The sequence below is a fragment of the Podarcis gaigeae genome (genome assembly GCF_964106915.1).
Source record: "Podarcis gaigeae genome assembly, chromosome: 8".
Lineage (NCBI taxonomy): Eukaryota > Metazoa > Chordata > Lepidosauria > Squamata > Lacertidae > Podarcis > Podarcis gaigeae.
Genome location: NC_139684.1, coordinates 66,695,132 through 66,766,442, shown reverse-complemented (window position 1 = coordinate 66,766,442; position 71,311 = coordinate 66,695,132). Strand labels below are relative to the sequence as shown.

Genomic DNA, 71,311 nt, shown 5'->3' with positions numbered 1-71,311 from the left:
TGTCCTAAGAGTTGTAAGAAGGCCCCTTCCAAAAGCTACACCTTCCGGCACCCTTAACAAACTTGCCAGCAGGGGCACCAACCCGCCCTCAGGATTGTGGGTGCCCACCAGTGCATGGCATCACACGCACTATATGCAGACGTGTGTGTGTGACGTAGCATGTCTGCGATCCGGCGGCCTGCAGTATCTCCTCTCCCTCCCCCTCTCCGCAACCAGTGAGGCACCCTTTTCTGCAGGGAGGGGCTCAGACATGGAGGCAGACTCCACTGCTGCCTGCCGGCTTTTCTCATGGACTTTGTGGGTGCCCGGCTCCCACAATGATATTATTGTGGGTGCCCAAGCACCTCCAGCTTCCTGGAGTTGGTTCCTATGGTTCCCAGGATTTTGTGTGTGTGTGTGTGTGTGTGTGAGAGAGAGAGAGACACTGATAAAGCGACCAGGCTTTGAATGTGTGTTATGTACACACCCCAAGCCTCCTTGTTCTGCTCCAGTGGAGGCAATGCTCCGAAAGGTGGAGTGATTTCAAGGTGTGTTAATGATGGGCTGGTGAGCCAGCCACACGGGACCTTCTAAGTGCTGCTGCTCACAGTTTGAGGGTGGCTGACCTAAATTCTCCAGCTCCGGCTTCAGTGGGATCTAAGATAGCTTTGTAAAATGATTCCACTTGACAGATAACATGAGATTTGTTGTCTGCCTTGCATTTGTGATGGAGAAGGAGGGGAGTGGAAACTTTCAGGGTAGTGCTCAAGGTCAGGGCTAAGAATAGGGATAGGCGAATCTGTCCATTTTGCTTTCCCTCCTTTCCTCATTTTTCCCATCTTGAAATTCCATGCTTGATATTTTCCACATTAGTTTGCATCTTTGTTTTAAAAAAGTGCCCCTGAAAATTCACTAGCATTTTAATATACACAAAATTGCACGCATTTTTGCCTAATATTCACATTTCTGCAAAGCACTTTCCCTTAATATAATACAGTTTTGTGTGTTATTTTTGACTAAAGTGGCCCCCATCTAGTTCAGATTCCCAAGAAATTGAAATGTTAGGGTTACCACCTGCTTGAATGAATTCACTCCCATGATCATCATCACAGGTGGCTAATATAATTATCTCTTTACTACCCCTTAATAGAAGTGTTTCCATATTTCCAAACCAGTGGACAGGGTGGGGAACATATTGCAAATCCACAGGAGAGCCAAAAGGTGCAGAATTGATTTTCTTTTTAAAATCCCATTTATTTCTTAATAAAATATTTTAACCCCCTGCCTTTTGATTCATAAACCCACAAGGCAGTTCACGAAAGATCGCAGTACAAATGTTGAAACACTAAGAACAGCAAAATAACACCAATGGTAATCCAGGGCAGCGCCAAATCTTCCAACAGAAACCAAGAGATATGAATGAAAATAGCAATCCATATACACACACTTGCATGGGGCAAAGACTCACGGAGCTCAGTGGGACTTAATTCTGGGTAGGATTGCACTGTAAGGCAACAATCTTAAACACCCTTATTGCATATGTCAGCTCAATTAAATAATTTGCACTCCCCCCTCTTTTAAAATAGGTTGAGCAAGGATGAGAAATCTCAGTCGGGAGGGGGGTAGGAATAGGGTTCTCCAGGTCACACTCCTCCTAGGACATGCCTCTCTCTAACGTGGCACCTTCCTTGAGTGTTTTTGCCTGGCTGGACTCTAATCATGCTTCCTGTGGTCATGGATGGAGAATAAAGAAGGGTGTGCAAATGGAGAAACGAGCCTACTGTACAACGGTAACATTCACAACATCCATTGCTCCACCCATTTTTGCTTCTGATTCCGCCCACTGCTGAGATGCGGCTCCTGGGCTGAAAAAGCTGCCCCACAGTTGATCCAATTTAGATGCTTCTTTTCAGCCTTAGAAGGGGCCCCTAAGCAGCACATCACAGGAGTATGCCAGTCAGTTCAAAGATGGACTTCACTCTTTATTAGCAAGAATACAATCTCTGCAGACTTGGCAGAGTGTCATGCCCAATGAGCACAGCAACCCTCTCCAGTAGGTCTTGTCCCCATGAAGTAGCTGCTGAGACTGAAGGTCCCACCTCCCTGCAGCCATTTAAGTCCCCTCCTCTCTAGGACGTTTTCCAAGCAATCGGAAACTGCGCCTGCATGAGGCCGACCTCTCCTCTGCCTTTTTCATGCCTCTTCTGATTCTGGGAAACCAGGAGGAAAGGGAGCTTGTCACAGCAGGAGGGAGACACAACATGCCTCTTCACCAGCCAGACTCATCTCTGCCTCTTGGCCTCCCTCCTCTTCTGCTTCAGCTTCTTCTGCTTCTAGACTTCTCTCTGCTACGGACTTTCCTAGCCCTGTTACCCTTTCAGCTTCCAATACCTCCTCTTCCTTTTTTTTTATAATAATATTTTATTAGGTTTTACAAAAAGTTAACAACCGACAAAAATCAACAAAAATCACAAAAACAACAAACATCAGAAATACAAACAGAAAAACAGAAAAAAGGAAAACATAAAAAAGAAAATTTAGCATAAAAAAGAAACTCTCTTTCAAATTAATAACCTTCAAGACCTTATTTTCCTTACTCCCACCCCCTTCCTTTCTTGTATTCCACTTTAGAAATTAGTTCAGCAAGATCATTCATTATTCATTTTCATCCTTTATCCCTCCCTTTATACTCTTATTTCTCTTAATCACTAGAACCTCTTCATTTCATTTTCAATGCCCTCAGCATTCCCAATACCTCCTCTTCCCAGCTGGTTCCTCTCTTTTCCCTCTGACCACTCATTGTCCCTCCACCGCTCCCTGGGCTCTGAGCTTTCTTCCCTTGGCGATTCTCCAGCTGGTCCCTCCCACCATTCCTCTGCATCCAACCAGTTCATGACAGCGCACGCAAAGGCTCATCTCCACGTAAACATGCGCAGAATTCTACTGTAAGGCAGTCAGAGCACCCCCAAATCTCCCACTCCTGTCGTCGTACCATCTTTGTTTATTTATTGTCATTCTTCTATCTCTACCTTCTGGTGCAAAGCCCGTCTGAGGCAGCTTGCAACACTTCAAAACAACTGTTTTGTAACGGCAGCAACAAAGAACAAGGGAGCCCAAGGGGTAGAGTGGTAAGACACTGTCCAACGAGGATTTGACAGACCAGGGTTCACATCACCTCTCATTGGGTGATCTTGGGCCAGCCACTGTCTCTCAGCCTGTGATACATCGCAGGGCTGCTGTGAGGAGGAAAAAGAAGAAGAAGAAGAAGAAGAAGAAGAAGAAGAAGAAGAAGAAGAAGAAGAAGAGGAGTTTGGATCTGATATACCACTTTATCACTACTCTAGGGAGTCTCAAAGCGGCTGACATTCTCCTTTCCCTTCCTCCCCCACAACAAACATTCTGTGAGGTGAGTGAGGCTGTGAGACTTCAGAGAGAAGTGTGACTAGCCCAAGGTCACCCAGCAACTGCATGTGGAGGAGCGGAGATGCGAACCTGGTTCACCAGATTACGAGTCTACCGCTCTTAACCACTACACCACACTGTGGAGAGGGTGAGAAGCATTGCATGCCACCTCGACGGAAAGGTAGAATAGAAATGTAATAAATAAGCAAATAAGGCAACCAATCAAAGAGTTTGGTCAGTGGTCAAAATACAACACTGTCTGCTACACACAGCAAAAAGCCTTCCGGAATAAAGTCTTCAGTAACTGGCCAAAACAAACAAACAGAAACCAGCACTTCATGGGCCAAAGTGTTCCATAATCTGGGTGTAGCCACTGAAAAGGCCCTTCTCTCTTGCCTCACCCAGTTGGGCTTCCACCCTTGGCAGGACAGAGAAGGGCCTCTCCTTCTGATCTGAGGACTTCTGCCTTTGCCAAATACCTGAAGGGCTACAGTGAAGAAGCATGAGCTCCTTAGGCAAGGAGGGATAAAACAAGGGCAGAATCCAGCTTTCTTGAGAATCTCCATGTGAAACTGTGACATGTGCAGGCTCCAGGTAGAAAGCTGGTGGGTGCGATCTGGCCCATGGATAGAGATGCTGGCTAAGGGCTTAGGAAAGAGGACAGAAATAGCAAGAAATGGGTAGGGCATGAATGACACCACTAGGCAGGGGTGGATGAACAGGATATGGGCATAGCCCTACTAGAACATCCAACACACCACAGGGCAATAAAGGGCCTGTCTAAATGTGATACTTTTGATGTAACATGGTTTCAGTTTCTTTACTTTGTCAACAACCAGAAGGAAATTTATCATCCTCCAGCAACACATGAAACATTACGGCATGGATATCTCCACATTTCAGGGTAAATTGTAGTTGTTCAACATACCCCATAACGCAGTTTTGTTCATTATGGATGAGAATTGTTATGGTGTTTTTTTTGTCCGCCTCCCACATTTGTTATGCTTTAGGAAAATCTAATACAAATTACTTAAAAAAAAAAAAACAAGAAGAAGAAGGAGGAAAGGGGATAGATGTTTTATCAAGGCCATCTTTCCTGGGGCATCAGGTGTCTCTCTAGAAATCCACCTATATGATTGACAGCTTTCTATTTTAAAGCTATTCTGGTCTAAAGCACACACTTTTGTGTGTGTGTTTATGTAACAAATGCACAGAGAGGCTGAAGGGCATCAGCTGGGATTTGCGTAGCCCACAAAAAACTTGGATGATTGAAAGCACAGCACAATGGCAGAATCGTAATTTGACTAGGCTCTCTTAGAGCTTGCCAGGGATGCTAGCAGAGAGCAACCATAGGAAGTGAGGATGAAAGGTCCATCAGGGCCAAGGACCAGTAAAAGTAGCACTCAGTTGAAAGGACACGGGGGCCCTCCAGACGTCCTTTTTTCCTGGCCCACTCACAGCGATTTGTGCTCATGATGCTCTCAAGGCAGTTGTACACAGTCCTGCCCTGCTTCCAATACTGCAAAAACGTTTGGGCGGTCACAAAGCTTCACTCCCAATCAGTGCATAGCCCTGCTGAAATCCTGTAACATTTTACACCACAAAGGCCCTAGTTTATTTTTTGTCTTTGCTTGTGTTGCACTCCAGTCCCTCTGGACAGCAGTAATGCGGCAGCGTTGGGGAAGCCTCACAGACAGACTAATAAAGAATAATAAATCCGCCATGAATCGACTATTAATATAGTCAAGAGCATGTTGCGGGATACAGCCACAATAAAACATTGCTGTGGAGGGGTTTGTGGCCTTGGTGGCTTTTCTGCTGATCCAGGACATAATCACCAGCAGCTCGAGCCTTAAGGAAGGCAAGGAAGTCAGGCTCCTTGCCATTGTTGTCCCCATATTACAAGGTGGCCTTGGTGCAAAGTGTGGAGGTGGGGGAAATGTACAAGTTCCCCATTTGTGCAGAGAAATGAAAGAAGCATGGAAAGTGCTTATTCCAACTTCATCCCCCCCCCCCCTTCCCTTAACAAAAGAAACAGGCAGGAACTGGTATGAGTGCTCTGGAGTCTGGACTCTGCTTCTGCTGCCCCGAGGTATTGAAAACTTTAAAACAGGCATAGGCAAACTCGGCCCTCCAGATGTTTTGAGACTACCATTCCCATCATCCCTGACCACTGGTCCTGTTAGCTAGGGACGATGGGAATTGTAGTCCCAAAACATCTGGAGGGCCGAGTTTGCCTATGCCTGCTTTAAAAGTTCAGCCACTTCAGTACCATGGAGAGCTCCTAGCATTTACCGGTAAGTTCTTGAGATGACTCTGTTCTTACAGAATGTTGCCGCTTTTGGTGAGAGGTGCAGAGATTTGATTATTGTTTGTTTTTGCAATAATGTCATAAGCTCCCACATTATGCATGTTCACAAAGTTACCATTAAAAGGTGTCCAAGTAATTTTTGTTGTTGTCACTCTCTATTTCCTTGTTTTGATTTTTTTTAAAAAAAAGTTTAATAAATTCAGCAGCAGGGTCTGGTCTATTGGTTGTGTAATAATTTTCTGAACTGCATCAAATGCTAAGTTCCAGAAGCTGCCAGTCCATGGACACAACCGCTTCGTATGGCAATAGGTGTCTGGTTTGGCACAGCCTCTCCAGGACACCAGAGAGGTTTCAGGGCTCATTTGGGATGTTCTCACTGGTGCGAGTTACCATCTATGGGCTAATTTCAACACAGATTCTACCGATTGGCTCTTTCTTTCCAATTCAGATAACTCTTTAATACAGGTTCCATGCAAAAGAAGCTTCCATAGATTTTCATAACACTGTTACAGACCCATCAAGGGTGCCTTTTATTTTCTCAGGATCTACTGCTGAGGTGAGAAGTGATGAATTAAAATGCCGGCTGGGTGTGTGTGGGTGTGTGTGGGCAAAGAATTCAAAGCCATAATTTCTACTAGGATTGGAGCTTTGTCAGTAATGCTGATTGCCCCTACATGCATGAAGCTGGTGTTTGAAAATAAACACATGGTCAATCCAAGACTCCGTTCCATGGATAGAAGAATGTGATGTGAACCTATGGTCTGTGTGTGGGGGTGGGGGTGTCTCAGTCCAGATATCTCACAGACTATAGTTCTGTACTAAGCATAAAATTGTGCCTTTTCCTTCAAAAATTTATTCACCCTTTTATTTTTAGATTTCTTTGTAGGACAAATGAGTAATTTCATGTCTACTCCTTCCAAGTTCCAGTTAAAGTCCCCTCCTAGTAATAATCCCCCTGTTTTAAATTTCTTAAGTTTAAAGGTAAAGGGACCCCTGACCATTAGGTCCAGTCGTGGCTGACTCTGGGGTTGCGGCGCTCATCTCGCTTTATTGGCCGAGGGAGCCAGCATACAGCTTCCGGGTCATGTGGTCAGCATGACTAAGCCGCTTCTGGCGAACCAGAGCAGCGCACGGAAACGCCGTTTACCTTCCTGCCAGAGCAGTACCTATTTATCTACTTGCACTTTGATGTGCTTTCATACTGCTAGGTTGGCAGGAGCAGGGACCGAGCAACGGGAGCTCACCCCGTCGTGGGGATTCAAACCGCCGACCTTCTGATCGGCAAGCCCTAGGCTCTGTGGTTTAACCCACAGCGCCACCCACATCCCTTAAGTTTATAAAGGGCATTATTCAGAAAGTTAGCCTGCCAATTATTTGGGGGCATACAGGAAGCATAATGTTATTGTGGTTTTGTTGTCTAATTTACCAATTAAAACCAAAACCAAAACATCCCTGAGGGTCTCTCAAAACTTCATTCACACCAAAAGGAAAATCTTTGAAAAAGATCTGTGACTTATCTGGATTCAGGAGCTCCAATTGCTGTTTCTCAAAATAACTGTTTTCAAACTTTTATGGGCCTGAAATCAACCTACCTAAGTTAGTCATGTCCATCAGTTTCAACGGGTTGACTCACAGTGGGGCTAGCATTGAATGCCACCCAATGAGTCACCTTAACTGACTAATTTCAATCCAACCCCATGTTTATATATCTAGGGTAGTGCCCTTGAGAGGTTGTTGCACCACGGCTCCCATAAGCCCCAGCCAGCAGGGTCAACAGTCAAGGATGGTGGAAGTTGGAGTCTAAAACATATGGAGGGGAATTCATTGGCTACCCTTTGGTACACATGTCTTCCAGTTTAGGATTATGCTTCATGCATCTAATGGAACCAGTTCTTGATCCACTGGGCTGGAACAGTCATTGACTAATTGCAAATTTATTTCATTTTATTAAATTTGCATACTGCCCTTCATCTGGAGATCACAGGGCAATTCACAACATAAAAATACAAAATGAATACATGATAAAACAAAAACAAATCAATGACCCCACTCCCACAAACACTTCTATGGCAAAGGCCCTGGAAGGTTAATCTGCAAATGCCCCCTTTGAGGGGAGGGTGGTAGAGAGAGTTGTGATAGCGCTGTTCATTTAGATCAGGGGTCAGCAAACATTTTCAGCAGGGGGCCAGTCCACTGTCCCTCAGATCTTGTGGGGGGCCAGACTATATTTTGAAGGGGAAAAAATGAATGAATTCCTATGCCCCACAAATAACCCAGATATTTATTTTAAATAAAATCACACATTCTACTCATGTAAAAACACCAGACAGGCCCCACAAACAGCCCAAAGATGTATTTTAAATAAAAGGACACATTGTATTCATGTAAAAACACGCCGATTCCCAGACCATCCGGGGGCCGGATTTAGAAGGCAATTGGGCCGAATCCGGCCCCCAGGCCTTAGTTTGCCTACCCATTATTTAGATCCATTCCAACCTGGATTTAGACCTGGCCATGGAACTACAGTAGGTTGCCCTCGGTCTCCATGTTGGGGGACCTTTACAGACCATGGGACAATGGGGAGTGTGACATTGTTTCTGCTTTTTGATCTCTCATCGGCTTTTGATGCCATTGGCTGCAGTTTGACAGCTACCACTGTTCCTGAACAAGGAGAGCTTGCCCACAGCAGTTCATGCCCCGGTTCCTTCCAGACTGGATTACTGCAACACCCCCTATGTGGGGCTTCCCTTGCGTGCAAGCCAGATGCTGCAGTTAGTGCAGAATCCTGCAGCACGATTGCTGACGGAAGTGAGATCTGGTCAGCATGTGAGACCTCTGCTCCAAGACCTGCGGTGGCTGTTGATCTGCTACCAGGCCAAGCTAAATGCATTACTATTAGTATATAAACCCCTATAACAGCTTGGGACCAGTTTAGTTGCAGGTTTGCCTTCATGTACTAACTTGACTACTTCAATCTGTGGAATGGGCACCATTACAAGCATCATTTAATACTGTTGGGGATATATTGGGGTTCAATACCCCTGTGGGTTCAGCCAGTGAAATCCAGACACCCATCATCAGATGGGTGACAGCAAGTAGTTGAGGGGTGGCACACCCAAAAAACAAAAAAATCATAACCATTCATATATTCTTGCAAGCAAAGGGGTAGTTGTGTCCGTATATGGCAGTACTTCCTTCCGCTAGCTTCTACTAGTTCAGTCACAAGGCATAACAACTTTCTTCTCTTTCTTTCCTTCCTTTTTCCTTAAAAAGGTTATAGCTATAGCCATAGCTCCTGTGCTTATGCTGCCCTGCAATTCTCTAATGGCTCTCTAATTCTCTAATGGCTCTCTCTCTGAAAACGCAACCCTCATTTCCCAACCTTCACTTGCTCAGACCCTACTCATTCAGTATTTCAATAATCTCAACCGTTATCCAACACCACTCATTCCTCCCTTGCGAGAAATCAACCTTTTCCTATGGCGGCACCCCCACTTCACAACTCCTTCCTTTTTGACACCAGGCCGTGGCCCTTGCTGTGCTTCTTTTGATACCTGCTTAAAACATCTTTGTTTTGGTAAGCCATATGTAGAAAAGGTTGCATATTTTCATCTGGTTTAGCTTATTGATTATTTAAATTATTTTCTCCCCAAAATAGTGCTTCTTATTTTAAAAAAAAATATCAAATGAACTTTTCATTGTTTTTCTTCTTTTTGTAAAGCACTTCAAAGTTTTAGTGCAATCAAGAGGCATATAAACATTGTGAAATAAATAAAAATAAATAAAACGAATGCGCAATAAGAAGGGCATTTGGAGGGGCCCTTTAGGTCTGTTCCCTGGTCCAGCAACTGATGACCAAGGGTCTAAGGCAGTCATGGGGTATGTTTTTCAGCCCAGGGGCTGCTTTCTCATGCGGACAACCTTTCAGGGAGGGTGTATGTGAATGCCAGTGATGAGCAGGGCTAGAGGCAAAAGTGGACGGAGCAAATAATACATCTTTTATCTTTGTACAGTAGACTAGTTTCCACACACACCAATACATCCCTCTCTATGCAGGCAAGCAAGAGGCATTCTCGGAGTTCAAGGACACAGTCCAGCCAGACAAAAACACCCAAGGAGGTTACAAAGGTGGGCTGGTGAGGGGTGTGGCCTAGGGCGACTGTGGGGCTGAGGAGGGAATGCGACTTGGGGGGAGTCGCAATGGCCAGGTAGGCAGGCCCTGAGGGTCACATATGGCCCTGGGGCTTGAGATCCCCACCCCTGTTCCAAATGCTATGCCACACACAAAACTCAGTGCACTCAAGAAGGAGCACTAGTCATTCCTGGCTCTCTGACAGCTGAACTAGCCCTGGTAGACTTCTAAAAATAAGCAAATAAATGAGAAGACACCTCGGGAATTTAAACAAAGATGCTGCGGCGGGGGTGGGAAGAGTGTGATGGGCTGCATGTAGCAAGCATCAAATGTGATATGATGGGAGTTCTTCATTTCCTGCATAATGGTTTTGCTAGAAATGGACACTATTCCTAACAAGAGAAAAGTAAAGGTATTAGTCCATGGGGGGGGGGGGATATCCCAAATCCATAATGGGGCAATACCTTTTTTTAGTCAAGCATTTCATGATATTTTAGGAAGCTGCCTTATATTGCTGAGCCAGACCAATGGTCCCTCTAGCGCTCAATATGAATAAACGAAGAATTATTATTATTATTATTATTATTATTATTAATTTTGTCTACACTGACTGGCAGTGGCTCTCTCCAAGGTTTCATACAGTGGTACCTCGGGTTACATACGCTTCAGGTTACGGACTCCGCTAATCCAGAAACAGTACCTCGGGTTAAGAACATTGCTTCAGGATGAGAACAGAAATCGTGCTCCAGCGGCGCAGCAGCAGCAGGAGGCCCCATTAGCTAATGTGGTGCTTCAGGTTAAGAACAGTTTCAGGTTAAGAACGGACCTCCGGAACGAATTAAGTACTTAAGCCGAGGTACCACTCTACTTGGGTCTCTCCCAGTCCTACTTAGAGAGGCTATGGGTTGACCCTTGGGCCTTCTACACTCAAAGCAGCTGCTCTGCCACAGAGCTGCCGAACGAAGTTATTGTGCCTGAATATGGATTTTGGAATCCTTAATGGGGAGGGTAGGTTCATTTTATGCTGCACAGTCACTGAACTCAGCAAGAATGAAAACAGGGAGGGATGTGCTCGTTCCATTTTCACGCCTGTGTTTTAAGATTGCATTTCTGCTCTCCCTCAACCCACCCCCTCTGGCCAGTTTCTCCTGCATCGCTGTCTCTTTAAGTTGACCTGCAGCCTCCTAACAAAGATGAGAGAAAGAAAATGGGTCTGGGCAGCAGCTGACTCCCATCTGCAAAAAAAACCCCCATCTCTGTGGGACTTGCTTACACTCCAATGGCCTCAGCTACATCTGCATGAGCTAGTTTCTTTTACCCTAGCTTTCTCCTTGAAGGTCATCTTTGAACCAGGTTTATATCAGAAAGTGGGGTTGTGGGGGAGAGGAAGGATGTGTGTGTGTGTGTGTGTGTGTGTGTTTGTGTGTGTAGGGGGGGAAGCCGTGCTTCTTTTGTCCCCCACCCCACCCCAACAAATGTATTTAAACAGAAGTGCTCATTGGGCAAAGGATTATTCACAGCACTGCCATTTCAGCCCCCACCCCAATAACAGCTGATTTGGAGGCTGTATAATATTGGTTCTGAGCTGAGCTCTCTGGAAGAACAATGGGGGTGCTTGGGATGGGGCTATGGGTGGGGTGTCTTGCAGATGGGATGGGGCAGGTAGGCAGGCACACAAAAAGCCTCCCTCGGATTTAAGGTGCAATGCGCAGGAGAGGGTGGCGTGGCATTTCTGGGTCTTGCCAAAGGATGAGATGACAGGGGAGAGGAAGGCTGTTCTGGCAGTGGGAGGAAGGAGCCGTCTTAATGCTAATGGGTGACTTGCCTGCGGAAGGAATGGGCGAAGCTGGGAAGAGAGGGGGGGGGGTTCTATGCGCTTCAGGAAGCAATGGGACCTGCAGGGGAAGCTGTGTGGAGGAGAGGGGAGACGGGCAGGACAATGGGATTCAGAGGAGTGGCTGTGTGGGGAGAAGAGGCGTCTGTGTTGTCATGCACTATAGGGAAGGATCTGCCTGCCTGGAGAGATGCAGCTATCCAGACAGAAATGGGAGTGCAGAGAAAAGCTTGGCCAGGGAAAGTGTGACAGTTGGAGGAAATCTGCATCTGAGGCATGGGGACACTGGGGGCAGATTTGGAAATGCAGCCATAGGTCTCTCACTCTCTCTGGAGGTATGCAGCTAGCTGCTCCTTAAAATACATGCACAAAAAGAAACCTATCACCAGGCTATGTTTAAAAATGGCCCACATTAGTCACTCAATGCCAGCTCTTATCCTGTCTCTTATAGCAGGCAGGCAGACACACACACACACACACACACACACACACACACACACACACACACAAGATATCCCATCAGGAATCAAGGAATCAGGAATCTCCCACCCACCCTCTCCAAGCCCTCTTCCCAAATTCCTTGCTTGTAGTGGAAACAATAGGGCATTCATTTCAGGACAGTGTATCACCATTCTCCCCCCCTCTCTGTTCTCCCTCTTCCCCCCTTCTTCCATCCCCCCCCCAACACCCGCTGCATCATAATTACCTTAATGTTTGAACTGCAGAACACTCCAAGCTGTTTCTTCTTGGTGAAGAGGGAGCAAAAGAGAGAGAGAGAAAGAGAGAGAGAGAGAAGGAGAGAAGGAGGGAGGGAGGAGACGGCTGTGGCGTGCAGACAAATAAGACCCAAGTGAGGGAATGATCTTAGCAGTGAGCTGATGGGTGACACCCAGGGTGTCAATGTCGCCTTTCCAACCAGAATGAGGGCACCACTGTTGTTAACTGGCCTCCACCCCACCCTTTCGTGGTGTGTGTGTGTGTACGTGTGTAGATTTAACCATTTTATACCAAGGCAGTGGAAGCATCTTCCGACAGCTCCTGCTAAAGAGGACAGAAGAAAGAAGGTGACTCTGCACCTAAGGTCCTGGGAGGGAGAAGAAGGAAGCCTACAATGCAGCTGAAATTTTGGTCGGCATACAAGCAACGGTCCGTTCTTGATACTCAGCAGGAACGGCGTTCTTTCTTCAAGCATCAGTATTTTGGGGGGAGTCCAGGTTACCTGTTGATTGACAAAGGGGGTTGGGTCTTTTGCACACACTCTGCCAACGGCAGCAGAATTATTGGTACATTGCAGCAGGCAGCATCAATGACACAGTGGGTTCATTTTGTGCTGGTTGATGCAGAAGAAAAGAAAAGGTCCAGGCCATAGAACAAGGGAGCAGTGGCCCTTTGGAGGTGGTTAGATCACAGCTCCCATGATCCCTGGCCATTGGCTACGCAGGTTGGGGCAGATGGGAGTTGACGTCCAATAATATCTGGAGGGCCACAGACCTGCCTTAAGACTTTGAATCACGGCTGGGCACACAGTGCTGGCTACAACTGCAGCCTAGGTCGTTGTTTTTTCCTCAGTTTGGATTGAAGGTGGGTTGGGGTGAAGTGGGAAAATGCACCCAGATGCAGGATTTCCTAAGAAATGGGAGGACAGATCTAGACCGCGACTGACGTCGCATGCACACTGCTCTCCAAACCAGTGACGGCAATGCACCAGGCGGAGAGTCAACAGCGGGCGGTGTGTGCAGCCCAAGTGCTCGGTTCTGCTCATCGCATCTCCTAAGGGACAGAAGGCAATGGGACGTGATAAGGAACAGTTTCAGAAGAGCCAAACTGAAAGGTCAGGGGCTGGAACGGCATCTGAGGAAGGCAAAAGGAAAAGGTGTGCTTAAGCATGTGGCATAATGGGTGGGTGTCAAACCTATTTTGAATACCGAAGGCAGCTACTTTGAAACAGGTTCCGGCAACAAGCCAACATATATCTGGTTAATCTATTCACCCCAGCTTAGCCCTCAGCAGCTGAGACTCCCGGGCCAAGGTCCCATGTAGCCCTCTGAGATGTTGGGCCAGCAAACATGTGCAGGAATGATGCTTTTGTTTCCACCATTATCAGGCTGCATGATTCAGCCTCCCTCTCACGTATCCGAAGGGGTGGGAGCAGCACAGGAAGATGCTTTATACTGAGTTGGACTGCAGGGCTCAGTACAGTGGTACCTCGGGTTACATACGCTTCAGGTTACAGACGCTTCAGGTTACAGACTCTGCTAACCCAGAAATAGTACCTCGGGTTAAGAACTTTGCTTCAGGATGAGAACAGAAATTGCGCAGCAGTGGCATGGCAGCAGCAGGAGGCCCCATTAGCTAAAGTGGTGCTTCAGGTTATGAACAGTTTCAGCTTAAGAACGGACCTCTGGAACGAATTAAGTTCTTAACCCAAGGTACCGCTGTATTGTCAACACTGCCTGGCAGCAGCTCTCCAGGACTTTTCATGTTTGCAGGCATTTCTGCACCCCATTTCTTCAGTCTAAAGGGCTCCTAGACTGGCTTCATGATGAACTTAAAATAGCAAAACAAAATTCTATAGCAAATGGCAGGGATAGCCAACATAGGGCCTTCTAGATGTTATGACTGCCACCATAGAGGATCGTCTATGGTTTCCGAAACTCGCATCTCCAGCTGTTTTTGGACTACAATTCCCATCATCCCTGACCACTGATCCTGCTAGGTAGGGATGATGGGAGTTGCAGTCCAAAAACAGCTGAAGGGCCAAGTTTGGGAACCCTGATCTAGTCCAACCCCCTGCAGTGCAGGAATATACAGCTGTCCCATTCAGGAATCATGCTTGAACATCAGCCATGCCAGCTGAGGCTGATGGAATCTGGAGTCCAACAGCAGCAGGAAGGCTAGCACTTCCAGGGGTACCTTGGCTGTTGAACGTAATCTGTTCTGGAAGACCATTTGACTTCTGAAAAGTTTGACAACCAAGGTGCAAAGGGCGGTCTGCAAAGTCAAGGGAGAAAATTGGGGGGGGGGATGCAGCAGAAGCCGTTTGATTTCCGAGGCGTGTTCGAAAATGGAAGCATTTACTTCTGGGTTTTCGGTGTTTGAAAACTGAAACGTTCAGCTTCTGAGATATTCGAAAACTGAGGTACCACTGTATTTGAATTCCTTCAGAGGAGAGATCACTGGAGACGTGGGTCACACCCACACCATACATTTAAAGTACGGTGGTAGCTCGGGTTAAGAATTTAATTCGTTTTGGAGGTCTGTTCTTAAGCTGAAACTGTTCTTAACCTGAAGCACCACTTTAGCTAATGGGGCCTCCTGCTGCTGCCGTGCTGCCACTGCGCAATTTCTGTTTTCATCCTGAAGCAAAGTTCTTAACCCGAGGTAGTATTTCTGGGTTAGCGGAGTCTGTAACCTGAAGCGTCTGTAACCTGAAGTGTCTGTAACCCAAGGTACCACTGTACACAGCTTCTCTCAAAGAATCCTGAGTACTGAAGTTTGTTAAGGGTGTTGGGAATTGGAGCTTGGTAAGAGGGAAACTACAGTTCCCTGGATTCTTTTTGTTATTATTACTAGAGAAGACTCCCTGGAAAAGACCCTGATGTTGGGAAAGATGGAGGGCACAAGAAGAAGAAGAAGAAGAGTTTGGATTTGATATCCCGCCTTTCACTCCCTTTAAGGAGTCTCAAAGCGGCTAACATTCTCCTTTCCCTTCCTCCCCCACAACAAACACTCTGTGAGGTGAGTGGGGCTGAGAGACTTCAAGGAAGTGCGACTGGCCCAAGGTCACCCAGCAGCTGCATGTGGAGGAGCGGAGACGCGAACCCGGTTACCCAGGATTACGAGACTACCGCTCTTAACCACTACACCACACTGGCTCAAGGAGAAGGGGACGACAGAGAACGAGATGGTTGGATAGTGTTCTCGAAGCTACCAGTATGAGTTTGCCCAAACTGCAGGAGGCAGTGGAAGACAGGAGTGCCTGGCGTGCTCTGGTCCATGGGGTCATGAAGAGTCGGACACAACTAAACGACTAAACAACAACAACATTCATAGGCGCCGACTCCATGGGGCCTGAGGGGGGCCGAGCCCCCTCAAAAATTCGTTTGGGGGGGCTCTGCCCCCCCAATAATTTAAGAAAATTATTAGTTATATTATGCTTTGTAAAATCACAAAATTATGTTGGTATTTTTTATTTTCCTTGTTTGACGATAGTTACCTTTTAAAATACATTCAGTAATGAGTTAAAACAAATAATTATTACAGTAGTAAAAGAGGCGGCGCGAGTAGTTTTGCTCGGTGCGTGCGACTGGCCCAGCCCCTCTTTCCTTTTCCTCTCTTCTGCTCTCCCGCTGGGCGCCTGAGGGAAAGTTACTTAGCGGTTCTGAGGAGCCGCTGTTGTTTCGGCAGGGGAAAAACCGCCGCCCGCGAACCGCCGAGCTCCCTCTCTCTTTCCAGCCTCTCTCTCTCTCTCTCTCTCTCTCTCTCTCTCTCTCTCTCGCTATGGCCAAGGAGGAGGAGAAGCCCTTCAGCCAGTCTATGGCCGAGTGGCGGAGGTTCATCTACAACCCCAACAGCGGCGAGTTCCTGGGGCGAACGGCCAAGAGCTAGGGTGAGGAGGGCGAGCGAGCGAGTGCGCGCGCGGGGAAGGGAGGGGAGGGGGCAGCCGGCACGAGGGGCGGTGGGAGGCGCGGCGCGGCGGGCACTTGCCTTGCCCACCACGCATCTCTCTCCTTCTCGGTCTCTCTCCCTCCCTCAGCTGGCGAGGGGGCCACGAGGCGGGCGGCAGCAGCAGCAACGGGCCAGGAGCGGCTCTTAGAAAACTTCCCGGGGCAGGACCCCGGTATGGGCCCCCCCAATATTTTTTATAAGTCGGCGCCCCTGACAACATTTATACCCTGCCTTTCCTCCATGGGGTCAGGGCAGTGTAGCATTTCCCTCAAGGAAGGGGCAAAAGCAGAGCTGGTAAGGGATGTGACCTGGTAAGGGAAGCGGTGCGGCTTGGGAAGAGAGTCCTGAGGGCCAGGTGGAGAGGCCTGAGGGGCCATGTCCCTGGTGCAGATGATTCTGTAAAGTCAGCAGCACGTTCAGTACTAAAGAGAACAGCCGATCAGGAGAAAAGCAAAAATCAAAGGCGGAAGCAGCCATTTTGATTAAGATCCTAAATCAACACGCTATACCTATTTCCCACCCCACTGAGCGACAAATGTCCCTATTTGGAGCTTGGTGTTCTCTCCCTGCCCCCCACCCCATTTCCCCCATCTATATTACTTTCTGAGCACGTTGATTGTGACCTAAATTGCTTGCACTGGGATTTTAATTCATTCTCAGCTGCAGTAATCACTTGAATTTAAGATTCTCTTCCCCTCCCAAACACGCAGTTTTACCCTGCAATTTAATCCACAATGCAATTTCCCCCACCGATGGATCCTTTTAATGACACAGCCGCTCCTGCCACAAAGCACCACATCCCTCCCCCATGGAGTTTCCTTTATGCCTTTCATGTCATTTCAACATTATTGGAGAATCTAATGAACTCGGAGCTATCTGGTTCAGCTGCCATTGTGCGGGCCACGGAGGAGCGTTTCACTTCACGTGGTCTCCATCTTTGTTTTATTTCAGTTGTAGGTGTTTTCGTTTGCGGGTCGCTGGGTCAATCATCTCCCCCCCCCCCCGTGCTTTTACTTCTGATGTAGTCCACTGGCCAGGGATGTGGGTGGCACTGTGGGTTAAACCACAGAGCCTAGGGCTTGCCGATCAGAAGGTCGGTGGTTCGAATCCCCGTGATGGGGTGAACTCCCGTTGCTTGGTTCCTGCTCCTGCCAACCTAGCAGTTTGAAAGCACATCAAAGTGCAAGTAGATAAATAGGTACCGCTCCGGTGGGAAGGTAAACGGCGTTTCCATGTGCTGCTCTGGTTCGCCAGAAGCGGCTTAGTCATGCTAGCCACATGACTCAGAAGCTGTATACCGGCTCCCTCGGCCGATAAAGCGAGATGAGCACCGCAACCCCAGAGTCGTCCACGACTGGACCTAATGTTCAGGGGTCCCTTTACCTTTACCTAGTCCACTGGCAGCTGTCACTTGGATAAGGAAAGAGAAGAAAACAGCTGATCATCTGTCTTTTTCATCTTTTAAGATCTTGAATTCGGGTGATGCTGATGTTAAGCCTGGAAGACACACTAAAGGTTATGGATCAATGCAAGGCTGGGTCAATCAACATTGGGGAAGGGCTTCAGCTCATGTGTTAGAGCAGGCATCGGCAAACTCGGCCCTCCAGATGTTTTGAGACTATAATTCCCATCATCCCTGACCACTGGTCCTGTTAGCTAGGGATGATGGGAGTTGTAGTCCCAAAACATCTGGAGGGCTGAGATTGCCTATGCCTGTGGTAGAGCATCTGCTTTGCATGCAGAAGGTCTCTGGTTCTTTTTCCTTTTTTGAAATAATTTTTATTTGATTTTACAAGTGTAGAATTACAACAATACAAAATACATATCCATACTTAGAGATTTCTCTGAATCTCCAGACTTCCCACCCTCCGTAGGTCCTTTTGTCAACCTTTTGAACTGCATATTATTTCATAATCCATGTTTTATATCTCTCCATATTCATGATATTTGCTACATTACAAGTGTTATTAAAATCCTGCTAATGTTTTCATCTGCTTACAGTGGTCTCCTAAACAAATTATAATTTTTCCCCATTCTTTATTGAAGTTTTTGTCTTCTTGCTTCCTGAGCTTTCAGGTCAGTTTTGCCATTTTGGCATACTCCAACAGCTTGGTTTGCCATCCCTCTCTGGTAGGGACTTTCCTTCTCTGGGCTAATAGAATCAGTGCGGCTGCAGCTGCATACATAAAAAGTCTTTTCTGCTCCTTTGGGATATCGGTACCTATAATTCCTAATAAAAAAGCTTCTGGTTTTTTAAAATAAAGGTTATTTTAAACATTTTTAAAAATTCATTATATATCATCTCCCAGAATGCTTTTATTACTTTACACGACCACCACATGTGGTTAAGGTACCTTCTTTCTCTTTACATTTCCAGCATGTATTTGTACTTCAGAAGATCCCGGTTCAATTCCTGGTATCTCCATGTAGGGCTGGGAATATCCTCTGCCTGAACTCCTGGAAAGCCATTGATAGCCAGTGTAGACATTACTAATGGTCTGGCTCATTGTAAGGCATATTCCTATCTTCCTAGGTACAAAAGGCAGTAGAATGTGGGACTGAGGTGGCATAGTGGGCTGGGCCAATGCAAATGGAGGAGGTGCCATTTTTGAACACTCCTTCAAGTAAAAATTTACTGCAAGTCCATCAAGGAGAAGGGTTCTAGTTCTGTCCTCCCCCTGCTGTGCTAGGTTTCTAGAGAATTATTTCTGTTTTTACATAGGGACGCATTTGTATGCTACACACACACACACACACACACACACACACTCCACTGGTTATTGGTACAGCATCACTAGCTTCTCAGGGGTCCCCCACCTCATTCTTCCAGCCGTAAGTGTAATCTGGTGGGCATGGTGCAAAAACACAGCCAGGCACTTGAGCAAGTCAACCAAAGCTTGGTTCACCTCTGGATTTCAGAGGTGTCTCGGGCGATTGGTTTTTCAGTGGGCTCCAGTCCTCTTGGTACCATGCTGCCCCCTCCCCTATGAGCCACAGAACCAGAATTTAGCATTTAAAACAAGCAAACAGAGGCCAATTTTCTCTTCCCCCAGGCCCCTCTGCTGGATGAAGTGAGAGGTGAGCAGCTACAAGGAAGAGGACCTTTTCAGTGATGGCACCCTGCTTATGGAATGCCCTCCCCAGCAGTGGTGGAGCTTCAGGCTCAGGCACCGGGGTGGGGCAGAGAGCAGGCGGGGGTGGGGCTGGCACACATCCTGGGGGTGTGGCGCACCGCCCACAGGGGCGTGGTGAATGTCCTGGGGGCGTGGCACGTCACCCGCAGGGGCGTGGCACACAACCTACGAATGTGTGGTGCCCAGCACGGGCAGGGGGCAGCCACGATGGCACTCCACCAGGATCACGCTGCTGGGGACGGTGCGCTCCCCCCCACTACTCTTCCTCCACCACTGCTCCCCAGAGACGCTCACCTGGCAACAGGGAACCTGTGGCCCTGCAGCCATTCCTAGACTGCAACTCCCATCATCCCTGACCAGTGGCCATGCTGGCTGGGGCAGATGGGAGCTAGAGTCCAACAATATCCGGAGGTTTACCCTGGCCTACACTATGATCTTTAAGTTGCCAGCTTGAGAACCTTCTGTTTCTCCCAGGTTCATTGCATCACAATCCCACCCAGATCTTCAGTTTCTGCACCAGGTTCCCCCTTGCTGGGATTTATGCTGCTTTTATTTGTTACAGTTGCTGTGCTTTATGCTTATTTTAGTTGTGCTTTGCTTTGCCAGGCTTTTGTTGGTTTCATAATTTATCTTGATTTTAGAGGTTTTTATTGAGAACTGTATTTTATTCCTTACAGAAACCGCCCAGAGCACTTAGGTGGATGGGCGGCATAAAGATGAAACGAATGAATGAATTGGTTTCATTTATACAGGTAGGAGGCTCCTTTTGCTTCTGGATGACACATAATTTGGATTGCCTTCCCCCATAATTTTCTTTTTTCATCTCATCTCGCCTGTTTATTTGTATGTTGCTTCCCCATGAGATTGTGCCCAAAGTAGCCCACAACAACTCAAATAAACAGTAACAACTAAAAAACATGAGAAACAATTACAAATCATAATATAAATAAATGTGCACACACAAAAATCAATCCATGCAACATTTTGAAAAACAATGAAATTAAATTAATTCAACAGCCAGCGGTTCTCAACCTGTGGGTCCCCAGGTGTTGTTGGACTACAACTCCCATCATCCCTGAGCTCTGACCTTGCTAGCTAGGGGTGATGGGAATTGTAGTTCAACATCTGGGGACCCACAGGTTGAGAAAGGCTGGTAGACTAAACAACATTGTATAAAGCAATACAAAAGAGCAAGCCTAGTTTTTAAACTTAGCACGGGGAAAATGACTGCATACCCACTATATGTTTAAGGCACACACCCTGATTGGGACCGTAGTCTGCTCATCACAAAACAACAACAACAACAACTTATTATTATTTCTACTCTGCCCATCTGGCTGGGTTTCCCCTGCCACTCTGGGCGGTTCCCAACAGAATTAAAAGTACAATAAAAATCAAACATTTAAAAACCTCCCTAAACAGGGCTGCCTTCAGATGTCTTCTAAAAGTCAGGTAGTTGTTTATTTCCTTGACATCTGGTGGGAGGGCGTTCCACAGGGCGGGTGCCACTACCGATAAGGCCCTCTGCCTGGTTCCCTGCAACTTCACTTCTCGCAGTGAGGGAACTGCCAGAAGGCCCTCAGTGCTTATACTGTACGCTATACTGAACGATGGAGGTGGAGACGCTCCTTCAGGCATACTGGGCCGAGGCCGTTTAGGGTTTTAAAGGTCAACAGCAACACTTTGAATTGTGCTCAGAAACATACTGGGAGCCAATGTAGGTCTTTCAGGACCGGTGTTACATGGTCTCGGCTGCCGCTCCCTGTCACCAATCTAGCTGCTGCATTCTGGATTAGCTGCAGTTTCCAAGTCACCTTCAACGGTAGTCCCACGTAGAGCGCATTGCAGTAGTCCAAGCGGGAGATAACTAGAGCATGCACCACTCTGGCAAGACAGTCTGTGGGCACAATTCCCAGCACCCATAACAAACAACAGTTCCCAGGATTCCTTGTAGGGAGGGGACATATATTTAAAATGTTTGATAGGTACACAGCCCGAGTGTTTGTGGGGAACATTGGAAGCTGCCTTATACTGAGTCAGACCGTTGGTCCATCGAGTTCAGTAATGTCTACACTAACTGGCAATGGCTTTCTGGGATTTCAGGCAGGGAATCTTTTTCAACCCCACTTGGAGATGGCGAGGATTGAACCTGGGGAGTTCTGCATGCAAAGCGGACGCTCTCCCATTGAGCTATAGCTGGGGAATTTTGGATTGTGCTGGCGATGAAGCTCACATTAGCCTCCCATCCTTACTGTCATTTGTATTGCTTTCCACAGCATGCTTCTCTTCCCAAAAGCCAGCCCAGGAGGATGGGCATGCAGTTCTTAGGCAGTCCTCCATGTAAACATTGGCAGGTCTGAACTCTACTTAGCATCAGGGAGGATTTCATTAAGTGGTTTGAGGGCCTTCTCTGCACCTAATCTGCCATGCAGATGGATGGGCAATGGACCAGCAGGAGCTGGAGCTCCAAGCCCTGAGCACATCTGATGTTGAGGACTGCAGAGTAAAGCTCAAAGCTGGAGCCCTGTGTGGATATTCACTGTTTCCATGAAGGGGTGGATGTCACAGACCCTCCAAGTGTCTCTATTTTCCAGAGACAGTCCCAAATTTGCAGAAGCCACCACGGTTTCTGATTTGAACCCATTTTCCCTTAAGATGTCCCTATTTTCACCGGAGAAATGTTGGAGGGTATGGAGTTATGCAATCCCCGAGCCAAGGAGATAAGAAACTACAGTGGTACCTCGGGTTACATATGCTTCAGGTTACACACGCTTCAGGTTACAGACTCCGCTAACCCAGAAATAGTGCTTCAGGTTAAGAACTTTGCTTCAGGATGAGAACAGAAATCGGGCTCCGGCGGCGCAGCAGCAGCAGGAGGCCCCATTAGCTAAAGTGGTGCTTCAGGTTAAGAACAGTTTCAGGTTAAGTACGGACCTCTGGAACGAATTAAGTACTTAACCTGAGGTACCACTGTATACATCCTTTATAAGACACCCAGAGTAGCTGGGTATTCCTATGTTCATAGCAGAAATGGATAAATGTTGGGGGGTTGGGGTATGATGCCATGGCCCAAAAGGAAACAAAGCAAGCAAGGAGGAAGACAAAGGGCCGAAGTCAGAGCTACAATTTCCAGAGTGGTTTAACAGGCATTCCCACTTCCCATGGGAATTCTGGGAATTGTGCAGCTCTGTGATGGGGGAAAAGGTCTCCTAACATGTCTCTGCACCTTTAACAAACCACACTTCCTGGGATCCTTTGGGGCAAGAAGCCATGACTGTTTAAAATACCGTATGTTTTGCTCTATAAGACTCACTTTTTCCCTCCTAAAAAGTAAGGGGAAATGTGTGTGCGCCTTATGGAGCGAATGCAGGCTGCGCAGCTATCACAGAAGCCAGAACAGCAAGAGGGGTTGCTGCTTTCACTGCGCAGCGATCCCTCTTGCTGTTCTGGCTTCTGAGATTCAGAATATTTTTTTTCTTGTTTTCCTCCTTCAAAAACTAGGTGCGTCTTGTGGTCTGGTGCGTCTTATAGAGCGACAAATACGGTAGTTTAATACTGCTTTAAATGTATAGTGCAGATGGGTGCCTAAGAAGAAGGAAGCTGCTGGTTGTAAATAAGAAGGAAGGCAGGCAGGTGGGAAAGACTGAAGCTGGTGATTTCACCCTCAAGGATCAGCCTCAGCTACTGCCCTGAGCTCTTCCCCTGCAGCCTGGGTGGAAATTACAATAAGGAATTGCATCCTCCTCTGGATGGCTTTTTGCTCAGCCTGGCTCTGTGCAATGGTTGTGGCTTTTTGGCTCTTCATTACTGCTCCGGCTTCTCCCTCCTCCAGATTTCACTCTTTCTCATCTCCTTTCCACACAAAAAAGGAGACTTAAATCAAAACAAAGGAGTTACGAGCACAATTAGCACAGCAAATGGAAGTGAGGGAGAAGAAAGCAAGAGAGCTGTGAAGTAGGGGGTGTCTCCCCCTCTCTCTCTCCGCTGGCAAGAGTGTTATTAGGCACTCACAAAGATTCCTTATTAAATGCCTTTTGACATCAAGTAGGAAATTACAGGACGTGTGCATTCATTCACTCACTCAGGTGACAATTGAGCCCTGGCTGCCACACTCAGGGAGGGGGGGCGTGGGGGGAGGATAATAAAGGAGATACTGGAAGAAAAGCAAAAGACAGCAGGTTTATAAATCATGTTTCCAAAGCTTTTTTCCCCATCGAGCAACAATACCTCTTAGATCCGAAACAAGAGATGGAAATGAGAAAAGCCGATGGTGGCTTAAGCACAACACTGCATCTCTGTATTTATTTAATCCTTTCCAACAGAAGATGCTATCTTATGCATGGGGCTGCCCTTGAAGACTGTTCAGAAATATTGGTTGGTTTGGCCCTATTATCTGGGGCTACACACATACCATATATTCCAAGCACATGACTTCACACAATCCTGGGAACTGCAGTTCACCCAACGCAGAGTTACAATTCCCAGCACTCTTCACAAAACAACAGGGTCCAAGGTTCTTGGGGTCCAAGTCATGTGCTTTAACTGCATGGGGCGTAGGTGCCAACTCCCTGGGGCCCTGGGTGCCTGAGCACCCACAAAAGTCCCCATGAAGGGACCGGGCACCCACAAATTTTGGTGCCAGGGCCATTCACCATGGGCACACACAGTTGTGGGGCCAAGTTGGCACCCCTGGTATGGGGTGTTAAGTTGTGGATTGACATGGCAGACGACACAGCGATTTCTCCAAAGCAGCTCTTTATTTGTAAGCTGGAACAGAACTGAACTGCAAACAGCTCAGCTGGCCTGCTTTTATAGGCAGCCGGCTGTCAACACTGTAACAACAACACAGTGGCGTAGCATGGGTTGTCAGCACCCGGGGCAAGGCAAGTAATTTGCATCCCCTAACCCGTGGATTTGTGCCTCCTAACCCGTGGATTTGCGCCCCCTAACCCTAACCCCCAGATGTTGCGCCCGGTGTGGCCGGCCCCCCCTGCACCCCCCACACTACGCCACTGCAACAACAACCCAGGGTTTCCCACCTAAAGTAACTGACGTGGACCTGAGTGAAAACTATATACATGATACTCCTGGTGGCCAGGGTGAGAACTTCAATACATAACACAGGGTATGAGCAGCAAGAGATTTGCCGGTCCAGTTCTATTTGGCCTGTGTCAAAGGAGCTTCACTGGCTTCCAGTGCATGTCTGGGAACTATCTGAGGTGTTCGTTATGATCTTACAAACCCAAAGCCACAAGGGAGGGGCAACCATTTCCCCTTTCCATTTAAAAAAGGTGATCAGAGAGAGACAATGCAAGAGAAAGTCTACCTCCACCTGCCACCCAACTCCAGCAATGGAATGTCCTCTCCAGTGAGGCCTGCCTAACATCATTGCAGCTCCAGCTTAAGACCTTTCTCTTTTCCAAGGCATCTGGTGGATTGTGACAGTTTACCATGGCTCAGATATCGCTGATCATTTTACTGGTGCTACTGCTGTGATTCTGATGCTTTTGTTCGGTAGCATATTGATTACTGCTATTTTCTGTAATGTAAGCTGCCTATAGACTATTTTTGTATTAGCTAATAAACAAAATCATCATCATCATCATCTGTTTGGGACCTGGGCACTTGAAATAGCTAACCTTAAAAAAGAATTATCTGCTGCCCCATGATTTTAATTGATCAGTGAACCAACTAAACCTTGCAGCCTTTATTGTTATGTTGTGCTTTTTTTGGCCACTGCTTACAGATTTTTAAATATTAAGCATCCTAGAAGTTTTTTTAAATATAAGACCCCTTCTTAGCACTATACATACATTTAAAGCAGTGCCACACCACGTTAAATAGATGTGGCTCCCCCCACAGAATCCGGTTTGTTAATGGTGTTGAGTGTTGCGAGGAGAGCCCCTGTTGCCCCACAGCTCCCAGAATTAAACCAATTCGGAGAATGGAATCTCGGGGGGGGGGGGGGGACAGCAGCCTTAGCAAACTACACTTCCCAGGATTCCTTGGGGAGCGGGGGAGCCCTGACTTTTAAAGTGGTATGACACTGTATTAAATGTACAGTGCGGACGTGTCCAGAATTAGTAAATATATGGGGGGGTGTAAAAATTTCAAACGGTGAGGCGAGGGGGTCAACGAAAGGCAGAAAAGTAGGTAGCGAGTGGGCTCCTGACGACGAAAGCACCGATTATGGGATGGAGGCGAGTGGATCTCCCAGCAGCCCACCCCGCCCCTTGCGCCGCTTGAAGCTTCATCAGCCCCACCCACCAGCTTACGTCACACTTCCCACCCCTTGGCCCCGCCCACCTCTTGTCCCGTGCCTGAGAAAAAAGTGGAAACTGGCTACTTACTTGCATGTGGGTAGAGGTGGGGCGCCCCGTTGTTGAACTGCGACGCCATGCCTGGTCCTGTACGGATGCCCTCTCGGAAAGAGGCTCTGCTAGGCAGATCTGAGGCAATCGTAGTGTCAGGTACGGGAAGAGGGAGACCCACGCGTGTCCTTGTATTTTCGTGGGGTGGGTGCAGCCGAGGTGGGAAGGGGCTTAAGAAATCCCCACCCACCGTGATCAGCTATGCTTTCTGTCCTTTACCCGCCCAAATCTATCTCACAAGGCACAAGCGCCTTCCTGCTAGGAAAAAAGGGAACGCCAGTCAGTTAAGGCAGGGAAGCTCCCCGTGGGGTTTGCTCCCGCGTAGACCTGCATGGGACCGGCAGAGAAGAGCAAGAATGAAGGCATCCAAGGCCGTGTAGCTCAAGAGGATCGTTAGATCCCAGGTCCTGAGTGTGGAGATTGCAGGAGGGATCCTGCGCGCACACATGCGCGCACTCCCGTGGCGCTCCGGGGGAAGTTTTGAGCCTCCAGGAGCTCTTGGAACGTGCGTTGTTTTGTGGTTTGCAAACTGGCTCTGACGCATGACGCTCCCGGGGCAGAGAAATCGGGAGCTGGGATTTTTACCCCAAAATAAGTTATGGGTGTGCAAGCTTCGTTATCCAAGCTGCTCACGTGTCTGTGTGGAATAAGGGGCTGGGTGCATGGGCTTAGCCAAAGGATAGGCAGCTGCCCCCCCATCAATAAAAAATATATAGCAAAAATATATTGCCCCCCCCAACAAAAGGCCCGTGCCCCCTAACAAAAATCCTGGCTATGCCCGTGGCTTGGTGTTGAGAGTCTATGGTTGTTCCCAAATGGTGGGTCTAGGGGACCCTCCTCCTTGTCCTTTGCATGTTACCTGCAAAGCTGAACTTTTAGATGGAGATGAATAATATGAGATGTAGAAGACTTCATCCTATAAAAGACTGATGAGTCAGTGTGGTGTAGAGAATTTCTCACAGGTCACATTAGTGCCATCATACATTTAGAGCACATGACTCCCCCCAATGAATCCTGGGAGCTGTCGTTTACTCCTCAGAGAACAGTTCCCAGAACTTTGAACAACCCAAAGGTTCCCAGGGTTCTTTAGGTGAAGTCCAATGCTATACAGATTTCCGTGCCCAGCCACAAAAAGCTGACTGGATGACTTTGGGAGAACCTACCTTACAGGGTTGTTGTGATATTAACACTGAGAACCGTGCATTGCTGTGTTGAGATACCTGGTGGAAGTGGGACAGGAATGTAAAGCAGTGTAATAAAGTGATTTTTGACAGGAAAAGTGCAAAGGCTGAAGTCCAAGGGAGACTGCATGCTTGACCTCATTGATCCCTGAAGCTCACACGGTCTAAAGTTCTAGTTTGTGCATGCAGTAGATAAGATTGTGAAGCCTCCTTGTCTGTTCCATTTCTAATTAGCACTAAGGAGCTGCCTGGTTAAATGTTTCCCCATTTGGCAAAGAAGGGATCGTACACATTCAAAACAGTATCAGGGAGAAGGCTAAGCTAGAACTCTTCACCCTGATTTCTAGTTTGGATCCCTCACCCAGAGAAAAGTAATTCATCTCTGTCCCACCCCCCGCCTCCATCTGAAGTGGTAGATTCCAAGAGTTGATCATTGCATCAAATGTTTTTTACATATTTTTTTTTTAAATCCCACCTTTCCCCCAAGGAAATGTAGATGGTGTATAGGACTGGGCAGTACCTGGTTTTCAACATCGTTATATATTTCACCAACTAAGCATCACAATATACCAATAGATCATGATGTCAGAAATAAGGATGGAGCTATGTAGAGGTATTGGCTGGCTGCACAGTTTCCCCCACATTGTGATTTCTGCATAACAGCCTTGGTCCAGTATACCTGAAGGAGCGTCTCCACCCCCATCGTTCTGCCTGGACACTGAGGTCCAGCGCCGAGGGCCTTCTGGCGGTTCCCTCGCTGTGAGAAGCCTGTGACTTGATCTAGTCTAGCGTCCTGTTCACAAGACCTCTCAGAGCCCACGAATCCAGATAGACTGCCTCTGCACCTGGAGGCACCATCAGCTTCCTGCATCCTTTCCTTCCAGAATAATAATAATAAATAATAATGATGATGATGAATTATTTATACCCCGCCCATTTGGCTGGGTTTTCCTTTTAGGTGGCTTCCAGCAAAATATTAAAATACAACAATTCATCAAATATGAAATGCTTCCCTAAACAGGGCTGCCTTCAGACATCTTGTAAAAGTCAGGTAGTTGTTTATTTCCTTGACATCTGATGGGAGGGCGTTCCACAGAGAGGGCGCCACCACAGAGAAGGCCCTCTGCCTGGTTCCCTGTAACCTCACTTCTTGCAGGGAGGGAACCGCCGGAAGGCCCTCAGAGGTGGACCTCAGTGTCTGGGCAGAACAATGGGGGTGGAGACGCTCCTTCAGGTATACTGGACCGAGGCCAAGCTGGACATGAATGTGAAAGCCCTCTCCCACTGTTGTTCTCCAGCAACTGGGACTCAAGAGGGATATACCGCCTCCGATCCAGGATTTGGCATGATGAGCCATTGTGATGAGCGCCCACCGATATGGTCTTGTGGTCCATGAATTTGTCTAATCCTCTTTGGAAGCCTTCCAAGTTGATAGACATCACTACATTTTGAGAGGGCAAATTACATCATTCAACTACGGCACTGTACGAAAAGGTGCTTTCTTTTCTCTGTCCTGAATTTTCAGCTTCATGGGATGATCCTGAATTCTAGTATTAGGAGAGGGGAGGGAGAAACCACTCTCTTTCCACTTTCACCACACCAGGCACATTAGTTTTACAGTGGTACCTCGGGTTACAGACGCTTCAGGTTATAGACTCTGCAAAACCGGAAGTAGTACCTCAGGTTAAGAACTTTGCTTCAGGATGAGAACAGAAATTGCGCAGCGGCAGCAGAAGGCCCCATTAGCTAAAGTGGTACCTCAGGTTAAGAACAGTTTCAGGTTAAGAACGGACCTCCAGAACGAATTAAGTTCTTAACCCGAGGTACCACTGTATATGCTTCAGCCATGCCCCTTTTTCTAAGCTAAAAATCCCAAACCTTGTTACTGTTCCTATATGGTGAGCAGCAGGGAGATTGGGGCACAACAATGAAACCCCCCCATTCATGGTAATTTTTATTTGTATATTTATGCTCCATAGAGAGCATTCTCACATACTGTATTTGTGCCTGGTTCTCCAGCTGTACAGCTAGGAAGAGGAAGGTGCTCCAGAAGGTCATAACCACAGCCCAAAGGATTATTGGTCATCCCCTCCCATCTTTGGAAGAACTGTACGGTTCCCGTTGTCTTAGGAAAGCAAGCAATATCCTGCAGGATGCATCTCACCCGGGACACAGTCTGTTTGTACTACTGCCTTCTGGCAGGAGATACAGAAACATCAAGTCAAGGACAAATAGACTGAAAAATAGTTTCTATCCAAGAGCTGTGGCCTTCTTAAATGCAGTAACTCGATAGTGTGACCTGGGAGTTTGATGGGTGTGGGTGTGGGTGTGGCTGGAATGTGGTTTGTTTGGTTGTTGTTGTTGTTTTGCTTTTGTTGTTTTTAAGGGATGGCATCCAATTTCGTTGCACTTGTGCAATGTTGCACTTGTGTAATGACAATAAAGAATCTATCTATCTATCTATCTATCTATCTATCTATCTATCTATCTATCTATAATTCTATTAATTAAGTAGGGGAACGGCCACAGCTCAGTGACAGAGTGTCTTCTTCACATGCAGAAGGCCCCAGGTTCAATCCCCAGCAGGACTGGGACCGCCCCCTGCATGAAACCCTGGAGTGCTGCTGCCAGTCAGAGCGGACAGTATGCAGCTAGATGGACCCATGATCTGATTCTGTATGAGGCAGTTTCCAGTGCTCTTAATATTTCCATAGCGTTCATTAGCACCGTGACTGAGCAACATGCTCAAGAACTGTGTGTGAAAGTAATGCCATTATGAGCTGGACAGGGTGAGTTAGACATGTGCTCTCAGTGGAGGAAAAGCTCTGAGCTACATTGCTTCAGATCCTGAAGGTCCAACTGAGTTCTTCTTACAAGCAATAAAAGAAAATAATGACTTGACCATCATTTGATGCACTTTGCATTTCAGATAAGCTCTGCTGATAACCTGGAGATGGCGTGAGCATGTTTTATGCTCGCTCCATAACTTGTGTTATCTATTATTATTATTATTATTATTATTATTATTATTATTATTATTCTACTTTGTGCTGGAATGAATGGGTGGATGGTTATATGCATTGGGTGGGGGGAACTGCTTGCTGATTTCCCAGCTGCTCTTCCCCAGAGAGTGTCATCCCTGTTTACATTCTGAACATGTGCCAAGGGCCTGTGCTATGGAATGATACTGATTGGGGATGGGGTATACTGCACTCTCCATGGCAACAGATAAGTGTTGCTAGGAGACAGCGGAGGAATAAAAGGCTGGGAGGGATGCCCAGCAGCCTTCATACCCCTCCTCCTCCTCCTCGTCTTCCACTCTCTCTCCCCAAAGTGTCTTTTGGAACAAGATTATTCCTGAGACGTGGCGACTGTCATTGCAACCATCACATGGTAGCGCAAGGCAGTGGAGGAGTTGGGAGCATCTGAAGACCGGGTTTCTTTCTTTTTTTTTGCACATCTACCATGCAATAATGTCAGTCGCCATTAACCCCTGTAGTCTTGCTTGGTACAAAGGCACTTGTATGACCTTCTGCCATGTCTGTAAGAAATGAAAAGGTGCTCCCCAGTGGTGGGGCATCTTGCTTAGGAAGGCAGGAAGCTGCCTTCTGCTGAGTCCCATTGTCTACACAGGCTGGCAGTGACTTTCCAAGATTCCAGGCCTGGAGTCTCTTCCATCACTACCCAAAGATGTTAGGAACTGAACCGGGCACCTTCTATAAGCTGAGCAGATGCACATTTAAAGCAGCCCGTAATATGTTTTGTTGGAAATTGTAGTTTATCCCTTCCAGAGCTACAATTCCCAGCGCTCTTGAAGACTACACTTCCTATGATTCTTTAAATGTATGGTGTGTATGCAACCTAAGTATTTGCATGGGAACTTCAGAAGCTGCCAAACCCTGAGTCAGACCATTGTTTCCTCTAGCTTGAAGGTAAAGGGACCCCTGGCCATTAGGTCCAGTCATGACTGACTCCGGAGTTGCAGCGCTTTATTGGCCGAGGGAGCCGGTGTACAGCTTCTGGGTCATGTAGCCAGCATGACTAAGCCGCTTCTGGCGAATCAGAGCAGTGCACGGAAACACCGTTTACCTTCCTGCTGGAGCGGTACCAACTTATCTACTTGCACTTTGTGCTTTTGAACTGCTAGGTTGGCAGGAGCAGGGACCGAGCAATGGGAGCTCACCCTGTCTCAGGGATTTGAACCACCGACCTTCTGATCAGCAAGTCCTAGGCTTTAACCCACAGTGCCACCCACATCCCTATTCCTCTAGCTTAGTAATGTCTAAATTGACTGGTAGTAGCTCTCAAGGGTTTCAGGCATGGAATCTCACCCAGTCCTACATGGAGCAGGCAGGGTTTGAACCTGGGACCTTCTGCATGCAAAATCAGATGCTCTGCCACTGAGCCACAGCCCCTTTGTTTTAGATTATGAATGCTATGCAGAAGAAGATGCTGGGTGTTGCTATAGTTCCATTGACCATAAGATGTACCCTACTGAATTGGAACGAAGGTCCATCCAGCCCACCGTGGCAAGTTAGATTATTCTGTGCTTTGCAACGGAGAAGATTCCCAGCTTTAGTTCCTGGCATCTATAGATAGGGCTGGAAAAGACCTCCAGTCTGGACCGCTGATCACTCACAGTGTGGCTCTGCCTCACCTTGGACTGCCCAAGTCAGAAGGGGAAGGTGGAAGATGAGGGTCTGCAGAGTGGATGTTTGCCGAGCGCAAGGGGCATGGTGGTGAATTCAGGAGCCTCGCAGAGGATGTATGTATTGCCAGATTCAAAACGATGGAGACTGATGGAAGGGGATGCTGGTGAAGGCACAACAAAGCAGGCTTGGGAAGGGTTGTAGCTCAGTGGCAAAGCATGTACCTTGCATTCTGAAGCTTCCTTGCTCAACACTTAGTGGAAGCCTAGGCATGTTCACACAGAAGCAGGACCCAGGGTGGTCACTGGGACTTGTTCCAGGTAAATGTGCCTGTGATTGCAGCCGCCAGTTTTTTGTTGCAGTTGACTAACACAGTTGACTCTCTGGAACTCATAATCTTGAAACAGCACCGGTCCTCTTTCTACTCAGATGGCTAGTTTGCCACCTCGACAGTGCAAGAAGATCTTGGATCACATCTCAGATGAACTGGTTGCAGATCGACTGCTCCTCAGTCAGGTTTTTTCCTTACAAACTGTCCAGGTTTTTTAAAACAATAACAACAACTCCCTATTCTGGTTACTCCCCTATTTCTTAAAAAACCAAGCCAAACTGCTACTTTACTCTCAAGCAAGTCACAGAGCGTTTTGTTTCATATGCTTATCTGTATTCCTAGACTTCGGAATTCCCTCCCTAGAGAAGCTGGACTGGCTCCCTCCTTGCTGCCCTTCTGACGGCAGGTGAAGATTTTTGGTTTCCACAGGCTTTGAGGAACTGACTGCTTTGAATGACAGGGCTGGTGCTGTAGTGTTAATTGTAACCATCCATATGGTTTTAGATCCTAGATATTCAGCAGGTTCCCTCTGTGCCAACTTTTAAATGCCTGTCTTCTCTATTCTGCCAGGCCTATGCAGGCAGTTAATAACACATCCCCCACAATAGTTGGTTTGTTTTTTATTTCTTTTTGCTTTTAACTTAAAAACACACACAACTTTTTATTGTTTGGCTTTAAGTTTTTGCATTGTTGCAAACTGCTTTGATACATTTTTTCCCTGATACAGCAGTATATAAATAAATAAATAAATAAATAAAGCAAGCTTTAATTGTGTGTTTTAAAAAAAATAATCCCCCCCCCCCGTGTTTTGAGTTCTTATTTTTACCTGTAAGCCGCTTCAGGTAGGTCCTGTATGGGAAAAAGGCGGCTTATAAAAAAACACACGAATAAACAAATACTTTATATTTCCTTCTGTTCTCCTGGGTACAAAACTTTGCAGCAGTGCCAAGCAAAACAGTGTTACTAGTATGGGAGAGATTCATATCAGGTACTTAGAGCAAGCAAGGTATGAATTTGTTATTGAAGTAGCCCCGGTCATCATAGCCGCCAGGGATCAGGAATGATGGGAGTTCCCGACCTCTGCCTTAGGAAGAACTCTTAGCAGCTTGGTGTTTTGGCTCCTTGGCTAATCCTGATCTCTTCTTCGGTGTGTGTTGTCTGGACACACAAAACACGCGTGCGCATCCTGCCGCAGAACTGGCATGTTTAATGTAAATTTGCTCATTGTCTCCCCTTCTCCTCCTGCCTTTACCGAGTTGTTCTTTCTCTCTCCTCCCTTTCTCTTTCTCTCGCTTTCTCTTGGTCCCATGATGCTTTGCACCTCAGCAAGCTGATGCCATATAAAAAGAGTGGCTGTTTTCCTGCCCGTTCTTCTGATGGCAGAAGGGGGGAAGCAACCCTGGCACCGTTTGGAGGCGAAAGTTGCCAGGCTTCCGACAAGGTCCTCCTTGTCTTGTATTCTCTGGCTTCCTTTATCTCTCTCCCACCCCTTTCCCTGACACCCAGAACCTCTTGTGGATAGAGGGCACAAGGCGGGCACCCACAGGAGTCCAGGGCGGGTACTGGCCTGAAGGAATTGGGGGACTGCACACCAGAGGAGGTAAGCTTCTTTGCTTCTTCTGTGTTCTTTCCTTTATCTCTGTGGGTGTTTTTAAATAAATAAACTAGTTGCTGTGAATGTTTGGATCTGTCTACTTTTTTTTTTTTTTTTTTGGCTAGCTTTCTGGGTTCCGCCAGGCAGGCGTAGAGCGAAAAGGGGGGGGGGAGGGTGGCATAGAACCACTACAGTTGGGATGAAGGTTGGCAGGGAAGCCGTGAGACAGAGGGAGAGAGAGAATAAAGCTGGCACGGGCTGGAGGTCTGCCAAGGATGCTTGGCAGAGATGCCATGGAAGACTGGGGCAGCCTGGACGCGACGATCTTGTATGGATGGGAGGTGAGGAAAAAATGGTGAATCACAGAAAGGCAGAGAATAGGAATTACAGGCTACTGAATTGGACATTTTCTTGCGTCTACATTTTTAATTTTTAATTTATTTTGGAGGGGGGATCCATTTCATATTTGATATTTTTCTTGTGGAGGCTGTTGGTTGGCTCCTTCTGTTTTGCAATATATTTTCAGGCGGAGAGGGGGGGTTGCGTTTAGGGAATGTGGCAGTTCCTATGCTGATTGAATTGAATCTGGGCCAAGGAAATTATGTAGCCTGCTTGTTCCCGCTCGGAAAAGGGAGTGAGAGTGAGAGAGAAAAGCAGAGAGACAGGGAGGAGTTGGCTGGGAGCTGCCGAGCTGCCTGGCCACTTTGGCAGCCAAAACATCAAGCCGATCCAAGCGGGCCTCCGTGCCTTTGGACTCCTCCTTGGGTTATCTGCTATCTCCCCTTTTGTGGCTCCCCTGCATGGCCCCGGCTTGTTGGGCTCCTGAATGGGCAGCGTCCAGAGTCTGTGGCAGGTAGCTCGGGACAGGTAGGAAAATCGAGGACCAACTCACACACGCTGGGTCTCTACCATTTCTTTTTGTTCTGCATGCCAGATGGTTGGGTGTATGGTTGTGGGCTGGGCTGGCTGAGTCCTAGGAACATATGATGCTGCCTTGTACAGAGTCAGAATCTTGGTCCCTTCTAGCTCTATATTGCTTACACGGACTGGCAGCACCACTCTCCAGTGTTTCAGATGGCATTCTTCCCAACCCTACTTGGAGATGCCAGGGATTGAACCGGGGACCTTCAGCTTGCAAAGCAGGTTTTCCATATCCCTTCCCAAGCCTGCTTTGTTATTTCTTGACTGGCATCCATTATTCTCCTGATTTCTGTATTTGGCAATGCATCATTCTCTCCATGGTCCTTTTCCTGGGCAAATTCCACCTTGCAGACCCTGATTTTTCCAACCTTTCCCATTTGCTTTGTGCACTCTGAGGTTTAGGGACAGTTGAGGCAGCGCCGCAGACATGGCTGCATCTTTTCAGGTTTTGGATTGCCAGTGCAATGCACTGCAAAGCGTATCAGGTGGGTGTGGTCCAGAAAGCCAGAGATAAAATGGGGAAATAGCTCTCTGCTAGAGGGCAGCTTGGGTTGGCTGGAATTCTCCCAATGCAGACATGTGTTAAGGAGAACGTTAGAAAGAGAAGAGAACCACAGTCCTTCCCTCAGCTCTTCTTTACATGTTAACACAGTGTTGATTTATTATATATAGCCACCACCTGGCTTGTATGCTATATCCTGAGGTACAAAGAGGCTGGGATGCTTTGAAATGTTAATTTCGCTTTTACAAAGTAAGGATTTAAGGAAGCTGGGCAAGCTATCTTTTTGGATGTGCCTTACCTTTCTGTGACAACGTTGATTTCCTGGTGCCTTTCTTGCCTCTGGAAAATCATGCTTCTTAGTTGTCTCTTTAAAATTTCTCCTTTACAATGAATTCCCGCGTGCTGGAGGCCTCGTTTTTTGAGGTTTCAGCCTGCTTGTTTAGGTTTCTGGGGAATTAAATGGGTAGGTAACGGGGCAAATTCATGTGAACTCTTTAATATTCACATATGCAACTGCACATACATTAACTCAAGGCATGGGTGGCGAACCAGCTATCTATATGTCGATAGACTCCAGCTCTGAACAGCTCCAGCCCCTGTGGCCAAGGGGTCAGGGATAATGGGCTCTGGAGTCCAGCAACATCTGGAGGGCCACAGATCCCATATCTCTGCCTGAAGGCATCGTCATCCCGCCTTGTACAGCGGGCCATTTCACACTGCAGCTGGCGAGTTTCCTTTTGAAGTGAGGGTGTGCTGTGGCTTTGCAATGTACACATAGCCAAAAGGGAGTGCAGACAGTTCCTTTGTTGTTGTTGTTTTTTTTTAAAAAATGGTATGACTAGACCAGGATGTGGCTCAATTGAAACTTTCTTAGCTGTCCAAACACACAATGGCAAGGCAGCAGTTTCTTACAGAGGCACACAGTGAATTCTTGTATTGCCTCTCGTTTTGGTACTCGATTCATTTTGTTTGTTCGTTTCAGGCATTTGTTTTATGATTCACACATAGAAACCACATATTTCCTTACTCACATTTCTTTTTGCCATTTCTTTCTTGTGCCTCTTTTTTTTTTTAACCCCTGCCTGCAGTGGCAGCAGCTAGGCTGATCAGGGAGGCAGGAGGGTGCCTGATTCTTGCAACCACTGCTGTATTTACCCAGAATCCCCTGTGCTATGACATTGGCACAGGGAGGGGGGAATTATAGCAGGTGGCATGGGTAGGGGGAGACCACTTTTGATGGACAGGGGGAGACCACTTTATTTACCTACGGTGCCTGGAATGGCACAGATGATGAGAAGCCTCCCCCTTTGCTGCCAGAGCAGGTGAGCTCTTCTGCCTCCAACCGACATGAATGAAAGCAGTGAAAAGAATATCCATTCATTCCCCAATGCATTTGCTTCGGAACGAATGAAAGACAGAAGCTGATTATCCCTATTCATTGATTTCAAATATGCTTCCTCCCCCCCCCCCCAGTTTTCTTTTCATATCCCAGTACATTCAGTTCCATTCTGATATTAAATATATTTTTAAAATTAATAAAGCTTTTAAGAACAGTCTGCTGACACACTGCTTCAAAAGCCACTGCGGGTCAGTCTTAACATTGTGAGATCTTTTCTATAATACATAGTATTTGTTATTAGAATTGTTCTTTGGGAATTTGGGAGGGAAACACTATTTTATTTGTTACAGTTGGTGTACTCTTATTTTATTATTTTTATTATTCCTCCAAGGAGCTCAATGCGGCATGCATAGTTCTCCTCCCTTCATTAAGCCCCACAACAACCCTCTGAGGTAGGTTAGATTAGGAGACAGTGACTGGCCCAAGTTGACCCAGTGAGCTTCCTAGCTGAGGGCAGATTTGAACCCTGGCCTCCCAGGTCTTAGTCTGCCACTCTTAACTGTTACACCACACTGCATCTCTTAATATTTTACTATATAAGCCGGCTTGGATGAATTTTTATTAGGAAAGGAAGCATGCAGGTTTTTAGTTATGTAGTAACATTTAAATATTAGCTTTCCTCCAGGGACATTAAAGCAGCCACTGTGTCCCTCTCCCCATTTTGTCCTCTAAGCAACCCTGTGAGATAGGTTAATGATTGGCCTCAATTTCTCCCAGTGAACTTCATGGCTGAGTGAAAAAAGCTCAGAATGTGCTGTTGGGCAAAGGTTCTTAACTTCTTGAGAATCGTGTGTTGTGTGCGTTTCTAGTGTTCTACAACTGTGAAGATTTGCAAAGCTTGGCGGGTGGGCTTCAGTCTCCTCCAGCAGGTTTCAAAACCCCCGTGACTCAAAATCAAAATAAATAGTGCAAAAACAAGAGAAATCATGCATATTTTGCACTGATGTTTCTCAACCCACATCTCTTCCCTGACTACAATGTTTGGTGGTGTTCTCTGCATGTGCGAGAGGCGAACATTGCATGGGCACTCAGCCTTCTCCTGTCTTTTTGGCTCCTGGAGTCATGGCCATTATTAAGTGTAAAATTCTTTAAAACAGTCCCTATGGTAATTTTTTTTTTAACCTGATAACATGGGTGTATGAATTCCATGGACTCTGCTAATTTCATCCAGTAGTTGTTTAAAAGTAGTGATGTAAGAAGAAAGAGTTTTCCATTCTGTCCTATATTCATCACATGCAGTCCTGTTCCTTCCACCAATACCAGTGTTGTTCCTCTCACGGTCTGCTGTGGCAACATTACATTTAATTACAGAAATCACACTGCCATTACGTTCTTCCAACTCAGTTTCAATGCAAAGGGTTGGGGGGACGTGATCAGTTATGTGTCGTTTGTAGACTGAAAGCAACAACAACAACAGTGAAGGCCAATCACATTCACTGGATTGATTGTTGTTCTGTTCATGGGGCAGATGAAGAAATTCTGGCGAGTTCCCTTCCCATTTCCCATTTTTGTTGGGATTCCCCAATCTCCCTATATAAAATATAATTGGAAAACACTGGAATGCATGTTTATTTACTGAACAATTATGACTCATCTACACCATGCAGGTTATGAGACTGCAGAGCTGTGTTCTGGTTTGGGTTGACTAATCAGCTGTTTCCCTCTTACATGCCTGCTGCCAAATATTGTTGATCTTCACTGTCTTTTTGCGTATCCTCCTTCGGCCAAAGCCCGTTCCTTCCCCTCCACCCCCTCCCACCATTGCATTCTGCTCCTGCTGCTTGGGTATCCTAGAGAAAGACTTCGTGCTTCTCTCTACGCAAGCAGCCATTGTGCCCCTTGGCACTGCCCCTTCTCCGCTGATCCGTATGGCACTTAAGGTCAGAGGAAGCAACGGGGATGCCCTAACTCACAGGGTTGAGTTATGTGCGGCTGCCCACATTGAGAACGTCCAGGCTAATCTTCCAGGAAGGTTTGCGGACTCCCCCTCCCTCCCGCTTCACCTCGGGAGGCCCCAGCAAGCAGCACTAAAGCCAAGGCAGGACTCGGCTGATCTGTCCCAGGCCGTCTATAAACATAGCCTGCTTCCATCTGTTGGGGTTGGAAGCTGCTCATGAAGCAGGCCTTCCTGCTGATTGATCACGTGCTGTTGGGTAGAGTCTTAAAATAGAGATCTGCAGTGGAAGGAGGACTGGGGCAGAGTGCAGGTGAGGAGAGAAACCAGTCCTGGGCTTTTGTAGCCTTAATCTGTGATAGAGGGAGTGTATAACTTGAGTGTGCATTCCCTAGAGATGCTGGGGTTTGCCTGTGGATTCAGATTAGCAGGAGGCCTACTTTCTTGGGCTGCACGGCACTGTTCTGACACCATTGCTCCCCAGTGGTGCAGTGGGTCAGTGCGTCTGGCTATTAACCAGAAGGTTGGTGGTTCAAACCCACCTAGGGAGAGCTGTGGGCAAGATTCCTGCATTGCGGGAGGTTGGACGATTTTAGTTCCTTCCAACTTCTACAATTTGATAATACGATAATACGATACGATAAAATGATAATCTTTATTGTCATTGTCCCATACAGAACAACAAAATTGAAAAAAAAATTACCGTATTTTTTGCACCATAACACTCACTTTTTTCCTCCTAGAAAGTAAGGGGAAATGTCTGTGCGTGTTATGGAGCGAATGCCTGCGGGTGGCGGGGGGGATCTGCTGCAGTCGTGAGCAGAGGATCCATGGTTCCCCTTCCTTCCCTCCTCCGTGGTTACAAAGCATAGATCCACATGGATCCTCAGGATTTTTGCATTGGGCTACTCCAAACTCACTGTCAGATCACATGTCTGTGGCCACAGCATGAACCACAAAAATCATATATCCACTATTTCGTTTAGAATATTTTTTTTCTTGTTTTCCTCCTCTAAAAACTACGTGCGTGTTATGGTCTGGTGCGTGTTATAGAGCGAAAAATATGGGTATAAATCAGACATTCAAAAACCAACAAGCCTGCTATCCCAGCTATCCCAGCCTGGTTAACCCCCTAAAAACTCTGATACCCCATAATTAAATACAATGTACTCCCATAGAGAATACCTTACACTGTGTTTAAAACCAAAATCGCATTTGGATAGAAACTGTTTCTCAGGCAGCTAGTCCTAGTCTTTCTGTGGTTCTATTCCATGAGTGGTCTGACCCCAGGCTCTTGGCATTGGGACCTGTACCCTCGTTCAACTTCCTGCCAGTCCCCCTCCTGCTGACAACCCCCTTTTAAGGAATGTTTGGGGCTTTTTGCTTTAGAGCAGTGGTTCCCAAAGTAGGTGCTGCTACCCTCTGGATGGCGGGCGGTGGAGTTACTGCTAAGAGGCAAGCGGGTGGCAGGGAGGAGGTGGAGATGTAAAAGTCTTTCAGGCTTGGAAAGGTTGGCATCACGGGATCAAGGTCACCCATTTTGTTGAATAGTCTTGATTTGATTTTGAATAAACCTGAAATTAATTGCTACTGTTTTGACGCCTGTTGTGTTATTATCATCCTTAGTGGGCCGTGGAAGCTTTTATTCTGAATAATGGTTTTTATAGGGTAGGGTAAGGGGTACCAGGGATGAGATGATGGAACCAAGGGGGCAGAAAGAGTTTGAGAACCAGTGGATTAGAGAAAAGGCAAGTGAGATAGGAAATGATACAGGCTTATTAAATGATGCAGTGTGGAGAAAGTTCATCTGGAGAGGTTGTTCTCCTTTTCTCATTACACATGTAATTCTCGTTTTGTGTGGAAGTTCCATCCTGGAGCCCTGCACGCATTGGCAGAGTGAACATAAGCCTGCTTCGCCCCTTTATATGACATTTTCGTGACGTTTTGGGGCTACTTTAGGGTACAGCACTGTGTGCATGATTGCTCGTCATTCCGATGCACCTAAACTGGGAGTTGCCTGGACTAGAACTTGGTAACATCCAATGAAACCAACCGTTGGAAAATTCAGATTATTTAAAGAAATACTATAGTGAACAGGATTTGAACTACGAGCAATAGAAGGAATTGGAGATTGTCGTATTGTTGTTATGGTATAAGAGAGAGAGGATAGGGTACAGCAAGGGGGTGAAATAAAGAACCCAATGGAAAATGGGGTGAGAAGTCGTCAAAATGAAAGAAGAAAAAAATATGTATTGGACATTTTTGTGCATGTAGTTAGAACTATGGAATTCATTCACCAAGAGGTGAGAACCACCAACTTTTGAAAGGTGATTAGACAAATTCATGAAGGATAAGGCCATCAATAGCTACTAGCCATGATGGCTGTTTTTCACGTCTCGCATCAAAGGCAGTGTACTTCTGAATTGCTTTGGGAGAGTTTTAGTTTAGATTCCTGCATTGCAGAGGGTTGAACTAATGGTCCCTTCCAACTCCTATGATTCTGTAAGAAGAGCTCTGCTGGATCAGGCCAAAGGCCAGCCATATACTTTGGGGGGAGCGCAGCAGCAGGGCAAGGGGGGGCAATGTTATTCCCCTGGGACTGGTATCCAAAGGAATGCTATGCTGCCTCTGATCCTAGAGGTATTCTATAACCATAATGGCTTGTAGTCATTGGCAACCTTGTCCTCCATTAATTTGTCTAATCCCTTTAAAAGTCCCGCTGAGAATAAGTTGTTGTAAGCCCTTCGATTAGTTGCACCAATCGCTTCTGGGTTCTGTGGAGCGGGGCTGGTTGCTGTTTTCTGTGGGCTCTCAAATCACAGGGTGCCCATGGGTCTCCCTATGCTGTGGCGCCCTTCCAACACCCCGACTTTCCATTTGGACTCTTGGCTAAGATAGCAGAGCAAAAAAAGGCTTTGGCTGCACAGTCACCAGGTTGTGCCTCCCCCCCCCACCTCCAACCAAGATTGCCCCAGATACAGTGGTACCTTGGTTTGCAACTGCTTTGGATTACAACCGTTTGGGATTACAACCACTTCAAACCTAGAAGTGCGTGTCCCTTTTTTTGGGTCACAACTCTTTTTTTTGGGGGGGGGAGGCCCCATTGGCGAAAGTGCGCCTTGGGATACAACCTGTTTTGCTTTACAACCGGACCTCCAGAACGGACTATGGTTGTAAACCAAGGTACCACTGTATAGGGATGGGTGGGAGGAAAAATTTGATTCAGTTTGCATTTAAAGTCGGGCCTACCCACTCTGCATTTTTCCGAAATAAGATGTGAACTGAAGCACATGGGACTCCTTCGAAATCCGCGCTTCTCCTAGTTTTGCAATGCAGTTCTCCAGCATAGACTAAGTGTGCATATAAATTCATGTACAGGTGAAAGTAACATACAAAATATTGGAGAAAGCTCTTTTTGGTGGGGGAGGGGAGGCAATGTGTATATTTGGAGAACTGCAAATGAATTGCAATGAGGCCATTATTCATATCTTAGTCTTTTGCAAACTGAAATGGAAAAATGTTGGAAAACAGAACTTAGGGCTGGGAAAACGAGGAACTGAAATTGATCTATTTGCTCATCCCAGAAACCTCTGCAGTGATTCCTTGGGCAGTGGGTGGGTGTGTGAGTGCCCATTGCCCCCGAGTAGAGATGCCTGGAGGAGGAAGAGGAGATTGACTCTGGCACCCTTCTTTCTCCTGCTGCTAATGAGAGATGGACTCAGCATCTTGGGTCAGCAGTGAGCCCTCTGCTGGCCTCTCAAACTTAGAAAGCTCCTAACCACGCCAATTGTTGATGATAGCCGTGTTATAGTACATAACAATATTCTTGGCATCCTATCAACCAAATACCAAATTGTTGTAATAATGGGGAGTGTCTCTTTTCTGGTGGGAAAAATGCTTTCTGGTTGAAATGGGGGGGGGGGGAATGGTCAGGCAAAAAATTGCTTTTGGTTAAGGGTGCTTAGATGGTCTCTTGCAGAGCTACAATTCCCAGCACCCTTAACGGTTCCCAGGATTATTCATTTTTTGGAGGGGGAAGGAATGGGGAGCCATGACTGTTAAAGTGTTATTAGATTGCTTTAAACATTATTGTCTGGAGGTGACTCCCCCCAAAGAATTCTCTCCAGTTTGTAAAAAGGTGCTGAGAGTTGTTAAAGGTAAAGGGATCCCTGACCATTAGGTCCAGTCGTGACCGACTCTGGGGTTGCGGTGCTCATCTCGCTTTACTGACCGAGGGAGCTGGTGTACAGCTTCTGGGTCAAGTGGCCAGCATGACTAAGCCGCTTCTGGCGAACCAGAGCAGCGCACGGAAATGCCGTTTACCTTCCCACTGGAGCGGTACCTATTTATCTACTTGCACTTTGACCTTCTTTTGAACTGCTAGGTTGGCAGGAGCAGGGACCGAGCAACAGGAGCTCACCCCGTCTCGGAGATTCGAACTGCCGACCTTCTGATCAGCAAGTCCTAGGCTCTGTGGTTTAACCCACAGTGCCACCCGCATCCCTTCTGAGTTGTTAGGAGATACCTATTTCCTTCACAGCTATAGTTCTCAGAGTTCCCTGTGAAAAATGGGACCGCTGGCTAAACCATTCTGGAGATTGTAGCTCTGGGAAGGAGAACAGGGGTCTCCTAGCTCGTCTCAGCCCCATAACGAAGTACAGCTCCCAGAATTCTTCGGGAAGAGCTTGTGACTAATTAAAGAGGCTCCCCCACTTTCCAGTGTTTTGACAGACAGTGATCCTTGGATGAAGGGTGGTATAGAAATTTAATAAATATAAATTTCAAAAATTGGAAAGGGAACTGCGGAGATGCCAAGCACTCAATGTAAAGGAAATCTTGCTGGTCCATGAGAAAAGGAATAATAACAATAGTAAGAGATACATCCATGGAGGATAAGGCTCCGCTGTTGTTGAGCCTTTGGTTTGGCCCAGCAGTCTCTTTTTATGTTCTTCAGTACATCCTGCATTCCAACTGGCAAAGTGGGTTGGAATAGATGACCCTCAAGATCCCTTCCAAACATGTGATTCTATGACTGTAGGTGTATACCACAAGGATAGCCAAGGTGATACCTTTCAGGTGTTGTCAGAATAAAGTTCCAATCAACACTGATCATGCTCCATGCTGTCTGGGACTGTTGTTAGCTGGAGAGAGCAGGAAATAACAACAACTACTACTACTACTACTACAACAACAACTTATAAGCTGCCCATCTGGCTGAGCCTCCCCAGCCACTCTGGGCGGCTCCCAGCAGAATATTAAAAACACAATAAAACATCAAACAATAAAACTTCCCAGATGTCTTCGAAAAGTTAGATAGCTGTTTATTTCCTTGACATCTGATGGGAAGGCGTTCCACAGGGTGGGAGCCACTACCGAGAAGGCCCTGGTTGCCTGTAACCTCTCAGTGAGAGAACAACCAGAAGGCCCTCAGAGCTGGACCTCAATGTCCGGGCTGAACGATGGGGGTGGAGATGCTCCTTCAGGTATACTGGGCCGAGGCCATTTAGAGCTTTAAAGGTCAGCACCATTTGCTACCCCTGTGTATAGGATTGCAGTGTGCCGTCTCAGCGGTGTAAGCCCCACTGCACTGTTTTGTGATCCTTGCTATGACCCAGCTCCTGGAGACTGGGTGAGGAGATTTTCACATCTCTTTCTCTTTCCCCCTGCCAGCCAGCCATGCCGTCAACAAAAATCCAATGTATCCGCCATTCCCGGAAGGAATGCAGATGGCAATATTTGGTATGTGACTGGTTCTTGCTTCGTGGCCAGGTTTGAGTACAATTTCTCTCCGCCCCCGTTGGGTTTCAGTACTGGCTGTCCTCAAATCTTGCCTAGAACAGAAAGTAATGAAATGAATCCAGAAATCATTTGGCCCACCGATGGACAGCTATGATTTCCCCGCAAAGAGAACTGTAGCTTACCCTCACAGTCGCAGTTCTTCACATCCATAATCAGTGATACTTGCCCCTGTTTCTTTGGGGGAAAGCCATGACTTTTCAAAGGGGCATAAGAGTCCTTTAAATTTATTGTGTAGGTGTGACCTGAGACAGCCATGGTGTGTTTGCTGAATGCATGAAGCATGCTCACTGGCCCTGCCCACTTCCTCTGTCCCTAGGTGTTGGCACTAGTTTGAAAGGAGCCTTATGTGTATTGACACCCCCCCCATCATCCCTGACATTGAATCTGCCGTGGTTGGGGTGGAGCCAAGAGACATGGTCCCACCCCCTTCTGCATATTCAGTGGACACATTGCCTGGGGCGAGGAAACATCAGTACACACCCTTCATAGCAGTGATAAAATGCTGAAACAATTCAAAAATCCAAGAATTCTTTCTGCAGCCTTTTCATAACGTTTGGGTTTTCTCCTACCTCTTTTTCTACCCAGGCATGGGGTGTTTCTGGGGAGCGGAGAGAATGTTCTGGAAGCTGCCGGGTGTCTTCTCCACCCAGGTGGGCTTCTCAGGAGGGTTTACCCCCAATCCTACCTACAAGGAAGTCCGCAGTGGTGAGTGGTTTTTCTCCCCACCTCTCTTAGTCCTTGTGGAGGGTTTTGGTTATGATCTTCTTGCCTAGTTAACCTGTGAGGTAACATCCCAACATGCAGCTGCAATCGAAATTATTCAACCCCCGTTGCAAATCGGGTTTATTATCAAATTTTACAGGCTTTCAGCTGTGTGCAATGAGCAAATCAGACAAAAGCAATTGAAATGAGCAGACCAGGTCTGAGACTCTAAAGCAGGGAACTTTAAATCTTGTGGCCCGCCAGACATTGTTGGACTCCCATTATCCCCAGCCAGCATGGCCAATGGATCATGGGAGTTGTTGTCCAGAAATAGCTGCAGGACCACAGGTTCCCCACTGCCAGGCAAGGCTTTCTGGGGAAGGCATTGTGTAAGCAAGATGGCGACAAAAAGGCTGCTTTCCTAGCAGCCACCCACCTCTCATTCCATTGGGCAAGGTATCTAAGGAAGATAAAACTAGCATATGTTTGCATGTCTGACGTACTTAATTCTGGTTCTGGAGCCCACAAGAAGTGGCAGGCTGTACTTCCTCTGAGGTTTTTAAGCAGTATGATCTAGTTCAGGCATCCCCAACCTTCGGCCCTCCAGATGTATTGGACTACAATTCCCATCATCCCTGACCACTGGTCCTGTTAGCTAGGGATCATGGGAGTTGTAGGCCAAAACATCTGGATGGCTGCAGGTTGGGGGTGCCTGATCTATTTGATATTCCTGCATTGAACTTGGTGACCCTCAGGGTCCCTTCCAACCCTACAATTCCATGACAGTTTGGTACCCAGAAGACTGGGGCCCCAATTCCTGCCGATTGGAAAACCAGTCGCCTGGGACACTTCAGCATTCCAGAGGTCAACCAGGCAAGAATACCAATCTGCTAAGAACAGGCATAGGACTCAAAAGTAGAGGTGGGGACCTCTAAAGTTGTTGGGACTCTCAACTTCCATCAGCTCTAAGGTAGCACAGCCAATGGCCAGGGTTGATGGGAGCTGTGGTTCAACAACATCTGGAAGGCCATATTTTGCCCCACCTCTGCTCTAACAAAGAGGACATTCTTGGATGATAACTTCTATCATGCCTGACTGTTTGTCCTGATGGGAAACTAGGAATGTCAGGAGTGCACCTCATTGGCTAGTCCTGCTGGAGAGAAGAAGCTGTTGAGGTGCCCTTCTTCCGAAACATTAGCATCAACTCACGTGTTTGGCTTTGTAAAGGGAGGTCGCCTGGGCCTCCCCATCAGAATCTGGAGCAGCTGCGGAAGGGTGTGAAGGGCCCCCCCTTGTTAATGAGAGATAGCACTACCCTTTTAGTAATATCAGTGCAGGATGTGGCTGCCCCATTTTCCCCTCGGCACGCCAATGCATTTATTGGTGGAGTTAATCCCGCCCGCCCGCAACATCCCCAACCTGGATCAATCAGAACAGACGGTTTTGCAGCTTATCTGTGAAAACATTTTGAGTGCTGGTACAGGGGATTATCTGTCTGCAAGAAATATTATCCACGTCTGTTGTCTACATTCTGGGTATTAACACAATGCAGCTGGGAAAAGGAGGGGCTTTAATTATTTTATTTATGGGAAAGTATTTCTAGGCTGCCATATTATAAACTTTCAGGACGCAGTGTTAAAAACACGGTTTAAAACAATACAATAACCACTAAAGGGACTGGCTAATTAAACAGATGCAAAGGCCCATTGACATAATAATAATAATAATAATAATAATAATAATAATAATAATAATTTTATTAATTTGTACCCTGCCCATCTGGCTGGGTTTACCCAGCCACTGTGGGCGGTTTCCAGCAAAATATAAAAAAGAATACTATGTCAGACATTAAAAACTTCCCTGAATGGGGCTGCCTTCAGATGTTTTCTAAAAGTTGTGTAAATGCTTTTAAATGTTTAAAAATGCTTTTTAAAAATGCCTGAAAGTCCAGAGGGAATATAGGTCCTGAATCTCTGCTAAAGTTGTCTCCCACAGCAAAGGGTGGACCACACTAAATGCCCAAACTTTCAGCTGAGGCCATTTGGGTTTCTGTAACATGGGCATCAGCTTACAGTGCTCCTCCGGATGATCTCAGTGATCAAGATGGGATATAATGCTCAGGTTTTCCTTAAGGATCTCTCTCTCTCTCTCTCTCTCTCTCTCTCTCTCTCACACACACACACACACACACACACACCCTCTCTGGAAGGAGTAATTTGAAGAGATTACAGTGGGGCATGTAGGACTCGGAGTGAATGCCTGACTGACAAAATTTTCATGTAAACCAACGATAAATATTTGTTGGATTTTGGATAGAGTTCTGCCCACAACTACTGCTGTCTGGTTGGCAGCCATTTTTGTACAAATGTAATTTGATTCTTTCTCTCCGGTTCCGACCATAGACTTGACCAAACCTGCCTATCATAGATAAACTATGGAGTTTGTTCCCCCAAGAGGCAGGGATGCCCACCAACAACATGGGCAAATCTATGGAGAACACGTCTTTCGATGGTTCACCAGCATGGAAACCCATGCTCTGCGCTGCTTTTTTGGGCAGAGCTGAGCCCAGAGGGTGCCCAGGAGGGAGGCAGCGGCTCAGGCACCCTGCAGCCTCAAGTGCTGCCCTGGGGTGCCACACAGCCCTTCCTATGCTACTGCGGTGGCTACAAGTCCTCATGGATATGTTTGGAGGTCGTGTGCGACTGAATAGCAGCTGCTGGAAACTGCAGGAGGATTGAGTGCTGTGGTGCACAGGTCCTTGTGGGCTTCTCAGGGCATCTAGGGAAGCTGAATAGCAGAAGAATGTTGAAAGTACTTCTCCATAGATTTATGGAATTCGCTCCCATGAGAGGTTGTGGTGACGACCACCAAATTTGGGCAGCTTAGAACCATTTTCAGAACAATCCACTCCTGAAGCCAGCAAATACAGGACACCTCATAGTATAATCACAAGTCTGGCAGGGAAAAGCCACCTCCTTTTCCTTAGTATCTGTTAACAATTTAAATTATATCCTTGGTTTCTTCCCCTGCCAGATAAATTTCTGCCATTGTTTGAATAATAATAATAATAATAATAAAATTTTATTTATATCCCACCCTCCCTAGCCAAAGCCGGGCTCAGTAATCCTGCTCCACTGATTACTGGAATCGACTGGAATAGAAATAACATTCTTGGCAATACATTCATTTTTATTACTGATATCCTTCCCCACAATGATACGTTCATCCTCCCCCATACCTCCAAATTTCTTTTTATTTCTTTCCAAGTGGTTATATAGTTGTGTTCAAAGATATTTATATTTGCTGTCAACCATACCCCTAAGTATTTAACCTTTTTTCTATTAAAAGTTCTGTTTTTTGTTGTAAGTCCTTTTTGTGTTGTTCTGTCATATTTTTTTACCAACATTTTTGTTTTATTTTTATTTAACTTAAAGAACGAGAGGATTAGACAAATGGAGGATGAGGCTCTCTGTGGCTCCTACACACAATGGCTGTGTTCTATCTCCCCTGGCAGAGGGACAAATAGGAATCTCAGTTACTTGGTGTCAGAAGTGGGGAGGGAGCTGCTGCCCTCGGTCCTGCTTGCTGCATCCCCATCAGCATCTAGTTAGTCACAGTGAGAACAGGATGGTCTAGAGCTGGGCTGATCCAGCAGGGCTGTCCATATCTCTTGCCCTCCTAATGAAACGGTAGTCTTGTTTGCAATTGCTGTGCTTGGCTATTTGGGGTAGCAGCTCTTTTGCCCGGCCTTGCTGAACACACCCTTCCCAGTTGACTCTTGCTGGTTGGCTGGCTGCAGATAAAAGAAGGCAATAGACTCTTTTCTTCCTCCCCATACATACATACTGTGTTGGGCTGTAAATGTAGCAGAGATGCATCTAATTATAACCTGTCTCTGAACTTAACCCTTCCCTAACTGGGCTGAGATGATGCATCTCCAGAGAGGGAGGGAGAGAGGGAGAGAGAGAGAGAGAGAAAAGAGTGTCCAGCTCTTTCAAATTTAAGTCTGTATGTGCTCCCTGGGTGCCATCTGGGAGGAAAGGAGACTAGGAGATCCTTTGGCATCTCTGGGGAGGAGAAGCGAGGCCTGATCTTAAGTAATACTGGTGCAGATTTTAAAATCCACAGCTCAGGATTAAATGTCTTATTTTTGGTTAGGACTCAGATATGGGGAACCTGTGGCCGCCTCCTGGATGTTGCTGGAAAACAACTCCCACCATTCCTGACACTACGCTAGCTGAGGCAGATAGGAGTTGAGTAACATGACAGAGGGGCACCAGTTTCCTATCCCTGGGCTGGAAGCTGCCATATTTTGAAGAGCAAAAAAGAGGAAACATTTGCCGACTTCTCCTGTTAACTATGGGTCGCTGCAGCAACTCCACCCCTGAAAAAGAGGACATGTCCTGGGAAAAGAGGACATATGGCAACTAAAAATGGTTAAATTTCATACTGTATTGTGTTAAGTGAGTAGGGAAGGAGGCTCAGTTGCCTTGCAGGAAACCACTTGGTGTTAGCACCCTATAGAGCTTTCTTATATAACGGGGTCAGTTGGCATCATTTCCCTTGCCCATATTTACAGTCAGTATCAGTGTTCAGAGGTGTTCAGTGTCAGTGTCAGTGTCAGTGTTCAGAGGTGGCTTCATTGGGCAACTGCTGAAGCCCACCCACACGCCCACAGGGGTCCTCCTGTTTCCACCCAGGGCCTCACAGACCTGCTCTTCCTCCTTGCTTTTGCTACCTGGCTTATTACAGAATGCAGCCTATGCACAAACCAGATGATCTCGTCGCCCCAAGCAGGGCTGGCATCATGAGTTGGCACCTTGCAAGCCCCTCTCTGGTAGCAGGGCTGTCTCAGCTTAGCCCCCTACCTCCTGTCTTCATTGCCTCTGCTCCACATTCCTGTTCGACTGCCCTCTCCTGGTGCACATGCAACGGCAAGAGCAGCAAGCGGCCTCTGCTTGCTTTGACCTCTCCATCTGGATAGACTGGGCCTCGGAGGGTGAATTGGCAGCGATAACAAATGAATGGGCAGGTGATGACAGGAGCAATAGTACTGGATTACTAAAGTAGGGAGGGCTGTCCCAGAATCTGGGTTTGGCCTAGTTCTTTATTACCACTGCAAAATGGTCAGGGCATAACCCGGTGGTTTATTTTACCCCCTGCACCCCCAGTGCAATGTACCGTAGGACCTTCTCCTTCATCCTTTACCTACAGGTAGTTTTGCAGCAAAGCTCAATCAGCCCACCCAGGCAGGCAAAAGTGGCTTAACTGTGGCTGTGCTTCAGATCATAGTGGTGACATCAGCTCTCCCCACCCCACCCTGCCCCGGGCTTGTGCCTATCCATGCTCCTGCTTTTGCCTATCAAGGCTGTTGGAGGAAAAGTTTTGCCCAACAATGTGGGGATTCTGGCGTGCAGCTATGCAGTGCCTCCTTGGGTGCAGCAGAGGGCAAGAGATGCACGGCCGTGCGCATCGGCACGCTGCAGCAGCTTTGAGATGCAGGCCTATTTTGAGGCTGCAGCTGCAAATCTCTCTCTGCCGCAGGGGAGTGTGATTCTCAACACACACACACTTTTTTTGCGTGTGTGCTGGAGGGAGGAGTGGTGCTTTGCTAGCATGGCTGCTCCCCGAGCCACACAACTCCTTGCTCTGCCTGCAGACCTTGACCTGCCAAGCAGGAGAAGACGGGGAGCAGGGATGGGGGTGGGAAGGCTTTGCCCTTCCCTTCTGCTTGTGATCCCCACCTTAATGCATCCTGGGCGAAAGAGCCTGTGGCTGTTCCCCATCTGCTCCTCCCCATCCGCCTGTATATAGGGCAGCTCTCAGCAGGCGCTAGTGGCTCTGCTTGGCTGCCTCGCTCATCACATTGCATGGCAGCCCCTCCTTTTCCTCTTAATTACCGTGTGAGGGGCAGCAGGTTTGCTTGAGCAAAATTAACTGGAAACTGCTCAAGGGAAATGGCCTCCCCAGAAGCATCTCCAGCCCTGTTGGGGTGGGGGAGGTGTTGCGGTAGTGAGCACCGCTCTCCCCCATCCCGACTTTTCAGCTACTACCAATAGGGAAGGAGGCTCTGGGTTAACCCTTGCAGTGTTGCTTGCCGTGGTTCTATCTTCCCTAATCCACCCGCATGCATAAAATTCTGCTCAGTACTGTTAAGGCAGATGCAGGATTTGTTTTGCTTTGGGGGTTTTTCCAGCCATCGGTTGGCCAACTGTTTGTTTTGGAGTTTGGAGAATACCTGGGTGGCATGCAGAAATGCTATGCAAAACATAATGCAGATCATAAAACAGTTCAGTGAGGCTTCCTCCGCACAATGCAGATGCGGTCCTATACACAGGCATAGCAGGAGAAGAAGGAGGCCCTGCTGGATCAGGCCAGTGGCCCACCTAGTCCAGCATCCTGTTCACACAGTGGCCAGTCAGGTGCCTGTGGGAAGCCGGCAAGCTGGACCTGAGCACAATGGCCATATTGCCTTTGCTGGTCTGGATCTTGCATAATTCTAAGCCAAACTATGCTGCTGCCATGCATAAGCTATGGTTTGGCTTAGTGTCACGCCCGAACCCAGGCTCGTGGTTTGTCTTGCTCCAAACGCATCACAAGGTGTAACCGAGACTTTTCCTTGGCTTGCTTCTCATGGTTTGTTTTCGGGAGACCAACCATGAGCCTAAGTTCAGATATGAAGCTAAGCCAAACCATGGGATAGCTGTTGGTATCACGCTGGCAGCTGGACCAAGGGAAGAGCAAAGCGGCTATTTTCTAAATGTGCATGCTTGCACATTTATGCTTCTTGGTGCTGATCCCAGCGGCCTTGCTGTAAGCTCTGGTCAGCCACTAGGGGCAGATATCAGCTGTTTTGGCCCACAGGTCAGACTTCCCAACTTGGAATTCTGTAGCGCAGCTGATCCCTGCCCAAAACTAGGCTAGTTGTAAGCACCAATCAGCTGATGGGCACTACAAAAATCCCTCCTGGGAACGGCGCTTACAACAAGCCACTTTAATGCAAAGGAACAAGGGAATTTTCAGGCTTACGGAATAACAATCTATTCCTCCACCTTCTTTGTTCCCAGGGATGACAGGACATGCGGAAGTGGTCAGAGTTGTGTTTGACCCACAGATCATCGGCTACGAGGACCTTCTCAAGTTTTTCTGGGAGAACCACGATCCAACCCAAGGTAACGTCTCATGTCAGAGGAAAGGGAATGAATGAGAGCTCTAACTGGCCTAGATAGAGCTCAGTACCAACTCCCCAACTCAGTACCATGACCAACATCAGCTTGCAATAATTTCCAGCAGGAACCTTTCTCAGCCCAACCTGGAGATCCCTGGGATTGAACCTGGAACCTTTTATGGGCAAAGCGTGTGCTCTTGTCACAAAGGTACAGACTTTCCATTTCTAGATCTGCAAGAATCTCAGTGGTCTGTAGTTATTTGCTGTCCCAGCACCATGAAGGGGGAAGCTGGGACAGTAATCTAGGAATGTTGGAGGGAACCTGTGGCCCTCCAGAAGTTGCTAGGCTACAATTCCCATCAACCGTGACCAATGGCTGTGCTAATTTTTCTAGCCATTTTTCTACGTAGGGTGCCACCACAAAGCAGGCCCCGTCACTGGTTGCCACTCGCCTAACCTCAGGGTGGCGGCAGCCAAAGCAGGGACTTAAGGAATAGTCGGCTTCATGTGGGAGAGGGCAGATCTTTCAGCTATATCTTGCTCCCAAGCCAAATAGAGCATTGTGCCTAGAATGGCATGGAGCTGATGAAGATGTCCTAACCCTGGCTTAAGGGGGAGAGACCATGGTTTAGTAGTAGAGCACATCCATTGTCCGTGGTTTGACCCTCGACATCTCCACTTAGAAGAATCGGGTGATGTGAAAGACCTCTACCCGAGACAAAGGAGGGATGGAGTAATCTACCGGTATTTCTGACATATGTCAATCCTGCATGTGTTAAGTCTGTTCTGCTCCACTCATCTGTGATTTCCTCCCCCTCTAAAAGAAGACCTGCATGGATATTACCACTTAAAATTTCATTTTAAGTAGTATTTACGTCTTTTATTATCAAAATGCATCTTTAAATGCGTACCCTTATGTATTGCGCAGCTTTGTTTCACGCTAAGATCACACATTTTAAAATGCATTTTGGTATGTGTGGCCTTTCCCCCCCTTTTTGAACGGAGAACTCTCATTCCAGAATTCGGGAGATGCGGCGGATCGTTGCATCGTGGTTTGCTCATTTGTCTGGGTAGGAGCAGAACAGGTTGGTGTGCATGAGGGTTCTATAGCACTCGTAGATTCCTCAAGCATCCTTACCTGAGACCCTGGAGAGAAGCTGTCTGTCAAACCAGACACTAGTTGGGTTAGAAGTACAAACGATTTGACCCGGTCTGTGGCAACTCCCTGCGTTCCTCAGCTTTCTTGGCTCTTGCTAGCAGGAGGACACGTGATGCGGCAAAGCTTGCGGATACTGTCCGGGTCTGGATCTGGGCAGAGTCTGGTTGGGCACTGCCTGGGAACTCCACCTCCGTCCCCTTGAGTCAGGCTATCAATGCTAAATCCTCCAGAAACGCTGGGCAGAGCCACAGAAGAGCACACAGCAATTTGCCCGGGTAACTTCATGCAGAGGACATGCAAAGCTCTTCACCCAGGGAGGTTTTGCTAATGCCTCTTCTAAGGGGCGGCTGCGTTTTGTTTTGGTTTTGTTCGCAATCTTATAGCTACGCTTGTCAGGCTGCCTCCATTTTCAACCCTCTGCTTTTAAGGTAGTTGTCTCTTTAAGTGCCTTCCAGTCTCTCCCCCCCCCCAAACACAGGGGTGGGGTGGGGAATGGTGAGGATGTTGAAGGGAGGGGGGCCATGGAAGGAGAAGGGAGATCAGTTGCATAGAAGAGGGCAATGGGGACTTTTAATGTTCTCTCTCTCCCTCCCTCCCTCCGTGTGTGTTTAATAACCGGGAGGTGTGTGTGTGGGGGAAGCCTGTTTGAAACCCGCCTCACGTCAACACTGAGTGACAGCAAGGGATAGGGGGAAGGGTTAGAGGCTTGGGGAAGGCTGAGCCTCTTTTTTTTTTGTAATGAAGTGTAATTTTAATGAGGAGATTAGCATTCTCTCTGTGTCACCGGCAGGGCACTCCTCTGGGTTTGTAATTGCGTGTGGGTGCTTTAATGAGTTGCGTCTGCATCGATGGCTTTATTTATTTTTTAAAAACCATTTATATCCCGCTCTTCCTCCCCAAGGAGATCAGTGCGGTGTGTGCGTGTGTGTGCACACAGACACATACATGCATTAATATGTATAGACATATATATGGTGCTTTTTTGTTGTTGTTACGGTAAGTGCCACACTTTTAACATTTTTTTCGGGGGGGTGTTGGTACTACATACATTTGAGTACCCCCAACGATATGATGGTACGAGCATATGACATGACAAAGCTCACAGCTTATTATGGGGGAAGACAGGTTTGAACTCAGACAGAGCCACTGTTGGACTTTGCAAGTTTGGAGAAGGTTACTCCCCACCCCGGCATCTCATAATGGTCCCTTGTGACACCTGTCCACCACCTAACCACTAGGCAGCTCTGCCTCCAGTGTTGCTGATTCACCAGGGAATTTAGGAAGCTGCCTTATATGGAGTTAGATCATTGGTCCGTCTAGCTCAGTATTGACTACACTGGTGTTTTTCAACCTCTGGGTCCCCAGATGTGGGTAGACTACAATTCCCATCATCCACAGTCTGCTTAGCACAATGGTAAATAAAGGATGATGGGAATTGTAGTCTACCCACATCTAGGGACCCAAGGTTGGAATTGTCGCATTGTAGAGTTGGAAGGGACCCTGAGGGTCATTTAATTCAACCCCCTGCAAACATAGGAATCTCAACTAAGGTTGCAGAACACTGCTCTACACTGAGAGGCAGCAGCTCTCCAGGGTTTTGGGCTTCCATGTTTATCTGTGATTTTCACAAAGCCTGCATTTAAACACATATTTTTGAATGTATTTTATTTCACATTTTGAAGTCATTTTGCCATGGGTTTTTTTTGAGTCAAGAATTGCATTGCAAAATTCAGAGCAGTATGAAATTCCCACTTGCCTGAGAAAGCTACATTCTGATCCACGCATTAGTTTGGGAAGTGCAAATGAGGTCACTTTTTTTGTGCAGTATCAGGATTTGCAAAAAATGAATTCTTCAAGCAGCCGTCGGCATAAGAATGACTGATGTGTCCCTTAAGACATGTCTAAATAAATCCTTGGCCATGAGGCCTAGGACGCTGTTGATACTCATTTAAAAGTAAAACAAGAAAAACATTCAAATACATCTGCAACCCATCATCATAATTCAACGAATCTCCTTGAAAAACTGCATCAGATTAGCTGACCCAATTAAAATACTGGCTGATTTTTTTAAAAAAATGTTGGCAATTAAAACAGAAAAAAAACCTGCTTAAAAGTCTGGAAGGAAAGAAATGGCTTTGCTTGGTGCCAAAAAGAATTGCAAAGTTGGTGCCCAGCGATCCTCTTTAAGGAGAGCATTCCACAAGCACGGGGCTACTGCTGAAAAGACCCCTTTTCTTTTGCCACCCTCCAGATCTCAGCATGAACAGTACCTGGAGGATAGTTTCAATGAGGAGTCCAGGCTCCCTCGATATTCCACAGCCAGGCGGGCCCTGGCGGGCCCTCTTCTAGCAGCAGTGGGCTACGGTGGGCCTTTTGGAGGGTGAGACAGATCCCTTCAGTCCTTGTTCCACCGTGTGTCACACACACACATGCTGTGTCCCCACCACCACCAGCCTTGGGCGGTACCCAGGATGCCTGGTCTCCATGGATGACCTTAGGGCCTGGATAGCTTACATGGAGAGAAACTCTCCATAGGATATTGGGCCCTCATGCTGTGTTAAGACAGCACCTTGAATTTGGCCTGGGAATGTAATGGCAACCAGTGAAATCAAAGGCAGGCTAATCCCTGTGGGTTTACCTTGCTTGCCTAGGCAGATTTGTGCAGTAGCATCCTGGAAATGGCAACACTGGTCCATGCAAACTGCCAGCTGATGGCTTCTTCCTCATGGAAGCTGTTTTGTAGGAGCGAGCCCAGCTCCTTAGTCCAGAGCTATAAGCACACGCCAGGGATACCATTGTTACATAATAAGAGCTGTGCTGGATCCAGCCAAAGGCCAGTCTTGCTCAGCAGCGTCTTCTCACAGTGTCCAACCAGATGCCTGCAGGAAGCAAACACCCCCCCACTACCACTTCTGGTATCTGGTGACCAGGATTCAGATCTCCTCTGCCAGTGGAAGTAAAACAGAGCCATGGAGGCTAATAGACATCAATAGCCTTGCCTTCCATGGATTTGTCTAATCATCCTTTAAAGCCACTCAAGATTGAGGTCATCACTGTGTCTTGTGAGAGCGAATTCTATAATTTAATTCTGTGCCTTGTGACAAAGTATTTTCTTTTATCTATCCTGGATCCTCAAAACACATTCAGCTTCATTGGTTGCCCCTGAATTTTGGTGTTATAAGAATTCTCCCCATCGTGCATCAATTTAGTCATCTTTTGCATGTCCCCTCCTACTTGACTTTTCTCTCTCAACTAAAAAGACCCCAGTGTTGCAACCTCTCAAGTCACTTCAGTTCTTCGATCATTTTGGTTGCTCTTTCCTGAACCTTTTCTAGCTCTACAATATCCCTTTTTTATTAAAAAAAAAACCAACAACTTTTGTTTAGAACTATGTATGGGTAGAAAAACAAATCCTAATTGTATATATTCTTACTAGAGCAAGAATAGCATTTGCACAACTTGGAAAAGGAATTTGAGCCCCAACAGCATTGGGATCAAACTTGAAATCGTTAAATTGCCTATATTTGTGTGTGTGTGTGTGAAATTATAGATTAAATTGGCTCAGCAGGGACTCAGTAAATCAGTTTATAAGGCTAAATTTGGCTTTAAAAGAAGAATTATATGATATTGTGATAACAGGAAAGGTTGGGGTGTTGAATTTGGAGTTAAAATCTATGGAAAAGAAGAATGATACTGTATAAATAGTTGCCAAGTAGTGATTTTTGTCATACGATAATATTTTTTTACATCCGCTTTTTCCCTACCATGAACAATTTTACAGACCATTGCCATGTCCTTAAGGAGGAGTACCATGAAGAGGAGTTCAGGGGATTAAAAAAACAATAATAATTTTACAAGTTGTGTGTCTTTGCTGCTCAATTTGTATTGTGTTATTTTATGCACTGTGACTTGCTGCTATTTTTATTGCTTATAGTCTAGAAGTTATTTATTGTAATTGTGAAGAGTGAATTTCTGTTTAGCTATTTTTTTGGGGGGGGGCTGATATTTAATTTTACTGCGTACTCTTATATCCTAATGGATTATTGAATATTACTCATATCAAATAAAGCAATGTGTGTTGTTTATTTTAAACCTATGTTTTTATTATGACGTTTCTGCATTGCATGGGAGGTGTGCAATCTTGGTTGCTTCTTCAGCTTGTAAATCCGCCTCACACACAGTCATACAGAAAGGTGATGGACAAATTACAAGTGAAATGGAAGTGAAATGAAATGTCCTCCTTTATTGGCCTGCTGTGTCCCTGGTCCAGATAGGCCAGGCATAGGCAAACTCTGCTCTCCAGTTGTTTTGGGACTACAGCTCCCATCATCCCTGACCACTGGTCCTGTTAGCTAGGGATCATGGGAGTTGTAGGCCAAAACATCTGGAGGGCCGCAGGTTGGGGATGCCTGATCTATTTGATATTCCTCCATTGAACTTGGTGACCCTCAGGGTCCCTTCCAACCCTACAATTCTGTGACAGTTTGGTACCCAGAAGACTGGGGCCCCATCTCCTGCCGACTGGAAAACCAGTCGCCTGGGACACTTCTGCATTCCAGAGGTTAACCAGGCAAGAATACCAATCTGCTAAGAACAGGCATAGGACTCAAAAGTAGAGGTGGGGACCTCTAAAGTTGTTGGGACTCTCAACTTCCATCAGCTCCCATCATCCCTGACCACTGGTCCTGTTAGCCAGGGATGATGGGAGTTGTAGCCCTAAAACATCTGGAGGGCTGAGTTTGCCTATGTCTCAGATAGGCAAGGGCTGTAACTGAGTCTTAGAGAGCATCTGCTTTACATGGAGAACGTCGCAGGTTCAATTCCCAGCATCTCCAGGTAGGCCTGAAACCCTGGAGAGCTGCTGCCTCTCCATGTAGACAGTACTGAGATGGCCAGAGCAGTAGCAGCATCCTGGTTCCAGCACACCAGAAGAGTCCTTCCCTGCCCCATCTCTGGTAACATTGACGTCTCCTGCTTAGTGCTCCCTTCAGGCACTGCTTTCTCCCTGGGCTTCGTTGTCTGTGTTCCAGATGAGGGCTTAGTAATATATTCACATTACGCAGACACAGGGTCGGCTGGGCTGACAAGTCACATAGCAGGCACAGTGGATTTGTTGTGCCTAGGTGATTAACAGCCTTTCCCATGAGAGGAATAGCAATCGTTTGCTCGTGGCTGGGAGGCAGAGGGGGCAGGGGGAAAGTGCATCTGCATGGATACATGGGGGCAGGCCAGTGTTTGGTGAGGGCGGTCAGCCAGGGGAAGAGCACCACTCAATGGGAGAGTATGCCTTTGGTTGGCTGAAGGTCTCAGGTTGAAGAGGAACAGTAGGCCAGCCTTCTCTAACCTGGTATCCTCCAGATGTGGTTGGACACCAACTCCAATCATTCCTTACCAGTGGTGATGCTGGCTAGGGCTGATGAGACCTGGAGTTCCACAACATCTGGAGAGCATCTGGGTAGAGAAAGCTGCTGTAGAGAATCCTGGGCTAGATGAACCAATAATCTCATTCCACCATCCCTGACAAGTGACCATTCTGACTGTGGCTGATGGGAGGGTACCACAATGGCTGCCCTGGCTTATACCCGCAGACTCAATAGTTGGTGGAACGTGCAGAACTCCAGTTTTTACCAGTTGCTGCCGAACAAGGGTGGCTGCCTTGCAAGCCTGCTCCCTTTAACAACCGCTTTCTTCCCAGGCATGAAGCAGTACGAAGACGTCGGCACCCAGTATCGTTCAGCCATCTATCCCATTGGAGCTGAGCAGCTGGAATCTGCCCTGAGATCGAAGGAGATGTATGAGCAGGTATGGGCATTTGGATGGGAGAAGGTTGGAGGGTAAGGACACCTTAAGTTGCCTTGTGTGATCGGTCCGTTTCGCCCCCGTGTTAGCACCCTAGGTCTGAGACTAAGACCTGGGTAGCCCATGTGGTGGTCATCTGCAGCTCCCATCAGCCTCAGCCAGCATGGCCACTGGTCAGGGATCATGGAAGCTGTAGTCCAGCTACATCTGGAGGGGCTACTCCTGGGTTAGGTTCTTTTGCAGCCCAGCTATCTGACATCTTTCAGCTAGAGATGCCTGGGACTGAACCCAGGACTTGCGGTATGCAAAACGTGTCCCGCTATTGTCCCGCTGTGCTGTTACTCCTTGAGTCTGGTGCTAATGAAGAAACCTGCTTAACAGCGGTTGTGCCCCATAACCCTAAAAAAAGAGCTCAGCAGCTATTCTGCAGCCATAAAGCAAACCTGAGAATGTATCTCATTTATGATCAAGGACTTTGTATATGCCAGTGCAGAAGCCCATTCAAGTGCAAAGTAAGATCTTGGTTTCAACACCCATCTTGCTTGCTTGCAGTTATAATTGTGAAGGTGGCCTTAAAAGTGTGTGGGAAGGGAAGTTAGTGGAGCCTTCAAGACATTCATCCCTGTGAAAAGTTCTCCGTCTTTGGCCACTTCCTGATACACATCAACACAGCTGCTTCTGTGGCAGATGGGCGGGGTATAAATAATAATAATAATTTATTATTATAAGGTCTTCCTGCAAAGGACTGCCATTGCCCCACAGTGAACTGCCAATGCAAACATTCACTGGCTTCCTTTGAGCTTTGAGGCCCTGGGCCAAATGTGCCGACCCACACCCCGATTGGCCCTGGTTATGCTGGCTGGGGCTGCTGGGACCTGGAGTTCAAAAACTCTACGGGGCATCAGGTTGGGGAAGGCTGCCTTGAACAGTCTGTGTCCTGACCAACCCAGGAAAATACACTTCCTATCCAAACGGCCAGGAGACTTAAGATCAGCAAATAAAGCCCTGCTGAGAGAACCATTGGGTGCAGAAGCTAGGCTGGCTGCTGTAAGAAGCAGCATCTTCTGCATCATCTGGACCACAGTTCCCTGACCACTGGTCCTGTTGGCAAGGGATGATGGGAGTTGTAGTCCAAAAACAGCTTCAGACCCAAGTTTGGGAAACCCTGCTCTGGAAGCTTGTGAATGTCCATCCATTGTCTTTTCAGAAGGCAGGGGAAGAGGTTTCTCTTTTGCTGTGCCTTTGAGGGGCGGGGAGCAAAGCTCCTGTTAGCAGGATCCTGGTGCTGGGATCCGCCCCCCCCCCCATGGCTTGCTTGCTTGTTAATATTGCTTAATATTTTAATCCTCCTTATGTAGGTTGATGTTGCCACCTGTTTTGGAAACGGGTGTTGAAAGGCGGTTTATAAAATCCCTTAAATAAAAGGATCCCAGGGGAGATATTCGCTTGCTGTTTCGTTGCTGACATTTTCATAGGACCTGAGATACCAATGGGGCTTTTGGACACACACACACACACACACACACACACACACACACGCCTTGTTTCTTTGCCCTCCGGTGAATAGAACTTGCCCTCTGAGCCATGCCCACAACAAAGGCAGGCAGGAGTGCATGCAGATAATTGCTCCTCCAAGGCCATATGTGTACTATGGGCTGGAAAAGAGGGGTTGCGCCAGGGGCGGGGAGAGAGAATATGTTGGTTTCCTTGGCAACTTGCCACCACGGCAATTGGCAGCTAGGGTGCAAAGGTCAGCGGCACAGGCAGGTGTAGCCTCTCCACCCACCGCCCCTTTCAATGTGATTCATTGCCGTAAGCCATTTGCCACCCCCCTGGCCGCCATTGCAGAGGCAATTAAGGGCAACCCTGCTTGGAATCGGCACGTGCTGGGCAGACGTCGGCGTGTGCCTGAACTGGAGGGGGGGAGGTGTGCGAGGATAGATGGGGCGCAGGGTGTTGGTGAGGGGGTTGTTGTAGGCAGAGCTGGTTGAACAGCAGCCTCTGTTGAGCAAAGAAACTCCACATTTGCGGGCTGTTGGGAAGAGGTGAGATCAAGGGCATCCTGGATGACTTTGGGAAGCTTTCTTCTTCCTAGGTGGAGCCACAGTGAGATGTTTCTGACTACGGATGGACAAATCCGTCAATTTCAGTTTCTTAATATTTTCAGTCTTAAGGTCTGTTCTCCACATTTCCACATCAGCTTGCAAATTCCAGTTTAACGTCCTCTTGGGTAGGCAAACTAAGGCCCAGGGGCCGGATCCGGCCAAATCACCTTCTAAATCTGGCCTGCGGATGGTCTGGGAATCAGCGTGTTTTTACATGAGTAGGATGTGTGCTTTTATTTAAAATGCAACTCTGGGTTATTTGTGGGGCATAGGAATTTGTTCATTCCCCCCCCAAGTTTAGTCTGAGGGACAGTGGACCGGCCCCCTGCTGAAAATGTTTGCTGACCCCTGCCCTAAATATTCACATTTTTGTGTGCGGTTTTGCCAAACACGTGCATCTTTTCAAACAGGTTTTCCCTAATACGATGCATCTTTGATACCCCCCACCTCCAGGTAGAAGGGAAAGACCCTCGCCTGAAATCCTGGCAAGCCTATGCTCCTAAGTCATAGCTGTCAACTTTTCCCTTTTCTTGCAAGGAATCCTATTCGGAATAAGGGAATTTCCTTTAAAAAAAGGAAAACGTTGACAGCTATGTCCTAAGTGCCAATGGGCTGCATCGAGTTAACCCTAGCTATAACAGGTTGGTTACTCTTCGATGCATCCAGAATATCTTCTTTTTTTCACGCTTGTGTTTGTATGTATGTGTCTCTGGCTACTCAGCAGCATAACTTTGAGACCAGAAACTGTCTCCGTCTTGGTGATCCCAAATATGACATGTCGCTCAGCTCTGCACTGATGGCAGGTTTGCTTCCAACAGCCCATTAGTCATGCTAAGATATACCCCACCAGGGAGAAAATATTCAATAGCCCCCATCCCAGAGGGTAGTGGGACAGCATGCTGCCTCTAGGAACAATCTGTTATTTATATATTCTGTTCTCTGCGGAGCCTAAATACTAGGCACTTTGCTCCCTGCTCCCTGGAGGGGCCCCTAGAGCTTTGCTCATCTGAGGCCTGCATGTGGCAGAAGAGACATCTTAGCATTTATTAATAGCTCCAAGGGCAGGGAGCCTCCTTGCTGTCCAGAACCACCTGGGATCCTGTCTCAATAGCATTGCCTTTTCCTACGGGGGCGCCTTTCCAACCCTGCTCTCATTTGCTTACTTATTTAAGACCATCTTTATGCCGATTAATATATCAATAAAATAAAATAAAATTCTAAAGCGTTGTACTGCGAATTAAAACACACATACGCACATATCTTTCCAAAATTTACAATAAAAGCATCGTTACAAGCCACGAGGGATAGCAGTAAAGTCCAGAAAAGCAATAAAGCTTTCCAGCTTCCAGAGAAAATGCTTTTTGAGGTTGGAGCAGGAGGTGTGTCTTCAAAAGATGACCAAAGCAGGTAACTGATGCTGATGACAGAGGCAGCAGCATGGAGGCAGGATCTGTGTTTCCCATTGGCAGCTGCTTGGGTGATCACAGATGGAAAAAGACACGGATCTTTAAGTGGTTGGGCATAAAGGGGGCACTGAAACCTCTTGCTTCCACCAGCCAATCTTGTTTGGCTTTGGGGTAAAGATGCAAGATACACGTGTTCATACACCCCCCACGCATCTATGCGCCCCCACACCCACATGGTTGCTTTGGTGTCTGAACCAGTGGTGCATTATGCTGTTGAGAGTGCCTAATTGTACAAGGGCTTATGGCAGTCATTTATATGCTGCTTCTTTACTCCCTATAAAGCAGGGGTCAGCAAACATTTTCAGCAGGGGGTCAGTCCACTGTCCCTCAGACCTTGTGGGGGGGGGCTGGACTATATTTTGAAGGGGGGGAAATGAATGAATTCCTATGCCCCACAAATAACCCAAAGATACATTTTAAATAAAACGACACATTCTACTCATGTAAAAACATGCTGATTCCCAGATGGTCCACGGGCTGGATTTAGAAGGCTATTGGGCCGGATCCGGCCCCCAGGCCTTAGTTTGCCTACCCATGCTATAAAGGGCCTCTCTTCAGCAATCTTTCCTGGTGGCTGGTAAGAGATACTGAGTGATGGGCAAACCAGCAACATTTTTAGCTGCCACCAGGAGCACTCAGGTGGGAATGGGAACTTTGCATAGTTGCTCTGGGATGTTCCAGGATAGCGATAGTGATGCACTCCCCCCCCCCCCGCCATTTAGGGTGTGTTCTGTGTAGGCTAAAATACGGATTGTTTGATTGGTGGATTTCAAGGCTTCTAAACTGATTGTGATACAGAAATGCCGGCCCTGCATTCATGCCATTGGGTACCAGTTGCTGGTGGGCATCCTTGAAGCATCTGATTGGCTAATGTGGGGAATGGAATGCTGACTAGCCAATTCTTTGATGTGGTCCAGTGGGGGGCTCTTCTTTTGAATCTGACCCTTTATAAGAAGGGTAGGGACCCTTGGCCTAATTCTTTTCAGAGGAGGAGTCTGGAGGGAGGGAAGAAAGGTTGCAAGAGGGGCGGGGAGGGATAGGAAAAAGGCAAACATGGGTGGAGTTATTGGGGTGGGGGCGGAAATGCCTCTGCAAGCATCTAGTTCGGGCTTGAGACAAGAGCAATTTGTCCTTTCCCTGGTAGCCCATGGGGTGGGGAGGAAGAACAGGCATGGGGGAGAGAAAGCGGGGGGGGGGGAGAGAGAGAAGGTGGCAGAGAGAGAAAGTCAGTGACACACAGAGAAAGTGGGTGGCAGAGCGAAAGAGAAAAGGGGGGGTGACACACACAGAGAGGCAGTAGGGAGAGGCAGCGGTGGCGGCAGAGAGCCAGCCAGCAAGCAGGGTGGATGTATCCACTTCTATTCATCTCCATCCGCTATCAGCATCCTGAAATGTGGCCCTCAATAGTTAAAGGTTCCCCATCACTTGTCTATGCCCTAGTGATGCTTGTATGGGAACGGATGTACCTCCCAAAGCGCTGCAGAGAAAGCAGTGCTGGATGAAGGAAAGTTCCTGGGGGCTGGAGATCAAAGAGGTGAGCTTTTCAATTAGTTCCACCCATGCCCATCCTGCTAATAGAGAGAACTGGGGAGCAGGGGGGGTGGGGGGGCGGGGAGGAAGAAAATAAATTCCTTAGGATCTATGACCCCTGTAACATCCACATCACCCTGCCCATTCTCTCTGTCTCTGCAAGCCTGCTTTCCACTGCTCTTTTCCCGCTGCAGCTTCTCTGCCAGCACCAGGCCCAGCTGGGTTCCAGTTAATTAACTGTGTTGTCTTATCGGCTCTCTTGCACGCACCATCCGTGATGCCTGTGAATTAACTCTGCCTGCGATAAGCCTCATTGTTCTGAGCCCTGGAGAGCCATGCGCCTCCCTCCTCGCCTGCCTCCCTCTCAGCTGTTACGCACTCCCGCCCCCCCCACCCCGCCCAAAACATGTGCAGCCCAGTGTTGTTGGCTGGAAGCCCTCCAGAGTTGGCAGAGCCTTTGAAGTGGGCAGCATTCTTAATTGCATTTAAAGAGATGGCTGGGAAGCTGGGCTGCGTCCGCCCTCTCCCCCCCCTCCACGTTTCTCGTGATGCAGATCCCTCCCACCACTGCTGAAGACATCCATTGGCTTCTCCTCTCCCTCCTTACCATCACCTCCCTACGTGAAGGCCGCCAACTAGGAGGAGAGGGGGAAGCTGTACTTGGCACCAAGGCTTAAGAGGCTCGCTACCTCTATCGCTAAAGGGGAAAGGGTAGAGGAGATGCGGGAGGAAGCAGGCCAATCCCTCCTAAGCCCATCGGACGGAAGTAATTCGTTTTGACAGTGTCTGTCTCCTCCTACCTCCTTGCTTGAGAATTCGCCTAGAAATTTCAGTGCCGCTGAGCGTCTCCAAGCTTGACAGGGAGGCCCAAAATGGAAGCGGTGGGCAACGGCTTGCCCCGCCGTCGTTCTGTGGTCTTGCGGCAGGCGGCGGCTGCGAGCTGCCTGCCATTTTAATTATCCACAATGGCATTTCTGGGAAATTTAAAATGGCGGCCAGCTGCGGTAAGCCCCAAATCCAGGGAGGGAAGGGAGCAATTTCAAAGCAGGCGTCAACGCCAGTAGGCTCTGCTGGGGCATCAGAAGCTGCCCGAGGATGCAGAGTGGTAGTGCCAGCCATGGGTTTGAAGGCTGACTGAAACCTTCAGCTATTGCTCTGCCCAGGTGAAAGCAGGGCACAGAGCACCACCCTAAATTTGGCGCTGAAGAGTGAGTTAGGATGCAAGGGCTACCAGAATGGTGATGGTGCTCTCCAGGCTGGCAGTGGACCCCTCCACCCTGAATTTGTCCAATCACCTTCTAAAGGAAAAGTGGTTGACCTGTGACCCCCACAGATATTGATGGAGTCCAGCTCCCATCAGCCTCAGCCTGACTGGGATGGTGGGATGTTGTTGTCTGGCAACATCTGGAGGGCCCCAGGTTCCTCACCCCATTCTAAAGCGATTGGAGTTACTGATCATCACCTCACTTTGCCAAAGTCCGTCCTTCCCTATGCATTAAAGGTGGTTTGCATTAAACTGACAAAAATCCAGTAGTACCTCAGGTTACAGACGCTTCAGGTTACAGACTCCGCTAACCCAGAAATAGTACCTCGGGTTAAGAACTTTGCTTCAGGATGAGAACAGAAATCGTGCGGTGGTGGAGCGGCGGTGGCAGCGGGAGGCCCCATTCGCTAAAGTGGTACCTCAGGTTAAGAACAGTTTCAGGTTAAGAATGGACCTCCAGAACGAATTAAGTTCTTAACCCGAGGTACCACTGTATACAATGCAAAAATAATGTTAGTCTACAAGACCTTGGTAGTTAAAGCACAAATTTGTAATAAGATGAGACAGACATATAAAAAAAATATATTAGGCATTAATCCATTAAGCAATTCATCAAAACGTGCAATTTATAATTACTAGATCATAACATTTCCAGGCAACGTGAAAACATAAGTGACAGGCCGAGAAGTAACTCAATTAATGCAGATTGTAGGAGAATAATCATGTAACAAATCCACAAGCACAAAATGCACAGGAGCCACCGAGATTAAAAATGATATTAAGATTCCATGCACAAACCCCAGCTGATTAAATGTGCCATGATAGCCTCATCTTTCCTCTGTTCTCACCAGACCCCAACCTTGTGGCAGTGAGTTTCACCGACTGAAAATGTGTTCTGGGAACAACTTGTGTCTTGTCTGCCCTCCATCTACTGCAGGGGTGGGAAACCCTCTCCAGACTCATTCCTTTCTGGATAATCTTCCAGGGCCACATGCCAGTGGGCGCCCGGAGGCCAACACTGAGCAGAGCCTGCTGGATCAGGGCAATGGCCCATCTAGTCCAGCATCCTCTTCTCAAGGTGGCAACCCAGATGCCTGTGGGGAACCCACAAGCAGGACCTGAGCATGAAAACCCTCTCCCCTGCCATGGTTTCCCACAGCTGGTGTTCAGAAACATATAGCCTCTAACCATGGAGGCAGAACACAGCCATTGGACAGTCTCATCCTCCATGAATTTGCTCAGTCCTCTTGAAGCCATCCAAGTCGGTGGCCATCACTGCCTCCTGCAGGAGGATCAGGGATGCAGGTGGCGCTGTGGTCTAACCCACTGAGCCTCTTGGGCTTGCCGATCAGAAGGTTGGCAGTTCGAATCCCTGTGACAGGGTGAGCTCCCGTTGCTCTGTCTCAGCTCCTGCCAACCTGGCGGTTTGAAAGCATGTCAGTGCAAGTATATAAATAGGTACCATTGTGGCGGGAAGGTAAACGGTGTTTCCGTGCACTCTGGTTTCCGTCACGGTGTTTTGTTGCGCCAGAAATGGTTTAGACATGCTGGCCACATGACCCAGAAAGCAGTCTGTGGACAGATGCTGGCTCTATTGGTCTGAAAGCGAGATGAGTGCCGCATCACATAGTTGCCTTTGACTGGACTTAACACTCCAGGGGTCCTTTACCTTTACTTTTTACCTGCAGGAGGAACAGGCTCCATAGTTTAATTACACACTGTGTGGAGTATTTTCTTTGGTCTACCCAACATTCCGCTTCATTTGGTGCCCATAAATTCTAAATTTTATAGACTTCTGTCATGTCACCCTTTTCCCTAAAGTCCCAAACGTGGCAACCTTTCTTCATAAGGGAGTCACTCCCATCCCCTTGATCATTTTGGCTACTTTTTCCTCTTTTCTTTTCCAGCTGTCCTGTATCCTTTTTGAGCTGAGGCAGCCAGAACTGTGCACAGTATTCCAAGTGCAGCCACCTTCACAGTCACGTGGGCCATAAACTTGTGTTCTTTTCACGCGTGGTGAAATTAGCATAAGCATCTTGATATTTTACATCTCCAGCACCAACCTTCCAAAATTTGACGGATGCTACGAAGGCGGTGGTGGCGTAGACTTGTAGCTAAAGATCTTGCAGGCAGGTGGGGGAAGGCCATACATAGCTCATTAGTCGAAGACATGCTTTGCAAGCAGAAGGTCTCAGGTTCCGGTACCCGGCATAGATGCATAGAGCTGGAAGAGACCATGAGGATCATCTAGTCCAACCCTCTACGAAGCAGGAATATGCAACTGCCCCATACAGGGATTGAACCTGCAACCTTAGTGTCCTCAGCACCACACTCTAACCAACTGAGCTATCCAGGCATCTCCAGCCTAGCTGGGAAAGATCCCCATCTGAAATCCTAGAGGTTGCTGTCAGTGTACTAGGTGGCCTGTGGATGATGGCTGAACTCCAAATCCCATCAGCCTCAGCCAGTACAGTCATTGGTCAGGGATGATGGGAGCTGTAGTCTTGACAACATCTAGAAGGGCGCATGTTACCTATCTGTGGTTTGCGTTTTGCTCTAACCTTCCTGCTGGGAGTGCTAACTATCTGAATGTCTCTTCTGTTACTGTCGTCCTTTGGCAGGAGCTGTCTAAGAAGCAAAGGGGACGGATAACAACCGAGATCCAGGAGGCCGGCAAGTTCTACTACGCTGAAGATTACCACCAGCAATACCTGCACAAAAACCCAGAGGGGTTTTGCGGCCTGAAAGGCACTGGGGTTGCCTGCCCCATTGGCAAATGAGAGCCCGCCTCCTCCAGAGGGGAGTGTTCTTGGGAACCATGGTGATCGGAACCCTTCAGCAGTTGCCATGGAAACTGAAGCAGCCTAGCATCCTCCTTAATTCAGCTGTAATTTAGCAATTGGGGCTGTCCTTTCCTTCCTTTGTGTTTGTGGGATGCTGCAAGATTTGGGGAAGCAGGCAGACAACGGCCAGCCTGCCAGGAGACCGTCCTGTGCCTTGGATAAGATACAGCTACCCACCTATACAGGCCTCACATAGGAAAGTGGTGCCTTCTTCCTGGTTGCGGCCTCTTCAGATGTCCAGTCCTGCCTCAGAGAGGGCCGATGCAGAAAGACGAGACTGCCATTGCTCTGAGGCTGTGTTCACACTGAGGCATTAACACATGCGTCGCACCTTGGTTGTCCGCACACAAATGCCTTCAATTTTCTGTGCAGATGTTTCCCATCCACAACAGTTGGGCACTGCTGGCTGGGTTGTATTGGGGCTGTGTGTTGTTCTCTATGCCCTTCCATTAGCTCTGCCATCACTTCTGGACTCCTGTGGTTTTTTAAAAAATAAATACATTATTGGGACCAACTGGGCCAGTTAACCTATTGAAACCCTTCTGTATGCAGAGTCAGCAGCATTTGGCTAGTGAAAATTGGGCTAGAGAGCACACTTTGTACCAGGTGCCATTGCCCACATAGAGGTGCTTGCAGCTAAGAAAGCAACAAAGCTGTTTATTGTACGAAATCTGTAACTTGGATAGAAAATTTTCTAGTCTAGAGATGAACAAGGCAGCCATACCTGCTTCTTTGTTTTCATAGAGGATAATTAAAGGTGACCGCTTATCTTGAGGTTCAAGTAGGAGAAGGAAGAGGAAGTTGTAAGCAGGATGTAACCTGAGGACATCAGTCTAACATCAAAGAGAGCGAGAGAGAGAGGTCAGCTCAAGAGGTTAAAGGTGCAGGGATAGTTTGGGAATCTGGAAGTCCATAACATTGTTTATTTTAACGCATGCAAAACCCCTCTTCTGCAAGCTGAGTTGCACCCAGACTTGAAACATAGATGTATGTGTGTATTGTGCATGATTCCACCAACAGCCTGCTAAGGAGCAGCCCTCCAGAGGGGCAGAGACAGGAAAAGGGTGGGTGTCCTTGACACAATGCTCACAATCTCATTGGCCCTCACCAGTAAGAAGCCATTTTCAGCTCTTCTGGAGACAACCGAGACAGCCTGCAATGTAAGTAGGTGGTTGTAGGCAGCGGAAAAATCCAATTCCAGTGCAGTTGTGTTTAAAGAAACTCTTGACTCTTACCAAAAGTTGTCGGGAGAACTACTGGAAGACAGACAAGAGCCATAGAGGAAGCAGGGGATGTGGAAGCGGGAAAGGGATTTCCCCCCCAAAAAAAGTTCTGACTTGCCAACCCACAAAAACAGCCCCACTACAGTGTGTCCAGCTCACTGATGGCAGTGAGGTAGGCTTATTTCCCCTTTTCGTATTGTCCCAGGGACTCTTAACTGAATGCTCAAAAGGAGGCTGTCAAAAATTCAGGTTCCAGGAGTTTCAAACACATGTTAATTGCTACTGTGGTCAAGCCTGGAGAGTTTCGGCAATGGTTTTTGCATCAAATACTATCTCTCCTGTGCTTTCCTTTGTAGCGTTCTCTTTAGGTCACCATGACTTAGAGAGGCTGCCTAGCACTATGAAATATTATTCAGGATTTTCCACATCTGTGACCTGTGACTAAAGCCAAGGCCTTGTTTTCTCCCTCCGCTGTGTCTTATGGGCACACAACAGGCCAGCTGCTATTGAACGCAGCTACGCAGCTCCTTCCTCATTTCACCAATCTGCAGCGAGAGACAGCTGCCCTGTGTCTCTCCTTCCCATTCTTTCTACCCATTGGCTGTAGCAGGCTATGCCACACCCACAGGGCTCTGATTGGCTCCTCTCTGCTCCTGTCCCCTGATTGGCCACGGGACCATTTATAACGCCACTTTGTTTTCACAGCCCAATGGTTAATGGCGATAGGAGTTGTAGTCCACCCACATTTAGGGACCCAAGGTTGAAGAAATGGCACTACATCACAAATCAACTGCTTAAATGTCTTCAGTGCGTGTAGTGGGATTGAGAGAAGAGTCTCTCTCAAAGATTAGCTATTAGCATTGTTTGTGTGTGTTGGGAGACGGGACTCATAGTATCTCCATCTTTTGGAAGTGCCCTCTGATGTTCATGTTGGTACTGGTGCTAACACAGGCTCTTCTCTGTGTTGCATTGTCACTGAATTCAAAGTAGATCACAGCTGGGGGGAAACATTCCCGCTTCGGCACCCTCTAAAACATCATAGTGTAATGCTGCTAGCAACACAGGCCCTTTTTTCAAGTTGCTACTGCTTCCAGAAGAATTGAGGGGGAAGGGGAGAAGTGGAGCAGTAGCTCATCTGCATATGCTAATTGTACTGTTCCAGTGACTAGCGGTGCTTTTTTAAAAAAAAAAAACACCAGCCAGGCAGCTGTAAAGCAATCCATGTGTCAACATATACAGTGATAAATGCATTTAGTGGGGGGAAGCATGTGTTGTGGGGGGTGGGGAGGGGATATGTCTAAGGCTGCAGCCCTACATAAATTTACATGGGAGCCACATTTAATTCCCATGTGTCCTACATGCAAAGGATTGGGTTACATGGAAGCAAGCACCCACACCCGTTTTAGAACATAGAGAGAATTGAGGTGCACAGGATCCTGCCTTATAACCGAATCAGATGATTGGCCTATCTAACTCAGGTCTGTCTGCACTGGCTGGCAGTGGCTCTGTGTTTTCAGACATGATTCTTTCCTAGCTGTACCTGGAGATGCTGGGGATTGAACCTAAATCCTTCTGCATGCAAAACAAACTGATCTGCCACTGAGTTCAGTAAGGCAGCCTTCTTATATACAGTTAACCCAAGCTCCACTGAACATAGTGGGACTTGCTCCTGGGGGGACCTGCAAGGGGTTGTGTTGCACATCCCACTGAATTCAGTTTAACCCCCCCCCCTTAATGATAATCAGCCTTAGAAGGCTATCCTTTAAAAATAATTAATTAAACAAATAGAAGAAATACAGAACACTCTGGCACATCAGTATTTCAGTGTATGTCCCTGTATTTATTTAGCAAACTTATTTTTGTCCTGCCTCTCTATTGGAAAAGGAGCCCAGAGTGCGAAGAATGATAACTCAGCATGAAAGAACAACAGCATAGGAGTGTTTTCCGCCCA

The 71,311-nt window shown here is 47.4% G+C and overlaps 1 protein-coding gene across 7 annotated transcripts; it reads left to right on the top strand.

Annotated features, from left to right (window-relative positions):
• The first annotated feature begins 25,772 nt into the window (after positions 1-25,772).
• Positions 25,773-68,651, top strand: LOC310849954 (mitochondrial peptide methionine sulfoxide reductase-like). Of its 7 annotated transcripts, XM_083750988.1 has the most exons (7): positions 25,817-25,930; positions 33,319-33,592; positions 43,973-44,041; positions 44,687-44,806; positions 51,871-51,975; positions 58,826-58,932; positions 67,916-68,651. In XM_083750988.1, exons 3-7 carry the CDS (start codon positions 43,999-44,001, stop codon positions 68,072-68,074), a joined length of 534 nt encoding a protein of 177 aa, XP_083607114.1. In that variant the 5' UTR covers positions 25,817-25,930; positions 33,319-33,592; positions 43,973-43,998; the 3' UTR covers positions 68,075-68,651. The 7 variants fall into 7 exon arrangements, with proteins under 7 accessions (XP_083607112.1, XP_083607116.1, XP_083607114.1 ...); XM_083750986.1 differs by lacking the exon at positions 33,319-33,592 and having other exon boundaries at positions 25,773-25,930; XM_083750985.1 differs by lacking the exons at positions 25,817-25,930; positions 33,319-33,592 and adding an exon at positions 33,771-33,927.
• Positions 68,652-71,311: the final 2,660 nt, after the last annotated feature.

Bases quoted from the DNA above. Each gene is read 5' to 3' on its own strand.
- LOC310849954 (XM_083750985.1), top strand. From the start codon at position 33,786: ATGAAGGTTGGCAGGGAAGCCGTGAGACAGAGGGAGAGAGAGAATAAA. The intron at 33,928-43,972 runs GTGAGGAAAAAA...TCCCCCTGCCAG, and splicing joins CGATCTTGTATGGATGGGAG to CCAGCCATGCCGTCAACAAA. The intron at 58,933-67,915 runs GTATGGGCATTT...GTCCTTTGGCAG, and splicing joins CGAAGGAGATGTATGAGCAG to GAGCTGTCTAAGAAGCAAAG.